This window comes from Pristiophorus japonicus, chromosome 4, assembly GCF_044704955.1.
Source record: "Pristiophorus japonicus isolate sPriJap1 chromosome 4, sPriJap1.hap1, whole genome shotgun sequence".
NCBI classification, from domain to species: domain Eukaryota; kingdom Metazoa; phylum Chordata; class Chondrichthyes; family Pristiophoridae; genus Pristiophorus; species Pristiophorus japonicus.
In genome coordinates, this window is record NC_091980.1 from 201,646,083 (window position 1) to 201,718,171 (window position 72,089).

The following is a 72,089-nucleotide window of genomic DNA, read 5'->3' on the forward strand; positions in this document are numbered from 1 at the left end:
CCTGCAATGGTCTACAAACTCTTGCAGGGCATCTCCATTTGCCATGTTTGTATGCTTGGGTTTACTAGCCACCAGGTGGCGCCACTGTCAGAGGTCATTGGGCTGTGCGCACGTGTGTGCGGCCCAGGTATAAAAGATTAGCCATCTTGTAATGTAATCACTTTGGACCCATATAAAGTACAGCCAGGTTTGTACCTGTCCGGAGTTTACAATATTCAGTCTATTCAGTTATTGCATACACAACATTTGGCTATGAGGTAACAAGAACCTTCACATGCAAAAATTAGCACAATTGGAATTCTGGAGCGATTCGTGGAGGGAGAAGATTGGGCAGACTTTGTAACCCGCTTGAACCAGTACTTCATGGCCAACAAAATGGAGAAAGAGGCAGGCGCAGTTCAGCGCCAGGCGATCCTCCTCATGGTTTGTGGTCCGAAAATCTATGAACTCATAAAGAATCTCCTCTCGCCCTTAAGTCCAACGGACAAGGACTGTGAAATATTGTGTGCTCTGCTACGTGACCATCTCAAACCAGATGAAGGCACCATCATCTCAAGATATTGATCCTATACGCACGTTCGTTCTGAGGGCCAGGATGTACCGGAATTCGTTGCCGACCTAAGACGTCTAGCTGGACCGTGTAAGTTCGAAACTGCATTGGCAGACATGCTGCGGGACTTCTTTGTAATCGGCATCAATCACGAGGTGATCCTGCGTAAGCTACTGGGGGCGGAGACGCTGGCTTTGAGCAAGGCCATCACGATTGCCCAATCATGCGTGACGACGGACAAAAGCTTAAAGCAGATATCATTTGAAAAATTGGAACTCAGCAAGTACTGTAAACAAGATAGTATCGTCGTTTGGCAGAGCTGCATATGGCTGGACCTACCCAACTGCGTACGCAAAACCTGTGGCTGCTCAAAGTTCGCCAACGGGAATGAATCTGATATCACCGTGTTGGCGTTGTGGGGGAAATCATCGGCATCATCAGTGTCGGTTTAAACAATATATTTGTAAAGGCTGTTCGAGAATGGGGCTTCTCCAGCACATGTGACCACAACTGAGCAAGCGTGCTGCGACACACCACATGGAGGATGATGAACAGTCTAGCGCGGATCCGGATATGCAATCCAAGATACCAGGGGAGGAAGTGCATGGACTGTTTTCTTTCCTAACAAAGAGCCGACCGATAATGCTTAATGTAAAACTTAATGGTGTGCCGGTATCGATGGAATTGGACATGGGTGCCAGTCAATCAATAATGAGCCAGATGACATTCGACAGGCTGTGGGATACTAAGGCTAAGCTGAGTCCAGTCAATTCCAAGTTGCGTACGTACACTAAAGAACTCATAACGGCGATTGGCAGTGCAGTAATCAAGGTGTCTTATGATGGTGCAGTTCACGATTTACCGTTATGGATTGTTCCAGGCAATGGTCCAACGCTGTTCGGCAGGAACTGGTTAGAAAAAATCAAATGGAACTGGAACGAGATCAAAGCGTTGTCGTCGGTGGAGGATACTCCATGTGCTCAAGTGCTGAGCAAGTTCCCCTTGCTGTTTGAACCAGGCATTGGCAATTTCACGGGAGCCAAGGTGCAGATCCACGTGGAATCGGATGTAAGACCCATCCATCATAAAGCTCGGGCAGTTCCGTACATGATGAGGGAGAAGGTCGAAATCGAACTGGACAGATTCCAGCGTGAAGGGATCATATCACCGATCTAATTTAACGAATGGGCCAGGCCCATTGTTCCTGTGGTGAAAAATGATGGCACTGTCAGGATTTGTGGAGACTACAAGGTTACGATCAACCGAGTTTTGAAACAGGATCAATACCCGTTACCGAAGGCTGATGACCTGTTTGCAATGCTAGCCGGGGGGAAGTTGTTCATAAAACTGGATCTGTCATCAGTCTACATGACACAGGAGCTGGTTGACACGTCAAAAAAACTTACGTGCATCAACACTCATAAAGGACTGCTTATCTGCAACAGGTGCCCTTCTGGAATTCGCTCGGCTGTATCCATATTTGAGAGGAACATGGAGAGTCTACTGAAGCCCGTCTCCAGAATCGTCGTGTTCCAAGATGACATACTGGTCACAGGTCGTGACTCCGCCGAACATCTGAACAACCTGGAAGAGGTGCTATATCATCTGGACAAAGTGGAACTCAGACTGAAACGTTCGAAGTGCATCTTCATGGCACCGGAAGTCGAATTCCTGGAGAGGAAAATTGCTGCTGACGATATCAGGCCCACGGACCCGAAAACCAAGGCCATCAAAAATGCACCCAATCCTCAGAATGTGACAGAGCTGCGTTCATTCCTTGGTCTACTCAACTACTTCGGTAATTTCTTACCAAGATTGAGCACCTTATTAGAGCCACTGCACATGCTGCTAAGAAAAGGCGACAACTGGGTTTGGGGTGCATCTCAAGATAGAGCTTTTGAGAAAGCTACTAATATGTTTTGCTCTAAAAAGCTGCTGGTACGTTATGATCCATGTAAGCATCTCGTATTGGCCTGTGATACTTCGTCATATGGAGTTGGTTGCGTGATCCAACAAGCTAATGAATCGGGCAAATTACAACCTGTTGCATATGTTTCAAAAAGTTTGTCAAAGGTGGAAAGAGCCTACAACATGGTAGAGAAAGAAGCACTAGCCTGTGTGTATGGAGTTAAAAAGATACATCAGTACCTGTTTGGTCTTCGATTTGAACTGGAAACAGATCACAAGCCACTCATTTCATTGTTTTCGGAAAACAAAGGGATCGATACCAATGTATCGTCCCGCATCCAGAGGTGGGCCCTGACATTATCTGCCTATGATTATGTCATTTGCCATAGACCTGGCACTGAGAATTCTGCTGTTGCCCACACCGGAGGTGGATACGCCCAACCGGCAGACCTACTGTTAGTCATGGATGCTTTTGAAAGTGAAGGATCCCCTGTCACGGCCCAACAAGTTAAGACTTGGATCAGCCAGGACCCGATATTATTGGTTGTGAAACATTGTATCCTTAGTGGTGATTGGTCTGCCATACCCAAGCAAATGTGTGAGGAGACCAAATCTTATATCCGTCGCAAAGACGAACTATCCATTCAATCAGATTGGAAACTGTGGGGTAATCGTGTTGTTATGCCCAAGAAAGGCAGAGAGAAATTTGTGCATGATCTACATAGCACGCAACCCGGTATTGTCATGATGAAAACCATTGCCAGGTCTCATGTATGGTGGCCTGGAATTGAATCATGTGCATCAGTGCAACACTTGCATGCAGCTTAGTAAAGCAACAACAGAATCACCGCTGAGTTTGTGGTTGTGGCCATCTAAACCATGGTCCAGGATCCATATCGACTTTGCAGGTCCCTTCCTGGGAAAGATGTTCTTCGTTGTGATGGATGCTTATTCCAAGTGGATAGAGTGTACAATCATGTCATCCAGCACATCCATTGAGAGCCTTTGTGTCATGTTTGCTACGCATGGTCTGCCTGACATTGTTGTAAGTGACAACGGATCTTGCTTCACCAGTATGGGGTTTCAAGAATTCATGAAACTCAATGGTATCAAACATATGAGGTTAGCAGCATTCAAACCCTCATCCAATGGACAAGCAGAGCGAGTGGTCCAAACCATCAAGCAGAGTATGAAACGTGTAACTCAAGGTTCACTGCAAACTCGCTTGTCACGCATATTGCTTAGTTACAGGACAAGACCCCATACGTTTACCGGGGTCTCGCCTGCTGAACTATTGATGAAGCGAGATCTCAAGACCAGGCTCTCTCTTGTCCACGCTGACTTGAATAATCGTGTCGAATACAGATGTCAAAGTCAGCAAGGGTATCATGATCACGCTACTGTGTCACGCGACATTTCTATCAATGATCCTGTGTATGTACTGAACTATGGTCAAGGTCCCAACTGGATCGCCGGTGCTGTTACGGCCAAGGAGGGTAACAGAGTGTTTATTGTTAAGCTCAAGAATGGGCAGACATGCAGAAAACATGTCGATCAGATAAAGCTGCGGCACACGGATGAACTGGAACAGTCTGAGGAAGACACAATCAGTGACCAACCAACCTACCCTCAGTCATCAGTGGACTCCGCTGTCATCAATGAATCTGGACTTTCAATCCCTGACATGGTCATTGCCATTCCCATCAGATCAGCTACCCAGCCCCCAGTCATAACAGACTCCGAACAAAAGCCCAAGGCTGGAGTTGAACTGAGATGTTCAACTCGAGAGCGGAAAGCCACGGACCATCTCAATTTGTAAAAAGACCGTTACTAATATCTTAAAGGGGGATATTGTCATGTATGTATGCTTGGGGTTATTAGCCATCAGGTGGTGCCACTGTCGGAGGTCATTGGGCTGTGCGCACGTGTGTGCGGCCCAGTTAATGTAATCACTTTGGGCCCTAATAAAGTAGAGCCAGGTTTGTACCTGTTCGGAGTTTACAGTATTCAGTCTATTGAGTTATTATATACACAACACCATTGAGCCTTTATCATTTCTCGGAACTCATTGCCGCTTCCTCTACCGCACCTTCGCTTCAATGGAATACTTCTCATTTACATGTCTGAACCCATTCTGTGCAGGTTAAGGTCGATCAGATAACAATTTCTGAGCCTCTGATAATGGTGCAGCATATGGACGCTACCCGGGATGTGCAGCGCTGCACCACCCTGAGCGATTCTCCCTGCTGCCCGATTCACAGCCAGCGTGGACCAGTTTTTTGCCAGCAGTCCTTCTGGCGGGCGGGAGCACGATCTTAGAGGATCATGCACGAGGGAAATCCCTGTTTTTGAGGCTCCGGCATGGGCGGGCGGCAGGAAGTTGCACCGGCGGTACTTCACCGAGGAATCTCCTGCCGGGCGGGACCTGGGCGGCAGATGGGTGGTACCTGAGGAATCTGTTAAAAAAAATGTTTTCGGGCAGAACCTCGACGGCTGTGGGCGGAACTCTGACCAAGTTCGGGCCCCCTGACTCTACTCTAGTTGTGTACTATCAGAATCCTGCATTGACAGACATTGGATGCTTCTATTGTATGTTCTAGTTCATAGCTCTAGTCCCACTATTTAGCATGACACTGCTATAATGGGACTGAATTTGCAGCCCCTACGGATGCATACGAGGAGCGCACATACCCGTAAGGGCCCTGCAAGTTCCTGGTTTAGGCATGCAATGCACATGTGCCGAAACCCAGAACTTGCGATCTGTCAAGATCATACGCATCCCCGGGAAATGGGCCTCCGCTGGAGGAGAGTTCTGCTCAGCGAATGCCCTTGAAATTCTATCGCTGTTAAAAGCAGGCATAATGTAAGAGTTTAAAGAAATAGAAAAATAAAATGTTATCACTCATTCATATATTAAAATTCCTGTCCATTAAGATAAGTTTATTTTTAGCCCTGTTAAAACATGTTAAAAAAATTCAAAAAAATAAATTTTTGTATAAAATATTTAATTAAATTGCACTTTAAATATGTAATGTATTTTTTTATTTATTTATTGTGTTTGTGTGTTTTGGGGGTATTCCCATTCATACTTATGGCAACTCCATAGAAACGGAATTCACCATAAGTATGAAAGGGGATCCTACTACTTTCATTGGTTGGGTCAACCCATGTGATCCATGGGGCGCTTGCGAAGCGCCTGCACTCCTGGGATACTTGGGCCTTTAAGCAGGCCTACGCATAGAGGCCCAGGATCGCAAGTCGCTGAACCACCAGGTAAGTTCATAGATTTTTTTGCAGGTCGGAGGCATCCGCCCGTAGGAAGCCTCTGACCGCAAAATGTGGGCCATTAAAGGAATGGACTATATGTATATAGTCAATGTTAGTGACGGCAAGGTAGTTAACTCTCCTTCTGAGGAGGTATGAGTGTGTGAAGAGGAGATTATAATTCAAGTCTCTTCCTGAGGAGGGGAAGGTAGAAGTACCATTACGTTTTAGAGTTCAGGTCTTCCGCATGAAATTATATACATGCCACTGCTGGGACTGTGTAAAAATGGTCACTGTGCTAAAACATAACAACATTGCACTAAAAATAACTACTAATTCTCCTGGGTATCACATTTATTTTCTTTGCTGCAAATTATTTCAAAGCAATAGGTCCATATCAAACCTTCAATTAGTTCTGCTGCTCGTGGAGCAGTGGTCATTTATGTCAGCATTTGTGGAATGAACCAAGTTATGGGGAGGGATTTCCAGAGTGTGCTATGTGTGACCCTCAAACCTGTTCATAAAGAACACACTTACTGTTATGTCTTGCATAAAGAATCTGACCAGATACTGTGAGCTCAAAGTAACGTGTGACCGTAGTCCTTTATTCAGGTCTCCAGAGTGCCTCTCCAGCCTGTGAGGCCTGCTTATGTACAGGTGCTCCCAATGGATTGTCGGATCCCTTGGGACTCCAGGGGATAAGCCCTCTGGTGGTTAGACATGGTATTTACAGGTTTACATATATAACAACACGACCCCGCAAAGTCAATAGTATAACTATTTACAATGTGAGTCAATCTGGGGCCTTCCTTTCCCTGGTTGATCGTCTCGGTGCAAATGTTGGTTTTGGTGAGTCGTTTGTTGGGCCCTCGCTGGGCTGCTGCACAGCTGGCCTTGCCAGGCTGCTGGGTGTGGTGAGACCTGCTGGGCTCTGCTTCGTGGTCAGCCGCTGGGTCGGTTGCCACTTGTGTGTGTGTTAAAGGGTCGAAAAAGGTAGAGTCTATTGTGGGTTGTTCTGGATAGTCTGTGAATCTGAGTTTGGTTTGCTCCAAGTGTTTCCTGCAGGTGAGTCCATTTGAAAGTTTGACATGAAACACCCTACTCCTCTCTTTGGCCACAGCAGTGCCGGGAAGCCACCTGGCAACTTGTCCATAGTTCAACACAAATACAGGATCATTAATCTCAATTTCGCGTGACACCTTTGCGCTATCATGATATGTACTTTGTTGAAGTCGCCTACTCTCTACCTGATCGTGTAGATCAGGGTCGACTAACGAGAGCTTTGTCTTAAGTGCCCTTTTTATGAGTAGTTGAGCGGTGGGAACCCCAGTGAGCGAGTGGGGTCTTGTGCAGTAACTAAGCAGGACTCGGGATAGACGAGTTTGCAGTGAGCCTTCAGTTACCCTCCTCAAGCTCTGCTTGATAGTTTGCACTGCTCGCTCTGCCTGACTATTGGACGCTGGTTTGAACGGGGCAGAAGTGATATGTTTGATCCCATTGCGGGTCATGAATTCTTTGAACTTGGCACTGGTGAAGCAGGGCCCATTGTCACTCACAAGGACATCAGGCAGGCCGTACGTGGCAAATATGGCCTGCAGGCTTTCAATGGTAGCAGCGGATGTGCTTGCCGACATTATCTCACATTCAATCCATTTGGAGTACGCATCTACAACCACTAGGAACATTTTCCCAAGAATGGGCCTGCATAGTCGACATGGACCCTGGACCACGGTTTGGAGGTCCAGGACCATAAACTTAGTGGCACCTCCCTGGGTGCATTGCTTAACAGTGAACATGTATTACATTCGTGCACGCAGGACTCTAAGTCCGCATCGATACTGGGCCACCACATGTGGGATTTGGCGATCGCTTTCATCATCACAATGCCTGGGTGGGTACTGTGGAGGTCACTAATGAAAGTGTCCCTGCCCCTTTTTGGCACCACTATCCGGTTACCCCATAGGAGGCAGTCTGCCTGTATAGACATTTCACCTCTGCACCGCTGGTACGACTTTATTTCTTCCTGCATCTCTAATGGGACACTAGACCGACTCCCGTGGAGCACACAGTTTTTTTACTAAGGACAGTAAGGGGTCCTGGCTCGTCCAGGTTCTAATCTGTTGGGCGGTAACAGGTGATTGCTCACTCTCGAATGCTTCCATTACCATAACTAAATCTGCGGGCTGTGTCATCTCTACCCTTGTGTTGGGTAATGACAGCCTACTGAGAGCATCAGCACATGCTCAGGGACTTCTTTGTACTTGGTATTAGCCATGAAGTAATACTTCACAAACTTTTGACTGTAGAGACCCCAACCTTGAGAAAAGCCATAGCGATAGCCCAGGTGACAATACCAAATAAATCTGTTGCAAGTACTGTGAACAAAGTAATGTTATTTTCGAATTGAAATGTACAGGGCAGGACTCACATGCCTACAGCTGCATGTCCGCAGATGTCTCAGAGTCCACCATCAAGGGCGGTGAACGCAAGGCCATTAACACCTTGTTGGCGCTGCGGAGGTGATCATCGCTTCCATTCATGCCGCTTCAAAGGATACGTTTGCAAGGGTGAAATGATGCCCTCTCGATGCAGCTCGATCTCCACCCTCTCTCTCATCATGTACGGTACCGCTCTCGCCTTGTGATGGATGGATCGCGCCCCCAGAACCAAATGGATCTGCACTTTTGCTCCTTGGAACTTCCCGATACCTGGTTCGAACAGCGAGGGGAACTAGTTTAAGACCTGGGCACATGAAGTGTCGTCGACGGACAAGAGCGCTCAGACGTCGTCCCAGTTCCAGTGTATCTTTCCCAGCCAGTTCCTGCTGAACAGTGTGGGGCCATCGCCCGGTACCACACAGAGTGGTAACTCGTGCACCGTTCCATCGTAGGAGACCTTTACGGTAGCACTGCCAATTACGGGAATCAGTTCCTTTGTGTACGTTCTCAGTTTAGTACGAATGGGAGTCAGGACTGGCCTTGAGGCCTTGCTGCACCACAATTTATCAAAAGTCATTTTGCTCATAATGGACTGGCTCGCGCTCGTGTCCAGCTCCATTGACACCGGAAGTCCATTTAATTCAACCTTTAGCATTATCGAGGGACACTTTGTGGTAAATAAGTGCACCCCATATACCTCTGCCTCCTCGGCCTGAGGCTCGGGTTCATCGTAATCCCCCGTGGATCTGTCCTCCTCTGCAACATGGTGGTTTGTAGGATTAGCAGGGTTTGCAGCTCGCCTGCACCTACGTTGGAGGTGTCCCATTGTTCCACAGCCCTTGCAAACGTATCCTTTGAAGCAGGATGAATGGAAACGATGATCACCCCCGCAATGCCAACAAGGTGTTACTGGCCTTGCATTCACCACCCTTGATGGTGGACTCTGAGACATCTGTGGACGTGCAGCAGCAGGTGTGTAAGTCCTGCCCTGTACATTTTGGTTCAAAAACAACGTTACTTTGTTCACAGTACTTGCAACAACACTCGTGTGCTGAGAGATTTGTTTGGTATTGTCACTAGTGACGATGAACGCCTGGGCTATCACTATGGCTTTACTCAAGGTTGGGGTCTCTACAGTGAAAAGTTTGCGAAGTATTACTTCATGGCCAATGCCAAGTACAAAGAAGTCCCTGAGCATGTGCTCCAAGTGTCCTTCAAATTCGCAATTTCCTGCCAAGGCGTCTTAGCTCGGCGACGTAGCTCACCACTTCCTGGCCTTCAGACCTTTTGTACGCGTAGAACCGATACCTTGTCATCCGAATGCTTTCCTTCGGGTTTACATGCTCCTGAACCAGAATGCATAAATTATCATACAACTTCTCTGTGGGTTTCACTGGAGCAAGCAGATTTTTCATGAGGCCATACGTTGGTGCCCTGCAAACGGTGAGGAGGATCGCCCTTCATTTAGCAGCATTTACTTCTCCTTCCAGCTTGTTGGCCACGACGTATTGGTCGAGTCGCTCCACGAAGGTTTCCCAATCATCTCCCTCCAAAAATTTCTCCAGGATGCCCACGGTTCTCTGCATTGTTGTGGTGGGGTTCATTATCTGTATCTCGTCACCAGTTGTTATGTCATGCATAAAGAATCTGACCAGATACTGTGAGCTCAAAGTAACGTGAGACTGCAATCGTTTATTCAGGTCTCCAGAGTGCCTCTCCAGCCTGTGAGGCCTCCTTATATACAGGTGCTCCCAAGGGATTGTGGGATCCCTTAGGACGCCAGGGGATGAGCCCTCTGGTGGTTAAATAAGGTATTTACAGGTTTACATATATAACACTTACAATTTGACGACACATAGTAAACTGATAAAAACTCGGTCTCTTTTTTCTAGTACCTTTAGACTTTGAACAAAGCCATTGTAGTTTATTGCAGTTATACTTCTGCTAATTCTTTGCAGAGGTAGTCAATTGTCAAAATGTGCTCTGGAATAAGCATTACTCCATTGCAGAATATTATCTGGATTACAAATCTGAATAAATGTGAGTTTATTGCTGTCATGGTTAGCATGCTGGTGGTATTCAAAGTGCTTTTCAGACCAGCAATTTTGGTAGAAAATAGAATTAAGTGCAACTACAGTTACCATTAATTATCCACAAACCATATCAAAGCCATATAGACATGGACATTGAATATGTGGCTTATTATGGCATTACCGGTGTAATGTATGCACCTGTGAGTATGCTCACAGGTTTGTAGAGCTGTTGCCTGTGTGGAGGGGAGCGGGTAGATCGGAAGGCCTCCTTGTAGGACTGCTCCTGAGCATGGCCAAGGATCCAGGCAGTGGGTGGTCGAGGGGGTTGTTCAGCCCGACTGCCTGCCTCTCTTCCACAGTTACATCCGAGCCAGGGTGTCCCTGGAGATGGAGCACGCGATGTCCACCGGTACGCTCACGGCCTTCCACGAAAGGTGGGTGCCGGAGGGATTGGAGTGCATCATCACCCCCGGCAACCAAATTTTAATTTGATGTTAATGTCCAAAGTTTAATTTGTTTAAGTTTGTCGGTTTTAGTGCCCCCACTTTTAGCCAGGGGGCACTTGTATAATTTGTGTTTTGGTGCCCTCAGAAAAAAAAAAGAAAAAAAAGAAAAAAACAAGGGTGCACCTGAAAAGCTTTTGGAGTGTGCCCCCCCTTTAATCAGGGGGCACTTGATTACTGATTACAACAAAACAGTTGTAGAGCTGTTGGGAGCGCCGGAGGGACTGGAGTGCATCATCACCCCTGGCAACCAAATTTTAATTTGATTTTAATGTCTAAAGTTTAATTTGTTTAAGTTGTCGGTTTTAGTGCTCCCTCCCTCCCTTTTAGCCAGGGGGCACTTGTATAATTTGTGTTTCTAGTGCCCTCAAAAAAAAAAATATATAAGGGGGTACTTGAAAAGTTTTTGGAGTGTGCCTTCCCCCTCCCCTTTAATCAGCAAGCACTTGATTACTGATATAACTCAAAATAGTTGTAGAGCTGTTGGGTTGTGAGTGGCTTAGCCAGTCACGTGATGTTCACAAGACTCAATAAAACCCCAGCCAGCTGGGGATCCACAATCAGGCAGGTGGTTATGAGCCTGGTGAATGAACTGGTAATGTGTAGTTTGATTGTTAAACCTTTGCTAATAAACCAACTAGTTTTGTGTTGCTATGAATTCTTAAGCAAATAACCCACAAAGCAAATATTTTATAACCGGAATTAGAGCATATAAGGCAACAAAAGTTGAAGTGCCAAAGAGAGGCTATTTCATCAATAAGTTTATTTCTTGTCTCAGTCAGGCTCTCAAATGAGCTAAAGGTACTACTTTAAGTAACACTTCAGGACCTATGTGATTAGCTGAAGTTGGAATTTTGAGTTGCACATTACCAGACATCAAGTTCTGCCTGAATATAGAAACGTCACAATAGCATTGATCATTCATACCTCTAGCCCATATCAGATACTTTGAATGGACATATCTCGCTGCATCTCTGTGTCTACATTATGCTGCTTGGATCATGTGACTTTTATCTTTGTCATTAGGACAAGCAACCATATTCATTCATTGTGGAGAATCCAACACTAAAAGAGAAAAAAGTCGAGTATGTTTGGTCAATATGTAGGGATTAGACAATTGTTGAGGAGGCATGAGTTATGTGAAGAGGAGGTGGTTAAAAGTACTATTCCATTTTGGAGTTCATGTCCATATTAAATTATAGATTAGACTCTCTCCCAAAAGGATCACAATTTTGATAGGAAACAGCTCTATTTCTTGAATAACTTACAATCTATATCATGCATCATTGACCAGTTCTATCCCTGAACCAAAACCACCAAGACATATGAACAGGTCATTTGCTGTTGTGCTTACCCTGCTGTGTGCCGAATGATTGCTATGTTTGCCTACGTAACATTGATCACACTTCAAAAGTAAATCATTGGCTCTGAAGGACTTTGGAAAGGCATGATAGAAATGCAAGTCTTGCTTCCTAATATTTCTGCTTGGCCTTTTAGTTATTTTGACTTTGTTATTCAGTCACTGTGGTTTGCAATTTTTTTCTCGTACCCTTGAAATTAAGTCATGGGATATTAACATCCGAACACTGTGCTCATGTGAAATTTCTTCAGCTGCTATTTAAGCACAGAGTTATTAACTCATTTTTTTTACATGAATTAGAACCTTTGTTTTAATAATTAAGTAATTAAATATGAACTTGTTAAACATGTGTAGACTAATATCCTATGATGTCATTTTAAGGTCATAGGAACGTGCTTATTTTCCACATCTCATGAAATGGTCTTGAAAATTCAATTTTCTTCTGTTTTCTTTTCTGATTTTTCTTTTCATTGTTCCAGGCTTTGCTTTTCTAAAGTCCTGCACAACTATATTTTTATTTCTGGCCTCCATAATGATAATTAATAAATCTAACTATAAAATGGTCACTGGAACCCAAATCTTGCCATACTTTCAGATTACTAAGCGGTCCTACTAAAACTAATATCATATCTGTTCTAGATTTCTGCTTTATGGTATGTTAAAAAGCAGTCTATTTATCGCTCTAAAATTGTATGCCTTTCCCCCACCATCCAGTTGCCCTTGATTGTCCACTTTGTCTCTTGGAAAATTGCAATCCTGTTCTGTTCCCTCCCAGCCTCTTTCACTTAAACTTTCCTCTGTCTGCTCATCTTCAACAGATAGTTGATAGCAATGGTTAATTACTATGGCCCTGGCGTGGGAAAGTCAGTAAGACAGGTTTTTGTTGGGGCGGGGTGGTGTGGTGCAGACTATGGCTCAGACCCTGGCTCTGCTCCATTTGGACCAGACCATTAAATTCTGATTGGCTGGAGGGGAATGGCCATATCTTTTGCCAGTGCCCCTCTGCCCCCCCTTACCTACCAATGTCTCCCTTTATACCCTAGAAAGGCTCAGAGGAACCACTAGAAAGGATCGATTACCTTCTCTAGTTGAAGGGGCTCCACTGGGAGACGAGGAGTTTTTGATTTTTAAAAATCATCTTTGGCCCTTCTGGGCTTCTGAAAAACTCTGCTATGTGTTAGAAGGAGGGATTGGCTTGGGCTGGGGTGGCTGTCACTGATCCTCCCTTGCAGGTGTCTGCAGCCTGCCCTAGCTATGCAAATGATTCCATACCCAGAATTTGGGACAGTGTTTCTGGCACTGGGCAAGAGTAGGTGGGGGTTCTGCTCTCCCACACCTATGCCAGCAGAATGAAACAGGAACTTGCAGTCCTATTTATTGCCTTTTAGATTTCTTTCCCTCACCAACCAGTGAGCAGAATGGCCTGTTTTTGTGCTGAAAATTCTATGTAATTCTCTGCAACCTAGCATTTCTGAGATATTTTTGTGTAATATTCTGTTCTCTCATTGCTTTGTGTCATGTTCTTGACATGTCCTTACTATACAGTATAAATGCACACGAGGCCCATACTTGAGAGAAGGCCACTCTGTGACCAGTAACCTTTATTAGCCAGAACTGAAGTGATGAAGGTGAGTGGAGCTTCCGCTTTTATACCTGAAAGTCCAGATTTGGAGTGTCTCCCACAAGTTCACCACCTAGTGGTCAATGTTCTCACGGTGTACAACTTAGGTCAGTTTATACATGGGTTACAATGACAGTTGAATACATGACATCATCTCCCCCGCCAAAGTCTTATTGGGATTACAGGTTAAGTCTCTCTGGTCGTTTACGCTCCCTTGTAGAGCACCTGAGTTGGGGTTCTGGTTGTTGGGCGCTGGCCTGAGTGTCTGCTGTTTGAGGTGCCTCAGGCCTGTCCGGACTGCCCACAGTGACTGGGCTCTCCTCCGCTTGGTTCTGGTGTTCGGTCACGTGTGGAGGAGTGAACTCTACATCGTGTTCTTCCTCTGCTTCTTTTATGGGGTTGCTGAACCTCCTTTTTGTTTGATCCACGTGTTTGCGGCAGATTTGTCCACTGGTAAGTTTAACTACCAGAATCCTATTCCCCTCTTTGGCAATCACAGTGCCTGCGAGCTATTTAGGCCCTGCAGCGTAGTTGAGGACAAAGACAGGGTCATTGACATTAATACATCGCGCCCTCGCATTCCCGTCATGGTAGTCACATTGTGACTGGCGCCTGCTCTCAACAATTTCTTTCATGGTGGGGTGTATAAGGGATAACCTGGTTGTTAGTGTCCTTTTCATTAGCAGCTCTGCGGGTGGGGCCCCTGTGAGCAAGTATGGTCGGGATCTATTGGCCAACAGGAGGCGTGATGAGCGGCTTTGTAGGGAACCACCTTGGATTCTGAGCATCCCCTTGTTTGATTATCTGCACTGCTCGTTCCACCTGGCCGTTTGAGGTCGGCTTGAACGGTGCCGTTCTGACATGGTTGATACCATTTCCTGCCATGAAGTCCTGGAATTCAATGCTTGTAAATCACGGGCCATTGTCGCTGACCAAGATGTCCAGTAGACCATGGGTGGCGAACATTGCCCGTAGACTTTCTACCGTGGCAGAGAATGTACTTGAATTGAGAATGTCACACTCGATCCATTTAGAGTAGGCGTCGACTACAACCAAAAACAGTTTTCCCATGAAAGGACCTGCGTAATCCACATGGATGCATGACCATGGCTTGGCGGGCCAGGACCAGGGGCTAAGGGGTGCTTCCCTGGGCGCATTGCCCAGCTGGGCACACGTGTTGCACCTGCGAACACAAAGTTCCAGGTCTGCATCTATCCCTGGCCACCAAACGTGCGACCTGGCAATTGCCTTCATCATGACAATGCCCGGGTGTTCATTGTGGAGTTCTCTGATGAACATCTCTCTGCCCATCTGGGACATGACTACTCGGTTTCCCCACAGTAGGCAATCGGCCTGAATCGAGAGTTCATCCTTGCGCCTGTGAAATGGTTTGAATTCCTCAGGGCATGCCCCGTACGTGGCTGCCCAGTCCCCATTCAGGACACATTTCTTGACTAAAGACAGTAGCGGGTCTCTATTTGTCCAGACTTTGATCTGATGGGCTGTCACGGGTGAGCCTTCGCTTTCGAAAGCTTCAACAGCCATGACCATCTCAGCAGCATGCTCGGTTGCCCCCTCAGTGGTGGCTAGTGGGAGCCTGCTAAGTGCCCAGTCTGTGCCGAATTGTCTAGTCATAGGCGGCTAACGTGAGTGCCCACCTCTGTATGCGGGCTGATGCGTTTGCTTTTATGGCCTTGTTGTCGGCCAAAAGGGACGTTAGGGGTTTATAATCTGTCTCCAGCTCAAATTTCCTGCCAAACAGGTATTGGTGCATTTTTTTTACTGCATATACACACATGCGAGTGCTTCCTTTTCTACCATCCTGTCGCCCCTTTCTGCCTGGGACAGACCTTCTGGAGGCATAAGCTACCGGATGTAACTGACCATTGGCATTAACATGCTGCAACACACACCCGACACCATAGGACGACGCATCACACGTTAAAACAAGTTTCTTACATGGGTCATATAGCGTTAACAGATTGTTGGAGCATAACAAATTGCGTGCTCTATCAAAAGCCGTTTCCTGGCTGTCCCCCCAGACCCATTCGCGACCTTTGTGTAGGAGCACGTGTAGCGACTCTAACAGCGTGCTCAATTTGGGAAGAAAGTTACCAAAACAGTTCAGGAGCCCCAGGAACGAACGCAGCTCCGCCATGTTACGGGGTCTGGGTGCTCTCTGGATCACTTCCATTTTGGACGCAGTAGGTCTGATCCCGTCTGCTGCTACCCTCATCCCCAGGAATTCTACCTCTGGAGCTAGGAAGACGTACTTCACCTTTTTCAATTGCAGCCCTACCCGGTCCAGTCTGCGTAGCACCTCCTCCAGGTTGTGGAGGTGTTCTTCAGTATCGCAATCCATGATGAGGATGTCGTCTTGAAAAACGACCATCCTTGGAATCGACTTGAGGAGACTTTCCATATTTCATTGAAAGATCGCGGCGGCCGAGCAAATCCCGAATGGACATCTGTTATACTCAAACAACCCCTTGTGTGTCGTGATGGTGGTCAGCTTCTTCGACTCACTCGCCAGCTCCTGGGTCATGTAAACTGAGGTCAGGTCCAATTTTGAAAAAAGTTTGCCACCGGATAGCGTCGCAAAGAGGTCCTCCGCTCTCGGTAGCGGGTACTGGTCTTGGAGTGACACCCAATTGATGGTGGCCTTGTAATCGCCACATATCCTGACCGACCCATCCGCCTTGAGCACTGGCACAATCGGGCTCGCCCAGTCACTGAATTCGACTGGCGAGATGATGCCTTCCCTCAGCAGGTGGTCCAATTCGCCTTCTATCTTTCCCCACATCACGTACGGCACAGCTCTGGCCTTGTGGTGTACTGGCCTGGCGTCTGGGTTTATGTGAATCATTACCTTGGTCCCCATGAAAGTGCCGAGGCCGGGTTGAAATAATGAGTCAAATTTGTCCAGGATCTGTGAGCATGATATTCGCTCCACAGAAGAAATTGCATTGACATCGCCCCATTTCCAGTTCATGACAGCAAGCCAACTCCTCCGCAGTAGTGAGGAACTGTCCCCCGGGACAATCCAGAGTGGCAACCTGTTCTCCGAATCTTTGTGGGTCACGACTACTGTGGCGCTGCCTAGCACCGGAATGATCTCCTTTGTATCTGTCCGTAGCTGTGCGTCAATCGGCAATAATTTTGGCCTCCTGGCCTTGGACGCCCACAACTTGTCGAACTGTTTGATACTCATCAGGGACTGGCTGGCGCCCGTGTCTAGCTCCATTAATACTGGGATGCCATTGAGGAGCACTTTCATCATTATTGGTGGCGTCCTGGTATATGAACTGTATATGTGCTCCACGTGAACTCGCTGAACTTCAGTTTCCAGCGATTTCCCCCAGTATTCATTTGGCCTCGTAGGGCTTACATCGAGCCCCTCCTCCTCGTACATCAACCTGGCTGTAGGCTTTCTGCACATACGCGCCAAGTGACCGCTGACGTTGCAGTTTCTGCAGGTATATTGCTGATACCTGCAAGCTCTGGCTGGGTGTTTGCTTCCACACCGCCAACATGAGATGTTGTTGGAAACAAAAGGTCCATTACCAGTCGATCGTCTCTGACTGTCTCTGTAACTGTCCTTAAGCGCACCATTGACAGGTGTCTGATTCCTCTCCTGAGATAAATGTCTGGGCCATCAAAGCCACCTTTTCCAGGGTCAAGTCTTTGGTCTCAATCAGTTTCCTGAAAACTCCAGCGTGCCCGATGCCCTCAATAAAAAGGTCTCACAGCGTCTCCGCTCTGCATGCATCTGGGAACTTACATAGGCTCTCCAGTTGCCGGAGGTCTGCCACGAAGTCTGGGATGCTTTGCCCTTCTTGCCACCGGTGCATGTAAAACCGGTGTCTCGCCATGTGCATGCTACTAGCCGGCTTAAGGTGCTCCCCGATCAACTTACTGAGCTCTTCAAAAGTCTTTTCCACCGGCTTCTCTGGCACTAGAAGGTCCTTCATCAGGGAGTCCTGGATCCACAAACCTTCAGGAGATGAGCCCTGCATTTGTCGGCCGAATCCTGTCCCAACCATTCCTTAGTGACGAAACTTTGCTGTAGTCTCTCAATAAAATTGTCCCAATCATCACCAACACAGTACCTCTCATCCGTGCTGCTAGTGGCCATGCTCGCATGGTTTAAATCCCAGTTTCCCGTCGCCAATGATATGTCCTTACTATACAGTTTAAATGCACACGAGGCCCATACTTGAGAGAAGGTCACTCTGTGACCAGTAACCTTTATGAGCCAGCACTGAAGTGATGAAGGTGGGTGGGGCTTCCCCTTTTATACCTGAAAGTCCAGGTTAGGAGTGTCTCCCACAAGATCACCACCTTGTGGTCAATGTTCTCACGGTGTATAACTTAGGTCAGTTTATACATGGGTTACAATAGCAGTTGAATACATGACAGTTCTCAGCCATATTTCTGTGATGATAAGCAATCCAGGCCCTGAATCTCCTCGGGAGCTGAGGCAGAATGGGGGAAGTAAATCAAGGGAGAGACAATCAGGTGAGTCCCGGACACCATGGGTCTCTGTCCAGATGAACTTCTGTTGGGGCCTGAGGCAGAGAGAATGTTGAAGATGACTCAGGTGGAGTGATGCTATCCTGTCCAGAACACTCTGCAGGAAGGACAAGGTATATTCTTCATGGTGGCACCAAGGTATAACAGTTGAATTACTTCACATTACATGGATGTGTTGAAAATCAGGGCATGGAGTTTCCTCTAGGAATGCAATTGGCAAAATGCTCCTAGAATGTGCTGGACGCTGGGCCGGATTTGCCGAGGTGAAGTTACGCACAAGTCTCCGCGCAAGTTTATTAGCACAATCTCAAAAGTAAAATCTCCCACGAATCAGCGTAATGGATTGTAATTTAATTACTAATTTAAGATGTATTTCAAGTAATTGCTGCAGCAACAGGAGAAATACAGCAGGGTCCAGCTTGAATTCATGGCTGGTCACTGCAGGTACAGGTGAGTAACGCTGGATTCATCTAACCACAGGTGCCCGTGCACCCGAGTTTTTGGGTGCAATGTGATGAACACCCTCAAACAGGCGCAATAGTTGTAAATCCGCCAGTCCAACCTGGGGGCATGGCCAGTTTTATGGGCGGGGCCTGCTTTGAGTTAATGGACTTTTGAACAAGCGTGAAAGATCATGGATACGCGAGCATAAAGCAGTTATGGGTGCAACTCACGTATTTATAATTCGACAATGTTTAATGCTACTTTATTCGATTCTGCAAGGGTTGCACTGATATCTGGGAGGAAATCATACAGCAACTACAGACCCCGTTGTTTCTTTGCTATGGATTGATTCTGAATCCAGCATTCCACCTGCTAGCACCATGCACCGGTCTGTTTCACAGAAGGATTAACCATGTGATTTTCCAGTATAAAACTGGCCTATTCGAATGGATATCCTGTGTTATGTTCGAGAATTCATTACGTCCTTCCTGTGCTCTTGCTCTCTCTCACTCTGCATGTTGTGGGAGCTTGCTGTGCGCAAATCGACTGCCGTGATTCCTACATTACACCAGTGGCTACAAATCAAAAGCACTTTATTGACTATAAAGTGCTTTGGGACATCTGAGGTCATGAAAGGTGCTATATAAATAAAAGTCTTTATTTTTTTTATTTTTTCTGTCTATGTATCTCGCTCTTTCAAGTTTCCACAAGAATCAGCCAAGCATGGTTGAAAAACAACTTTTATTTGCTACTGAAGTAATTTTATTGAGTTGATCGCAATACAAAAATTGAACAGGCTGATCACAAATCGGCATTTTCTTTGCATACTGACAGGCACAGATGTTAAATAATCTTCCTTAAAATCATTTCTCTACTTCTTCCATGTTTAGAGGTACATTATAGAGGGCTAAAAATTCAGGTGCTTTATGCCACCCGTTACCAGCAAATGTTGCAAAAACACAGCAGCCGCAGCTCTTTTGCCAGCTGGAGGCAGGTCCCGTGGTGTCTGCCATTTTCTAAGGGCCAGCAACGCTGAAGGAAAAGCGATGACCCTGCAAATGTAAATTAGGGAGAGGGTGAGATCGCTTAATGTCACCTCGGCGAACTTGGATCTTAGTGCATGAGTTAAGCGCTGGGTGCTCAGCTCGCTGTGAAAACCCACAGTTCAGTATGGTACACTCATAATAAAGGATGAAACTGAGTACTGTGCACAATGAGCAAGTGTGACCTTAGCCCTTTAATAAGACTCCAGAGTGCAGGTACCTCGTGGGTGGCCTGCTTATATACTGTGCTCCCAAGGGATGCTGGGACCCCTTGGGACTCCAACAGGTAGGCCCTCTGGTGGCAGGGTAATACGGGTTACAAGGGGTTAAATACATAACATCACTTCCCCGTGAAGTCAACAGTACACTTATTTACAAGGTGAGACGATCTGGGGCTTTTCGCTCCCTTGTCAATCGTCTCGGTACAAGTGCGGGTGTGGGTGAGTTGGTTAGTTCTTCACTGGGCTGTTGGGCAGCCGGCCTTGCCGGGCTGCTGGGGATGGTGAGTTCGGCTTCGTGGTCAACCATGATGTCAGTTGCCAGTTGTGTGTGTGTTGGAGGGTCAAAGTTGGTGGTGTCTTCTTCAGGTTGTTCGTGGCTGTTGGTGAACCGCAATGTGATTTGGTCCAAATGTTTTCTGTACGTTTGTCCATTGGCCAATTTGACCTGAAATACACTACTGCCCTCTTTGGCTGTGACCGTGCCAGCGAGCCATTTGTGACCATGTCCATAATTGAGCACAAACCCTGGATCATTGATCACAATATCGCGTGACAAATTTGCGCGGTCATGGTACACACTTTGTTGATGTCGCTTGCCCTCCACGTGATCATGGAGATCAGGGTGGACAAGAGAGAGCCTTGTTTTTAGTTCCCTTTTCATGAGCAGCTCGGCTGGGGGAACTAAATGGGGTCTGGTGCGGTAGCTGAGCAGCATTCGGGACAGCCGGGTCTGCAGGGAGCCTTCTGACACACGTTTCAAGCTTTGCTTGATGGTCTGAAATGCCCGTTCTGCCTGGCTGTTGGATGCGGGCTTGAACGGGGCAGATGTGACGTGTTTGATCCCGTTGCGGGTCATTGTCGCTGACTAGGACATCAGGCAAGCTGTGTATGGCAAACATGGCTCGTAGGCTTTCAATGGTGGCCATGGACGTGCTTACAGACATTATTGCACATTCAATCCATTTTGAGTAAGTGTCCACGACAACCAAAAACATTTCGCCTAGAAATAGGCCCGCATAGTCCACGTGGATCCTCGATCACGGTTTGGAGGGCCACGACCACAAACTAAGCGGTGCCTCTCTGGGTGCATTGCTCAGCTAAGAGCAAGTGTTGCACTGGCGCACGCATCCCTCTAAATCTGAGTCGATGCCAGGCCACCACATATGGGATCTAGCTATGGCTTTCATCATTACAATGCCTGGGTGGGTGCAGTGCAGTTCACATATAACCGTATCTCTGCCTTTCTTGGGCAAGACCACGCAATTGCCCCACAATCGACAGTCCGCCTGCAGGAACATTTCATCTTTGCATCTGTGGAATGGCTTAATCGTCTCCTGCATCTCTGCTGGGACACTGGATCAGCTCCCATGGAGGACACAGTTTTTTATCAGGGACAGTAAAGTATCCTGGCTGGTCCAGGTCCTGATCTGGTGGGCCGTAACGGGGGGGCTTTTCATTCTCGAATGCCTCCATGACCATGAGCAAGTCTGCTGGCTGTGCCATTTCCACCCCGGTGGTGGGCAATGACAGCCAACTGAGAGCATCTGCACAGTTCTCTGTGCCCGGTCTGTGGCGGATTACATAGTTGTATGCTGACAGCGTGAGCATCCATCTTTGGATGCGGGCAGAGACATTGGTGTTAATCCATTTGCTCTCAGAGAACAGCGGCTTGTGGTCAGTAGTTTCAAGCTCAAACTTAAGGCCAAATAAGTATTGGTACATTTTTCTTTCCCCGTAAACGCATGCCAGAGCCTCTTTTTCAATCATGCTATAGGCTCTTTCGGCCTTGGACAAACTCCTGGATGCATATGCAAGATCCCCGATTCATTAGTCTGTTCTAACACACACCCGACCCCGTATGACGACGCATCGCAAGCTAGCACTAATCGTTTACAAGGATTAGACAGGACCAGCAGTTTGTTTCAACACAACAGATTTCTGGCTTTCTTAAAGACAGCCTCTTGTGAATTCCCCCATATCCAGTCGTCTCCCTTGCACAGTAGCGCATGTAGGGGTTCTAGCAGGGCTCTTAACCCAGGTAGGAAATTACCGAAATAGTTAAGGAGTCCCAGGAACGACCACAGCTCCATCACGTTCTGTGGTCTCGGGGTGTTCTTCATGGCCTCCTTCTTGCTGTCAGTGGGTCCGAGGCCATCTGCCATGATTCTTCTTCCCAAGAATTTGACCTCCTGCGCCAGGAAAACACACTTCGAGCATTTTAACCTGAGCCCCACGTGATCCAACCAACTAAGAGCTTTTTTCAGATTCTTTTAGTGCTCAATGGTGTCCCGATCTGTAACCAGTGTGTCGTCCTGGAAAACCACGGTGCGAGGAACCGACTTTAGCAGGCTCTCCATGTTCCGTTGGAAGATTGCCGCGGCCGACCGAATCCCAAACGAGCACCGGTTATAGATGAACATACTGTTATATGTGTGAACTTGTATTTACTCTGTACAGCCACAAGAGGGCGCATCCCCTGGAGTCCCAAGGGATCCCATAATCCCTTGGGAGCACGGGTATTTAAGGAGGCCTCACAGGTTGGAGAGGTACTCTGGAGATCTGCAATAAAAGACTAAGGTCACACTTTACTTTGAGCTCACAGTGTTCAGTCTGACTCTTTCTCCATACATAATACAGACTTTTGTACGTGTTGATGCAGGTGAGGCCTTTCAAAGACTCCTCCAGCTCCTGCGTCATGTAGGCTGAGGTCAGGTCCAGCTTGTTGAATGTCTTCCCTCCAGCCAGGGTCACGAATAGGTCGTCTGCCTTGGGTTGCGGGTATTGATCCTGTAGCGAAAAACGGTTAATCGTTACTTTATAGTCCCCACAAATTCTAACCGTGCTGTCCTCTTTAAGTACCAGGACAATCGGACAAGCCCACTCATTGAATTCCACCGGCACGATGATGCCTTCTCACTGCAGCCGTCCAGCTCAATTTCCACTTTCTCGCGCATCATGTACGGAACCGCCCATGCCTTGTGGTGGATGGGTCGCATACCGGGAACCAAATAGATCTGCACTTTTGCCCCCGAGAAGCTTCCAATGCCTGGTTCGAACAACGATGGGAACTTGCTGAGAACCTAGGCACATGAGATGTCATCGACGGACAAAAGCGATCGGATGTTGTCCCAGTTACAGCTTCTGCCAAACAACGTGGGGTCATCCCTTGGCACAATCCATAGCTGGAGTTTGTGTAATGCTCCGTCGTAGGAGACTTTGACTTCTGCACTGCCAATTACAGGGATTAGTTCCTTTGCGTAAGTCCTTAGTTTGGTATGAATGGGGCTGAGCTTGGGCCTGTGTGCCTTTTTGCCCCACAGCCTGTCGAAGGCCTTTTTACTCATTATGGACTGACTTGCGCCCAGGTCCAGTTCCATAGATACTGGAATACCATTCAGTTCAACTTTCAACATTATTGGTGGACATTTCATAGTGAATGTGTGTACCCCGTACATTTCTGCCTCCTCGGTACGAGTCTCCAATTCAGTCTGATCCACAGTGGATCGATCTTCCTCTGCAACGTGGTGGTTTGCAGGGTTTGAAGCTCGCCGAGGTGTCCGATTGTTCTGCAGCCATTGCACGCATAGTGCTTGAAGCGGCATTGATGGGGCCGATGATCACCTCCACAGCGCCAACAAGGTGTTAACTGCCTCGCATTAACGATTGATGGCGGACTCTGGGTCACCTGAGGTCGGGCAGCAACAGCCGACGTGTACGTTCTGCCATGTATATTTCTGCTCGAAACCGACGTTACTTTATGCCCAGTACTGGCCGAAACTTCCTTACTCTGCGAAATCTGTTTGGTGTTGTCGCTGGTGGACATAAATGCCTGGGCTATCGTTATGGCTTTGCTCAGATTCGGAGTTTCTACAGTCAACAGTTTGCGAAGGATTGTCTCATGGCCAATGCCCACTACAAAAAAGTCTCTAAGCATTTGTTCTAGGAATGCCTTAAACTCACAATGTCTTGCTAGGTGCCTTAGTTCGGCGACATAACTCACCATTTCCTGGCCCTCCGATCGTTGACACATGTAGAACCGATATCTCACCATCAAAAGCTTTCCTTAGGATTTAGGTGCTTCCGGACCAGTGTACACAATTCTTCATTGGATTTCTCTGTTGGTTTTGCCGGAGCTAGGAGGTTCTTCATGAGGCCATAGGTTTTTGCCCCACAGACAGTTAGGAGGATCACCCTTCGTTTGGTAACATTCTCGTCCCTTTCCAGCTCATTGGCCACAAAGTATTGGTCGAGTCTCTCCACGAAGGTCTCCCAATCATCCCCTTCTGAGAACTTCTCCAGGATACCAACTGTTCTTTGCATTTTCGCGCAGTTATTCGTTACCTCGTCGCCAATTGGTACACGCATAATAAAGGATGAAACTGAGTACTGTGTACAATGAGCAAGTGTGCTCTTAGCTCCTTTAATAAGACTCCAGAGTGCAGGTACCTCGTGGGTGGCCTGCTTATATACCGTGCTCTCAAGGGATGCTGGGAATATTTGGGACTCCAACAGGTAGGGCCTCTGGTGGCAGGGTAACACAGGTTACAAGGGTTAAATACATAACACAGTAGACTGTCAGAAGTGCTGTCACCACTTCTTAAAGGGACACACACATCTTTCAGGTCAGTTTGCATTTAATCTTTTGAAGTGGATTTTTAAATTTTTTTATTGAAGCAGTGGCTTGCTGTGATTCATGTTTTTTAAGTGTGCAGGAAATTCTGCTGGATGCTTGCAAGGCCTTGCTTGGTAAAGGAAGACCTCTTAGAGGACAGAAAATGTGGCAAGTACTCATCAGGTCAGGTAACATCCACGGATAGAGAAACGGAGATCATGTTTCGGGTCGAGATGCTGCCTGACTTGCTGAGTTTTTCCAGCATTTTCTGCTTTTATTTCAGATTTACAACATCCATTCACAGAGGATAGAGGAAGACATAGAAGAGGAGGATGCAGAAGGAAGGATACAATCCAGACAGCCCCTTTTTGGCCGGGTTATCCAGTATGGAATCATCCGCCTACAGTACGAGTGACCACAACCCCAATTCCCCTTTCAGCATTAGTCCCACACCTTACTTTCCCTCTGTTACTGATCATCACAATGTCCTCTGGGCCACGATGCTGAAATACAAGTTACCACAAAACAAACTTTCCAATGCAACTTTATAAATCTATACATCCAATATGACATCAGGAAATCAACTCATCGCCCTTATGCATTCACTTAGTAATGGTTTTGTGTGTGTCTTTGCCTATCCTACTGCTGTCTCTCAGTGCTACCCCAGCTGGTAGAAGGCCGTTGACTTTCAGTGGGGGACACTGCAAATGGCCTCACTGGTCGACCTTGAGAAGCAGGTGGCTGGGAGTGTGAAATCGAGTGACAGTGTTTCTTCTCCTTCTTCACTCTCCTCTCCCTCTTCTTGGTCACCCATTGGCTGGGCAGGCTGCATTTTTTGAGTGTGTGAAATGAGGAAGGCACAAGGGTGGCATTGTGGTGAAGGGACGGTTGGAAAGCAAGAGGTGCATGCCAGAAGGAGGATAACTATGAGGATACCAGCCCCGCCGCTGGCCAAGGGCTCAGCCATACCCCTGCCAAGAATGGCCAGCACCGTCTCTTCCAAGGGGGTGAGGTGAAGCTTGGAAACTTGAAACTGAGAGCCCCTTCCCTGGCTTGCTGAGCCACTTGTGTTAGTGCTGTAGCACTTTCCCATTTTTTTAGGTGTGGAAGGGAATTCAGCTTTCAGAGCTGAAGACTCCCATTTGGGAATGTTTTTCCTCATGTTATTTTTATTCCAGAAGGCAGTTGAGCTGTAAGGGTTGAAAACTGCATATTTTTACATCACTTTTACTGTTATCATTTCAGAAATCATTTTACTTTTAACTATCCCACAATGATTTGCAAATTGCTGCAATGTGCTTCTGGACGCTATGTTGGGGCCTAATGCCGGGACGAATGCCACCAGGATGAGTTTAACGCTGGGCTAATAATCATTAGTCCCCAGGAATTTTTCATTCCTACTGGCGCCCACCATTTTCGACGACCATTAACCCGTGGTCACGGTGGCACCAGCAGTTTGCGAGTTGCACACGAATTTTTAGACCATGATGTTCAGAATAAAATTAATACAAGTCACAATATCCTTCAGAGAGAGTTAACAAAACTTTACCTACAGAAATTGAACAATAGTTGGCGTGGTGGGTGTGGGAGCTGGATGTGTATACTGAAATTTAATAGCCTAAAACTCGAGAAAACATTAACCGAACTGGCACCTTTCATCCTTCACCAACATTTCGCAATAGGATTTATTGGTACTAAAGAGCTACTGTTTATTTACTATTTCTGTATGTGAGGCTTGATTATACTGCTCTCCCCTTCCTTATTTGAATGATGGTACAGTCCGAACAGGATTTCCCCTTCTGTAAATTAATCCTTTCACTTTTGTTGTTCTTGTGTTCAAGGAACATATTGAAATAGACGAATGAAAGAGATTCAACTCCCCAAATCACTCAGAACATATTACAAAATAAACAAGCAGCACAAAATTACAAATGTAAAGTTTCATGTAAAGAATCTCCATGCCCAATGACAGCTTTTAAACAGTCCTCTTTCTTGCCTTTCTATCAATTACATTTATTTAATCTTTGCTTAAATAGTTACTTCTTGGAAATGTATGTGATAAAGGAAAAGAATGAAAAAGTTTCCTACTTAATGATCATATCAAATTTAATTATCACGGGCAGTGAAGGCTTGGCCCTTAGTACCTGTCAGAGCTCTTTGTAAGAGTTATCCAATTAGCCCAATCCAATTTATTATATAAATTATAGATCCCTAAATCCTGAGAAGTCAATGCCTTCATCACAGATTAGGGACTCTTTTATAAATAAATTTTTTCTTGTTATCTGAATTGTGATTTACTTTATTAAAACAAAACACATAAATTACTTCTGGCTATTCAAACTCCGTTGGCTAAAATTTGGTGTGTTGGGTTTTGGACTTCACAATTTGCCTACCAACAACCCAACTCTGTTCTGAACTCACCAAATACTACGGGCTCAATTTTCCCCAAGCCCATTTTCTGGTGTATTGCCAGAGTTACGCCAGTTTTTCTAGGCCGGAAATGCGGCAGGAATATTTTGCCAATCTTTCCCTGATGTATAATTTGAATTTTGCACCGCACAGCATGTTCAGTCACCTTGGGGGGGTCTGCGCCAAAAAACAATGCCGCACCTTGTGCGCATGCGCGGGGAAAAAAGTTATGTTTTTGACATCGTTGCAATGGACGCACATGCTCAGTACAGCTCGGATTTGGCAATCGTCCATTTTTAAAGAGCCAGTTGTGTGTGTTACAAGTACTGCGTGAGAGCATTGGAAAAATCACAGCAGGAGCTTGTGATGCAACGTGGTGCAAGGACCAAGAATTTCTTACAGGAAGAAGTGGAGGCACTCGTTATTATGATTGAGAACAAATGGCAGGAGCTGGACACCAGCAGAGGTCACATAAAAGTTCCACCCAAAGAAATGAAGAAACGCTGGAACCAAGTTGCAGAAGATTACTGCGCAATGGTGAACACCACGAGATCTGGAAGCAAGTGTAAAAAGAAATGGCAGGACCTTGGTCAAGTAGTTAGTGTAAGTAATATTTTCATTTATTCAATGTAATTGTAAATGTGACCATCTGTATCTGTCCCACCCAGCAGAAAGACACCCTCTCTAAAAAGTTGCATTTTCATCTTTTCAGAGGAAAGTGACACACAACAAAAGGGAAAGAACTCGAACAGGAGGAGGCCCGGCAAATCTGCACCCACTGACACCCGTGGAAGAGAGGGTTGCTGCTTTGATGGGTCCTGCCTGGAAAAAAGCAACCACCACAGCACAAGCTGGGCCCATACTCGGGGGAGAGGGTAAGTCCTGCAAATTCATCGTGGCTCTGCTACCTGACCTGCGATGTGTGAGCCTACTCATGCCACTCATCCTGCCCCCTCCTCTGCTGCTAACCATTTGACTGTTCTGTTATAATTTGCAGAACTTGAGGCCAACCCTGACGATGCAGAAGAAAATTCAGACGCGGACGAGCCAGAAGAGGAGAACATCTTCCAATCCATCCATGGGAGTAAGCGAGAGGGGATGGAGCTGGATGAAGCTCCCACTGTTGTACTGACTTTGGAGGAGGTGCTGCTCATGGAGGTGACAGCCCCTTCCGTGACTAGTGGTTTGAGTGTTGGTGCGACATTCCATGGTTTCACACCTTCCGAGCTTGCGGGTTCCAGTGGTGTGGTGCAGCGAGGCACACCCAGGGCCCCACCGTCCCAGGCTGCGGGTCCCAGTGGTGTGGTGCAGCGAGGCACACCCAGGGCCCCACCGTCCCAGGCTGCGGGTTCCAGTGGTGTGGTGTGAGCCACACCCAGGGGGATGGAGGGAGGGAGAGCTCGACCATGTTTCCTGAGATGCAGGATCTAACAGATGTAATTCAGATGATGTCATTGAGTGCGGAGAGCACTGACCTTACGCGATCACTCCTGGACACCATCAGTGGGGTGAGTGATGAGACACCGGAACTTTCGGGAGAAGTAACAACACTCTCACGAGAAATGGGAACGACATCTGGGACCATCAGTGAGGGAATAATAGCCATGAGGGAGGGAATGTCAGAGGTGGTGCAAACCACGTCACTGGCCACGAGGGAGGGAATATTGCAGGGCGTTGAGACACTGTCAGGGTGCATGAGGGATGGCATGTTGGAGTTAGCTGCTGCAATAAGGAAACACGCCGAGCCCATTGACAGAATTAACTGCCACTCCCACTCCAATCCCCACGCCAGCCTCTGAAGAGCCCAAAGCCGGCCCTCCAACTTGCCGCCTGATGCTGATGCCCCCACCCTCGAGTTGCGCAGTACCCGAGATGTTAGAAAGAATAAGCTTGGTACCAAGCCCAGAAACACTGCACCACCACCTGCGGGCAGGGGTGGTGGACAGTCCAAGACCGAGTACAGCGGGCGGTGTTAGAATAAAGGGGAGGAGAGATGGGGGCAGCCTTTCTTTCTGCTGTTGTTATTATTATTGTTACTGTTGTAACTGTTCTCAAATTGAAAGTTTTTTGAAAGTTATGTAAATTACAAGTTTATGTGATCTTAAAGTTTTCAAGTGATCTTAAAGAGTGATCTTAAAGTGAAGTTTGATACAAGAATACTGTATATAAGCAGTCCACCCACGTTGTACCAACACTCTGGAGTTTAATTAAAGGAGCTAAGATCGCACTTACTCATTGCATACAGTACTCAGTTTCGTCCTTTATTATGAGCGTAACAATTCTTAACGAGGTAACGAACAACCACACAAAAATCCTGGAGAAATTCTCAGAAGGGAACGATTGGCAAGCCTTCGTGGAGAGACTCGACCAATACTTCGTGGCCAACGAGCTGGAAGGGGATGAGAACGCTGTCAAACGAAGGGTGATCCTTCTCACCATCTGTGGGGCAACAACCTATGGCCTCATGAAGAATCTTCTAGCTCCGGTGAAACCAACAACCAAATTCTATGAAGAATTGTATACGCTGGTCTGGGAGCACCTAAATCCGAAGGAAAGCATTTTGATGGCGAGGTATTGGTTCTACACGTGTCATAGAAACATAGAAACATAGAAAATAGGTACAGGGGAAGGCCATTCGGCCCTTCGAGCCTGCACCGCCATTCAATAAGATCATGGCTGATCACTCCCTCAGGACCCCTTTCCTGCTTTCTCTCCATACCCCTTGATCCCCTTAGCCGTAAGGGCCATATCTAACTTCCTCTTGAATATATCCAATGAACTGGCATCAACAACTCTCTGTGGCAGGGAATTTCACAGGTTAACAACTCTCTGAGTGAAGAAGTTTCTCCTTATCTCAGTCCTAAATGGCCTACCCCTTATCCTAAGACTATGTCCCCTGGTTCTGGACTTCCCCAACATCGGGAACATTCTTCCCGCATCTAACCTGTCCAGTCCCATCAGAATCTTATACGTTTCTATGAGATCCCCTCTCATCCTTCTAAACTCCAGTGAATAAAGGCCCAGTTGATCCAGTCTCTCCTCATATGACAGTCCAGCCATCCCTGAAATCAGCCTGGTGAACTTTCGCTGCACCCCCTCAATAGCAAGAACGTCCTTCCTCAGATTAGGAGACCAAAACTGAACACAATATTCCAGGTGAGGCCTCACTAAGGCCCTGTACAACTGCAGTAACACCTCCCTGCTGCTATATTCAAATCCCCTAGCTATGAAGGCCAACATACCATTTGCCTTATTCACTGCCTACTGTTCCTGCATGCCAACTTTCAATGGCTGATGAACCATGACACCCAGGTCTCGTTGCACCTCCCCTTTTCCTAATCTGCCGCCATTCAGATAATATTCTGCCTTCGTGTTTTTGCCATCAAAATGGATAACCTCACATTTATCCACATTATACTGCATCTGCCATGCATTTGCCCACTCACCTAACCTGTCCAAGTCACCCTGCAGCCTCTTAGTGTCCCCCTCACAGCTCACACCGCCACCCAGTTTACTGTCATCTGCAAACTTGGAGATATTACACTCAATTCCTTCATCTAAATCATTGATGTATATTGTGAAGAGCTGGGGTCCCAGCACTGAGCCCTGTGGCACTCCACTAGTCACTGCCTGCCATTCTGAAAAGGACCCGTTTATCCCGACTCTCTGCTTCCTGTCTGCCAACCAGTTCTCTATCCACATCAGAACATTACCCCCAATACTATGCACTTTGATTTTGCACACCAATCTCTTGGGCGGGATCTTGTCAAAAGCATTTTGAAAGTCCAAATACACCACATCCACTGGTTCTCCCTTGTCCACTCTGCTAGTTACATCCTCAAAAAATTCCAGAAGATTCGTCAAGTATGATTTCCCTTTCATAAATCCATGCTGACTTGGACCGATCCTGTCACTGCTTTCCAAATGCGCTGCTATTTAATTCTTAATGATTGATTCCAACATTTTCCCCACTACTGATGTCAGGCTAACTGGTCTATAATTCCCCATTTTCTTTCTCCCACCTTTTTTTAAAAGTGGTGTTACATTAGCTACCCACCAGTCCATAGGAACTGATCCAGAGTCGATACACTGTTGGAAAATGATCACCAATACATCCACTATTTCTAGGGCCACCTCCTTAAGTACTCTGGGATTCAGACTATCAGGCCCCGGGGATTTATCGGCCTTCAATCCCATCAATTTCCCTAACGCAATTTCCCGCCTAATAAGGATATCCTTCAGTTCCTCCTTCTCACTAGACCCACTGTCCCCTAGTACATTCGGAAGGTTATTTGTGTCTTCCCTCGTGAAGACAGAACCGAAGTATTTTTTCAATTGGTCTGCCATTTCTTTGTTCCCCATTATAAATTCACCTGAATCTGACTGCAAAGGACCTACGTTTGTCTTCACTAATCTTTTTCTCTTCACATATTTATAGAAGCTTTTGCTGTTCCCTGCAAGCTTCCTCTCGTACTCTATTTTCCATTTTTTAATTAAACTTTTAGTCCTCCTCTGTTGAATTCTAAATTTCTCCGAGTCCTCAGGTTTGTTGCTTTTTCTAGCTAATTTATATGCCTCTTCCTTGGTTTTAACACTATCCTTAATTTCCCTTGTTAGCCACGGTTGAGCCACCTTCCCCATTTTATTTTTACTCCAGATAGAGTGTACAATTGCTGAAGTTCATCCATGTGATCTTTAAATGTTGGAGCATAAAATGTTTCTAGCTTTCTCAAAAGCAATTACTTGGATTTTTTCCCCATACCCAGTTCTCACCTTTACGCAATAACACATGTAGGGACTCGAAGAGGGTGCTTAACCCCAGTAGGAAGTTATCAAAATGGTTGAGGAGTCCCAGGAACGACCGCAGCTCCGTGACGTTCTGTGGCCTGGGCGCATTCCTGATAGTCTCTGTCTTGGCGTCTGTGGGCCGAATGTCGTCTGCCGCGATCTTTCTCCCCAAAAACTCCACTTCTGTTGCCATGAAGACACATTTCGACCTCTTCAGCCACAGCCCTATGCGATCTAGTCGCTGGAGGGCCTCATCCAGGTTTTGTAGGTACTCGACGGTGTCCCGACCCGTGACCAATATGAAGTCCTGAAAAACCACCGTGTGTGGTACCGACTTGAATAGGTTTCTCTGGAAGATCGCTGCAGCCGACTGAATTCCAAATGGGCATCTGTTGTAGATGAACAGTCCCTTGTGCGTGTTGATGCAGGTGAGGCCCTTCGAAGACTCCTCCAGCTCCTGCATCATGTAGGCCAAAGTCAGGTCAAGCTTGGTGAACGTCTTGCCTCCTGCCAGCATCGCAAATAGGTCGTCTACCTTAGATAGCGGGTATTGGTCCTGTACCGAGAAACGATTAATTGTTACTTTATAACCGCTGCAAATCCTGACCGTGCTATCGCTATTGAGTACTGGAACAATTGGGTTGGCCCACTCGCTGAATTCCACTGGGGAGATGATGCCCTCGCGTTGCTGCCTGTCCAGCTTGATTTCCACTCTCTCCCTCATCATGTGAGGTATCGCTCGTGCCTTGTGGTGAATGGGTCATGCCTCTGGGACCAAATGGATCTACACCTTCACCCCGGAAAAGTTTCCAATGCCTGGCTCAAAAAGGAAAGGAAATTCATTAAGAACCTGGGTACATGAGGCCTCATCGATATGTGATAGCGCTCGGATGTCATCCCAGTTCCAGCGGATTTTGCCAAGCCAGCTCCTTCCAGGCAGTGTGGGGGCCATCGCCCAGGACAATCCAGAGTGGCAGTTCGTGCACAGTGCCCTCGTAGGTGACCTTGACCATGGCGCTGCCCAGGACAGTGATGTGCTCTTTGGTATACGTTCTCAGTTTCGTGTGAATGGGGCTCAGGGCAAGTCTGAATGCCTTATTGCACCACAGCCTCTCAAACATCTTTTTACTCATGATGGATTGGCTAGTGCCAGTGTCCAGTTCCATGGCTACGGGTAAGCCATTCAATTTTACATTTAGCATTATAGGTGGACATTTCATCAAAAATGTGTGCACCCCGTGTACTTCAGCATCTGCCTCCTCTCTCTGAGGCTCGAAATTGCTTTGATCTACCATGGACTGATCTTCCTCTGCCATGTGTTGGTTAGCAGGTTTTGCAGAGCTTGCAGCTCATCTGCAAGCTCGTTGGAGGTGCCCCATTGTTACACAGCTCTTGCAAACATATCCTTTGAAGCGGCATGAGTAGGCTGAATGGAAACCTCCACAACGCCAACAAGATGTGAATTGCCTTGCATTCATCCTTTGTTATGGACTCTGAGTCATCTGGGTCACCTGAGGCCTGCTGGCAGTTGCAGACTCGTGGTTTCTGCCCTGTACATTTCTGTTCGCAAACACAGTTCCAGTTAATTTATGAACATTGCTAGCACTTGTGTGCTGAGAGATTTGTTTGGTATTATCACTGGTGGGCATAAATGCCTGTGCTATCGCAATGGCCTTATGAGGGTCGGTATCTCTACAGTCAAAAGTTTTTGTAGGATGATCTCGTGGCCAATGCCCAGTACAAAAAAGTCTCTGAGCATCTGCTCCAGGTAGCCATCAAACTCACATTGTCCTGCAAGTCACCTTAGCTCGGCGACGTAGCTCGCCACTTCCTGACCTTCAGATCGCTGGGACGTGTAGAACCAACACCTCACCATCAGCACGCTCTCCCTCGGGTTAAGATGCTCCTGAACCAGTGTACACAGCTCCTCATACGACTTATCTGTGGGTTTCACCGGAGCCAGAAGATTCTTCATGAGGCTGTAGGTCAGGGCCCCGCAGACCGTGAGGAGGACTGATCTCCTTTTTGCAATGCTTCCTTCTCCATCCAGCTCCTTGGCTACAAAGTACTGGTCTAGCCATTCGACATAGGCTTCACTCTCCGAGAACTTCTCCAGGATGCCCACAGTTTGCTGCATCTTTGCGTTGGATTCGTATACTCGTCGCCAGTTTTTGTGTTCCTAACACAGTTGAGACTGCACACAAAGAGGTTAAAGTAACAGTGACCTCAGTCTTTATTAAGACACTCCAAAGTGCGGAACTGGCCTTAGGGGCCGGCTTATATACAGTGCTCCCAAGGGATGCTGGGATCCCTTGGGACTTCAGGGGATGTGCTCCCTGGTGGCAGAAACATGGGAGTGCATGCTTTACAGATACACAACAAGAGGTTTCCTTGCCCATGCTTGACCTGAAACCATGAACTTTGTGGGGTTCAGAGTTAATGTTGGGAACTCCAAGGGCCACTCCCCCCCGACTGTATACCACTGTGCCACCTCTTCTGGTGGTTCTGTCCTGCTGGTGGGACAGGACATATCCAGGGACATTCATGGAGGAGTCCAGGACATTGTCTGAAAAGTATCATTCTGTGAGAATGACTATGCTAGGCTGTTACATGACCAGTCTGTGGCAGAAGTCCCCAGATGCTGGTGAGGAGGACTTTGCAGGGTCGACTGGGTGTGCCTTTGTCGTGTCCCAAGCTGGTGCCGGGTCGTCCATTCCGTTTTATTCTTCTTATTATTTTCTGTTGTGGTTTTGTCCAACTGAGTGGCTTGCTGGGTCATTTCATGGGACAGTTAAGAGTGAACCACATTGCTCTGGATCTGGAGTCACCTTTAGGCCAGACTGGGTAAGGACGGCAGATTTCCTTCCCTGTGAGATATTAGCGAACCAGATGGGTTTTTACGACAATCCGGTAGTTTGATGGTCACCATTACTGATACTAGATTTTTAATTTCAGATTTATTTAATTAACTGAATTTAAATTCCCCAGCTGCCGTGGTGGGATTTAAACTCACGACTCCAGATCACTCGTCCAGGCCTCTGGATTACTAGTCCAGTAACATAAGCACTATACTACCATTCCTGATGTACGCGCAAAGTTATTGAACTTAATTTTCCTTTAACCAGAGTCCCATGATGCAGCCTCTCTGACATTCAACCCATTTCAAATAGTGATTCTCTTTATTTTTGAGACACCAGACGACTTTGCCAGTGCATTTTGTAAAATAATGGTACCACGGGCATCTAGATCAAAAAAAGGTAAGGACACAGCAGGAAAACTGAACCGTCGAGCCTTGTGAGGAGAATGCAACATGCATTTCAATTTTTAGACTCCAACTGAGAATAATTGCGGTGCACTTTCGGCTCCTCTCCATTCTGTTTTTCGCCCCGGAGCGATGGCAATGGCGGCGGTGAGGTGTTCTGGCCTGGCGGTCAGCCTCCAGCACCCCGCCGTGATTCTCGGTCCAGTTTTGCGGCGCCGCTGAGCAGCACCGCCTGGAAGTGTTGCGCTGGTGTGCAATGTCCCTGGTTGCGACACTGGTGCAAGTTTTGACTCTTGCCCGATCCATACGCCCCGAAGCGCACCCCGCAGTGAACGCCTTGGAAACGGACGGTCCAACAATACCGACAGTGGAGAGGTAATTAATGGACTCCTAAGGTAAGTGCGATTGATTTTTCTTTTAATTTTTTTTGTGATTTGTGTTGCGGTGGCCTGGGCAATGTTTCAGGAATGTTTTTGTCGCTTTTTCTTCGGGTTTTTTTCCCCCCAGGCTTCTCTCTGAGCGCTCCCTGGCCCGGCTCTTTAGCTCAGGAGTTTCCCATGATAGCGCCCAAGAGAGATGTACTTAGCACTGTGCCCCCTGACTCAGGGCCCAGCTGCCCAATGTTACTTACTGAGGCACAAACTGTTCCCAGATGCAATCTTTACCGCCACGCCGCCGTTACTGCCCCAAAAACATCAAAACCGAAAATCTCGCCCAATAATTATGTTTTACAAGGGGACTGAAACTTAAATTTGATCCCTTTTTAAAAGTGTGTAGCAGCAATAAGTCAAAAAGAATCCTTTCTTTATTAATGTAATCAGAACACTTACCTTTAATTTCAGTGGGTATTAAAACATTCGACAGGAAGTGTTTGTTACCATTTCCCATTGACTGTCTCTATTGTAAATAACCCATGAAACATAATGGGGGGCGAAATTTCCTCTTGTTTCCACTAGTTTTCTGCCCAGATTACAGTGCAATCCGGGTGGAATCGGCCCAAGCAGTATATCAGACCGGGGAATTTAAAACGTAGGTGAGTTACACCCAAAACTACTTGCGCTTGTGTTTTCCACAATCTTTGACACTGGATCAAGATCCAATTCGCTTGGATCAGGCCTCGGCCACATCCCCCAGGTCAACGTTACGAGTTGTCACCAATTGCGCTGGTTCAGGAAGTCTCTTCAAATTGTATTCATTTTCTTCGGGGCACAAGCACCAGTAGGCATGTTTTAAAAGTTTTTACATATCAAAAAATATTTGATTTGCTAAGAAACTGACTAGTGTATACCAATGATGCTATTAAATGGTTCAGTATAGTTTTTCTAAGTAAGTTTCTGTGATTTCAAATCAGGTTACTCACCAATGAAGGACTGGACCCTTATTAAAAATATTGTTTTTCAGCTGTATTAATGTAACTGCACCAGATTACCACTCTTTAATACATCAAGGAATACTTTTTAATTGAAAGAAAGAAAACTAACAATTACATTCTATTATGCTGCCTGATTGCGCTAGTTCGTGGGAGATTTGTGTTTGCGATTATGCAAATGAATTTTTGAGGAAACTTGAACTGTGACCTGACAAGTGCAATTTCAACCGCAGTTTGGCCACAATTCCTGTAATATTTTTTAACTAAGCCTGAAATTTTAAAATGTTTTCTATACTTTTATATCTAAATACAATATTGTCAAACTATTTTACTAAACATAGTACAAAGAGAACATATGCAAATGAAAAATAATAAAATAAGTGGGGAAGATTTCCAGAGTGCACTCTGTGTAACATCGTAAACCCATTCTTTATAAAGGTGTTTACAATTTTACACACACCACATGCAGGGAGTCCACCCTCGAGGTTCACTGTTAAACTGAGACTGTGGGGTAGATTTCAACTTGCCACCCAGGTGTAAAACTAGTATTGTTGATCAGGGGCCCATTTCCATTTTCATTTCCATTGACTTCATGCCAGTTTTATGCCCAGGCGGAAAATTGAAAATCTACCCCTCTATTTCAGTCATTTGGCATATTTATGGAATGGTCTAAAATTGTTATATCTGCCATAATCCTTAAAGTTTAAAAGTACATTGTTTTATATTTATTTGCCTGCAGACAAGTAGAAGGCACAGAATTTGTATGTTATTTTTATTAAATCTATAAAATATTCCAAAGAACCTTATGTCCTAATTAAATTGATCTGCTGGGAGCTAGAGATGAAATTTTAATCTCTTTTTTAAGAACATTGGAAAGGACACATCAGATCTCTCCTCCTCTGCCTCTAATTGAACAGGAAAGGTTGCAGGAGTCAAGGCAAAATAACAAGGCCACAAACTTAATGTGTTTAAGTTGCTTCTTTCCTCCATGCTTAGTAAATAATTTATCTTATCAGCTCGTCTACAAACCAATCTGTGGCTGGGCATTCCTCTGGGTCTTAAAGCTATCTCGCCTTTCTTCACTATATTTCAGTAAATATCTATCATTAATAAATTGGTGTACTTTACAAAAGGTTGCCGATTGTGAAATAATATTTTTAAAGAATTCATGCCTTTTGATCATTCAAAAGATATATCAAATCACTTGTAAGATTTCCTTTTTTTACTGTTCTTCATTTTGAATTGCACTTTGCTGACACTCTGAAGAACAATGAAAAGTTTAAATATCTAGGGGGCACTGAAGCATGTATGCATTTTAAATGACTGTACATAGAGGCATTTTAAATTCAAACACACTTTTATAATTACATTGTCAATGGGAATTTCATTGTCGCCAATTTTAAAAATCGGTGTCATTATAATTTTAGCACAGCAGGCAGAAAATCCTCCACAGGGGCAAATTTCTTCTCTACAAGTCATGTCTTTAGGTCTGTCCCCAAACCACAAATCGTATGCTATGTGACAGTGGCGAGGTCCCTAGCAATCTGCTGAATTAAAATTCAGCTGTCTGTAAGTGAGATTAATCACTTCTCTGCTTTGGCTTATTCGTATGTTCTGAATGAGGTGCCAGCAAGGCTGTGGTATTTGGTTACATGTGAAATGATTTGTAATTCTGAGTAATCACTTAGGACAAGCCCTTACACCATTTTATCTATACATGACTGTAGGCCAAAGTCAATACTCATAGTAAAATAATGAGATGAGGCTAACTGAACCCTTTTATTAATGCTCAAAGGAATAAATATGATGCGGCACTTTTCCCATTGAAAGTATCCTCTTCTTCATCCAAATGGGTTAGGAGGTCAGTGTTGCAGGGTCATAGTTAAGGTACCCGGTTCAGTGGAAAAGTGTACTGCTTTCACACAGTGCTCAACAACTGTACTCAAACAGCAACAATGGTGGCAATTTGAACCTAACTCGCCTGTCGGGAAACTGATGGGATCGGGTGTAACGCTGGCTTTACACCCCACCCGATTTTACTCTATGTTGCAGTCAATGGAGATAATATCGGGAGTGGGAATGAAAAGCCTGCATTCCACCCGATCCCGTGGGTTTCCCGCCCAGCGAGTTAGGTTCAAATTGCCCCCAATAGCTTTTTGAGCTACAGCAGCAACACTGACATTTTACCAAATTAGGCTTTTTATTAACCTTTACCTCAGGAATGATGAAGGAACCAGTTATTTTGCGAGGGGTCAGAACAGGAGAGATTCATTGTGGTTTCTGTTTATTTTTTGCCGTATCACAATACATCTGAAACCCAATCCGTTTAGCTCAATTTTTTTTTCAAACAGTTGGAAGCATTTTACTGAGGGCATTTCTTTCTGTGCTCTGGCTGCGCTCCAAGAACTCTCTGTGTCCCGACAGCTGTGCAGAAACACATGGCGCTGAAGCTCCATTTTTCATAATTGGAGAAAATTTTAATAAATAATTATTTTTAAATTGCTACATCATCATAATTTGCTGCATGGGAAAACCGTCATTGAACTCATACTCTGTGTTCAGAGTAATATCAATTATTTCAATCATTTCCTCATGTGTATTGAGTCCAGAACTGAACAGAATACAGATTTTTGAAATCACTCGTTAGAATATTGCAAACACTCTCCAAACAGTCACCCCCTCAATCTCAAAGTTGAAACAGTTATGGAATATTTAAATAAGAAATGGCAATTCCCTGCAGTAAAACAGAGACAGGGTTAGGGTTAATAAATGTACGCACTTTGAGAACTATAATTACATCCAGAGTTAATGTCAATACCTTCCAATATCTCTTGCGACAAGATATTTTTGTTAAAAGTTAAATATGTATAACACTATGTTACAACTTTAATGATTCCTGTAAACTTAAATTTTTCTGCGAAACTTAATCAAAGATGAAAGTAATGCTAGAAAGTTTACCAGCCATTTTAAAAAACAAAGTCAGTTGATGTGATAGACCTGTGACATAAAGATGCCCGAAGCGTCCATGCCTAAACCAGCATTTATTGCATTGAAAGACCTGAATGGCTTGCAATTTTTGTTGCACCTTTCATGACCTCAGGATGTCCCAAAGCGCTTTCCATCTAATTAAGTACTTTTCTTCATAGCTCTGATTTGTGACAGTATTGATATTCAACTTGGGTAAGATAGGGATCCTGTATCTTTAAAGAGCAGTCTAGGAACATCGTTTAATTGATGATACAGAGTTTATGTGAAATAAGATTTTTCAGTTCTTAGTCAGCTATGTGTGTTTCACTGCAAAATTGGCACTCTGCTTGTATTGGTCTGTGGCTGCACCCAAAATGGTGCAGCATTAGCTTCAGTGGATGCTTATCTTATAGAGAATTGCTTGTGTTATGGGAAGTGGGACAAAAAACAAAACTAAAGAACACAATGAAATATATAAAGTACTAAATAATCCTTTAAGATTGTGGAAGCTATCTTCCTCTAAAATATGTCTTTAAAATTGACAATACTTTATTCAAACAGTATTAGAAATTTTAAAAATGTTATATTTCCTCATTTTAATTTACTAGTTTGTAATATTTAGCATCGGAGATGGTCCAAGTATTTTCCCACACCTGAGAGCTATGATGAGCATTCTGAAATAGAAATCCATTGTATTATCCTAAACAGGCTAATTTGCTGCACTGAAACTTAGGAATTTTAAAATATATATAAATATAGCTTCTAACAATAAAGGTCATTGTCACACAACGTTGTTGTAATTGCAAAACCAGTGGTAGCATTCTCAAAAGTATGAAATGCTATATTAATTAAATCACTGTTTGAAGATCTCAAATCAGTCGATTCTATCTGCTTTAGTTTATTATGGTACTATACATCCAATCAGTTTGTATCATCATATCGTTTGATGTTTGTGTCAGCAATTTGATTAAATCCTCTTTACCCAACCTCTATTTCTAATGTTGCAGTTAATCACCCTTGCGGCATCTCTGATTGGCCACACTTCTCCATTTTGTGGCTATGCTATGCCAACAGATCCACATTTTTTTTTTAAATTGTTCATGCGATGTTGGCATAGCTGGCAAGGCCAGTATTTATTGCCTATTCCTAGTTGCCCTTGCGAAGATGGTGGTGAGTCACATTTGAGGTCGCGGGTTTGAGAGGTGCTGCCGAAGAAACCTTGGCAAGTTGCTGCAGTACATCTTGTAGATGGTACACACTGTAGCCACGGTACGCCGGTGGTGGAGGGAGTGAATGTTGAAGGCGGTGGATGGAGTGCCAATCAAGCGGGCTGCTTTGCCCTTGATGGTGTCGGGCTTCTTGAGTGTTGTTAGAGCTGCACTCATCCAGGCAAATGGAGAGTATTCTATCACACAGCTGACTTGTACCTTGTAGATAGTAGAAAGGGAAGTCAGGAGGTGAGGCACTCGCCGCAGAATACCCAGCCTCTGATCTGCTCTTGTTGCCATAGTATTTAAGTGGCTGGTCCAGTTACATTTCTGGTCAATGATGACCCCCAGGCTGTTGATGTTGGGGTATTCGGCGATGGTAATGTCGTTGAAGGTCAAGGGGTGGTGGTTAGACTCTCGCTTGTTGGAGATAGTCATTGCCCGGCATTTTTGTGGCGCGAATGTTACTTGCTATTTATTAGCCCAAGCCTGAATGCCGTCCATGTCTTGTTGCATGTGGGCATGGACTGCTTCATTATTTGAGGAGGTGCGAATGGCACTGAACACTGTGCAGTTATCAGCGAACAATCCACTTCTGATGTTATGATGGAGGGAGGTCATTGATGAAGCAGCTGAAGATGGTTGGGCCGAGGACACTGCCCTGAGCAACCCCTGCAACCCCTCCAATCACCACACCCATCTTCCTAATGCTAGGTATGACTCCAGCCAGTGAAGAGTTTTCCCGCAGTTTTCCATTGACTTCAGTTTTGCTAGGGCTCCTTAGAACATAAGAACAAAAGCAATAGGAGCAGGAGTAGGCCATTTTGTCCCTTGAGCCTGCTCCACCATTCAATAAGATCATGGCTGATCTGATCATGGGCTCAGCTCCACTTCCCTGCCCGCTCCCCATAACCCTTTACTCCCTTATCGCTCAAAAATCTGTCTATCTCCGCCTTAAATATATTCAATGATGCAGTCTCCACAGCTCTCTGGGACAAAGAATTCCACAGATTTACACTCTCTGAGAGAAGAAATTCCTCATCAGCTCAATTGTAAATGGGCAACCCCTTATTCTAAAACTATTCCCCCTAGTTCTAGATTACCCCTTGAGTGGAAACATCCTCTCTGCGTCTACCTTATCGAGCCCCCTCATTATCTTATATGTCTCAATACTATCACCTCTCATTCTTCTGAACTCCAATGAATACAGGCCCAACCTGTGCAATCTTTCTTCATAAGTCAAACGCTTCATCTCGGGAATCAACCGAGTGAACCTTCTTTGAACTGCCTCCAATGCAAGTATATCCCTCCTTAAATACGGAGACCAAAATTGTATGCAGTACTCTAGGTGTGGCCACACCAATACCCTGTACAGTTGTAGCAGGACTTCTCTACATTTATACTCCTTCCCCCTTGTAATAAAGGCCAACATTCCAATTGCCTTCCTGATTACTTGCTGTACCTGCACACTAACTTTTTGTGTTTCATGCACAAGGACCCCCAGGTCCCTCTGTACTGCAGTATTTTGTAATTTTTCTCCATTAAAATAATAATTTGCTTTTTTATTTTTTCTGCCAAACTGGATAACCTCACACTTTCCCACATTATACTCCATCTACCAAATTTCTGCCGACTCACTTAACCTATCTATATCCCTTTGCCGATTTTTTTGTGTCCTCCTCATAAATTGCTTTCATAGAAACATAGAAACATAGAAAATAGGTGCAGGAGTAGGCCATTCGGCCCTTTGAGCCTGCACCACCATTCAATAAGATCATGGCTGATCATTCACCTCAGTACCCCTTTCCTGCTTTCTCTCCATACCCCTTGATCGCTTTAGCTGTAAGGGCCATATCTAACTCCCTCTTGAATATATCTAATGAACTGGCATCAAAACTCTCTGCGGTAGTGAATTCCACAGGTTAACAACTCTCTGAGTGAAGAAGTTTCTCCTCATCTCAGTTCTAAATGGCTTACCCCTTATCCTTAGACTGTGTTCCCTGGTTCTGGACTTCCCCAACATCGGGAACATTCTTCCTGCATCTAACCTGTCCAGTCCCGTCAGAATTTAATATGTTTCTATGAGATCCCCTCTCATCCTTCTAAACTCCAGTGAATACAAGCCCAGTCGATCCAGTCTCTCCTCATATGTCAGTCCTGCCATCCCGGGAATCAGTCTGGTGAACCTTCGCTGCACTCCCTCAATAGCAAGAATGTCCTTCCTCAAATTAGGAGACCAAAACTTAACACAATATTCCAGGTGAGGCCTCACCAAGGCCCTGTACAACTGCAGTAAGATCTCCCTGCTTCTATATTCAAATCCTCTAGCTATGAAGGCCAACATACCATTTGCCTTCTTCACCGCCTGCTGTACCTGCATGCCAACTTTCAAGGACTGATGTATCATGACACCCAGGTCTTGTTGCACCTCCCCTTCTCCTAATCTGCTGCCATTCAGATAATATTCTGCCTTTGTATTTTTGCCACCAAAGTGGATAACCTCACATTTATCCACACTATACTGCCATGCATTTGCCCATTCACCTAACCTGTCCAAGTCACCCTGCAGCCTTTTAGCATTCTCCTCACAGCTCACATCGCCACCCAGCTTAGCCTCATCTGCAAACTTGGAGATATTACACTCAATTCCTTCCTCTAAATCATAAATGTATATTGTAAATAGCTGGGGTCCCAGCACTGAGCCCTGCAGCACCCCACTAGTCTCTGCCTGCCATTCTGAAAAGGACCCATTAATCCCGACTCTCTGCCTCCTGTCTACCAACCAATTCTCTATCCACGTCAGTACATTACCCCCAATACCATGTGCTTTGATTTTTCACACTAATCTCTTGTGTGGGACTTGTCAAAAGCTTTTTGAAAGTCCAAATACACCACATCCACTGGTTCTCCCTTGTCCACTCTACTAGTTACATCCTCAAAAAATTCTAGAAGATTTGTCAAGCATGATTTCCCTTTCATAAATCCATGCTGACTTGGACCGATCCTGTCACTGCTTTCCAAATGCGCTGCTATTTCATCTTTAATAATTGATTCCAACATTTACCCCACTACTGATGTCAGGCTAACTGGTCTATAATTACCCATTTTCTCTCTTCCTCCTTTTTTAAAAAGTGGTGTTACATTAGCTACCCTCCAGTCCATAGCAACTGCTCCAGAGTCGATAGACTGTTGGAAAATGATCACCAATGCATCCACTATTTCTAGGGCCATTTCCTTAAGCACTCTGGGATGCAGACTATCAGGCCTCAGGGATTTATCGGCCTTCAACCCCATCAATTTCCCTCACACAATTTCCTGCCTAATAAGGATTTCCTTCTGTTCCTCCTTCTCACTAGACCCTCGGTCCCCTAGTATTTCTCGAAGGCTATTTGTGTCTTCCTTCGTGAAGACAGAACCAAAGTATTTTTTCAATTGGTCTGCCATTTTTTTGTTCCCTATTATAAATTCCCCTGAATCTGACTGCTAAGGACCTACATTTGTCTTCACTAATTTTTTTCTCTTCACATATCTGTCGAAGCTTTTGCAGTCAGTTTTTATGTTTCCAGCAAGCTTCCTCTCATACTCTATTTTCACCCTCCTAATTAAACACTTTGACATCCTCTGCTGGATTCTAAATTTCTCCCAGTCCTCAGGTTTCCTGCTTTTTCTGGCCAATTTATATGCCTTGAATTTAACACTATCCTTAATGTTCCTTGTTAGCTATGGTTGAGCCACCTTCCCCGTTTTATTTTTACTCCAGACAGGGATGTACAATTGTCGAAGTTCATCCATGTGATCTTTAAATGTTTGCCATTGCCTATCCACCGACAGCCCTTTAAGTATCATTCGCTGCCCATCATTGTATTATCAACAAACTTGGCTACATTATACTCAGTCCCTTCATCCAAATCATTAATATAGATTATAAATAGTTCAGGATCCAGCACCGATCCCTGTGGCACCCCACTAATTACTGTTTGTCAACAGTAAAATGACCCATTTATCCCGCCTCTCTGTTTTCTGTTAGTTTGCCAATCCTCTATCCATGCTAATATATTACCCCCAACTCCATGAACTTTCATCTTGTGCAGTAACCTTTTATGTGGCACCTTATCGAATGCCTTCTGGAAATCCAAATAGAACTCATTTACCCTGCTCGTTACAACCTCAAAGAACTCCAGCAAATTTGTCAAACATGATTTCCCTTTCATAAAACCATGCTGACTCTGCTTGACTACATTATGCTTTTCCAAATGTCCTGGTACTGCTTCCTTAATAATAGACTCCAGCATTTTCCCAACTACAGATGTTAGGCTAAGAACATAAGAACTTAAGAATTAGGAACAGGAGTAGGCTAACTGGTCTATAGTTTCCTGCTTACTGTGCGAGATATTCCCGATGTTGGGGAAGTCCAGAACCAGGGGACATAGTCTTAGGATAAGGGGTAGGCCATTTAGGACTGAGATGAGGAGAAACTTCTTCACTCAGAGAGTTGTTAACCTGTGGAATTCCCTGCCGCAGAGAGTTGTTGATGCCAGTTCACTGGATATATTCAAGAGGGAGTTAGAAATGGCTCTTACGGTTAAGGGGATCAAGGGGTATGGAGAGAAAGCAGGAAAGGGGTACTGAAGGAATGATCAGCCATGATCTTATTGAATGGCGGTGCAGGCTTGAAGGGCTGAATGGCCTACTCCTGCACCTATTTTTCTATGTTTCTATGTTTCTATGCCTCATTTTTTAAATAGGGGCATTATATTTGCGATTTTCCAATCCGCTGGGACCTCCCCAGAATCCAGGGAATTTTGATATATTATAACTAATGTATCCACGATCTCTGCAGCCACTTCATTTAAGACCCTAGGATGCAAGCCATCAGGTCCAGGGGACTTGTTCACCTTTAGTCCCATTATTTTACCAAGTAGTTCTTCTTTAGTGACAGTGATTGTTTTAAGTTCCTCCCTCCCTCTAGCCCCTTGATTATCTGTTATTGGGACATTTTTAGTGTATTCTACCGTGAAGACCGATACAAAATATTTGTTCAAGGTCTCTGTCATTTCCCTGTTCCCCATTATTAATTCCCCAGTCTCATCCTCTAAGGGACCAAGATTTATTTATAAGCCACTCTCTTCCTTTTTATATATCTATAGAAACTCTTACTATCTGTTTTTATATTTCTTGCTGGTTTACTTTCATAATCTATCTTCCCTCTCTTTATTATTTTTTTTAGTTGTTCTTTGCTGGTTTTTAAAAGTTTTACAATCCTCTGACCTCCCATTAATCTTGACCATGGCCACCATCCTTTATTTCCTTAGCTAGCCACGGATGGTTATCCCTTCTCTTAAAGTCTTTCCTTCTCATTGGAATATATTTTTGTTGAGAATATCTCCTTAAATGTCCACCACTGCTCATCAACTGTCTTACACTTGAATCTATTTTCTCAGTCCACTTTAGCTAATTCTGCCTTCATACCTTTGTAGTCTCTTTTATTTAAGCTTAGGACACTGGTTTGAGATCCAACTTTCTCACCCTCCAACTGAATTTGAAATTCAATCATGCTATGATCACTCTTTCCTGGAGGATCCTTTACTAGGAGTTAATTTATTAATCCTGTTTCATTACACAGTACCAGATCTAAGAATGCCTGCTCCCTGATTGGTTCCGCAACAGACTGTTCAAGGAAACTATCCCGGATGCACTCTATGAACTCTTCCTCAAGGGTACCTTGGCCAATTTTGTTTGTCCAATCAAGATGAAGATTAAAATCGGCCATGATGTTGCCGTTCCCTTTTTACAAGCCTCCATTATTTCTTGATTTATACTCCGTCCAACAGTGTAGCTACTGTTAGAGGGCCTATAGACTACGCCCACCAGTGACTTTTTCCCCTTATTATTCCTTATCTCCACCCAAACTGATTCTACATCTTGATCTTCTGAGCCAATATCATTTCTCACTACTGCACTGATCTCATCTTTTATTAACAAAGCTACCCCACCTCCTTTTCCTTTCTGTCTATCCTTCCGAATTGTCAAATACCCCTGAATATTTAGTTCCCAGCCTTGGTCACCTTGCAACCACATCTCTGTAATGGCTGCCAGATCATACCCATTTATATCTATTTGCACCATCAATTCATCTATTTTGTTATGCATGCTGTGTGCATTCTGATAAAGAGCTTTTAATTTTGTTTTTTTACTATTTTTTTCCCCTGCTTTGATGCCACTTTCTGATACACTCTTATGTTTATACATTCTATCCCTTCCTGTCATGCTCTAGTTATCATTTCCCCCAGTGTTACCCTATTCTATTGCCTTCTCCATGCTCGTTGACTTTTTACATTTTCGCTCACCTGAATCCTCCCCCCCCCCCCACTAACTAGTTTAAAACCCTCTCCTTGATGCCACACTTGGTCAAATGCTGCCTGAATGTCAAGGGCAGTCACTCTCACCACACCTCTGTAATTCAGCTCTTTTGTATATGTTTGAACCATCATCATTATCGTCATAGGTGGTCCCTTGTTTCGAGGATGACTTGCTTCCACGCCAAAAAAGTGATGAGTTCACAGGTGTGTCAATGAAGGACCTAATATTCCAGGTCGCAAAGTACATGTTGAAAGGTGGACAATGTCTGTGTGTGGATTTTTTAAACGTATGGTGACCGTTGCACACCGGCCATCACACGGGCCTGACAGAGCTATGTCTTGGTCCAGTAGCAAGGATTAACCAAGATGACTGGAGACCAACTCTGCTGCATGGACCTAGTGCGCACACATATCACAGTGTGAGCTGGCCCATGCTGCTCCTGGGCCCTCGACTCTTCTGGGCCCCGAACTCACACCTCTCCTGGGCCCTGATCACGTCGCTCCATGATCACTCGCTGCTTCTGTGCCCCAACCTCGACACTCCTGCTGTACCTGCCCATGCTCCAATCAGCAACCTGGAGCCTGGTGACATCCAATCCAGTTGCCCTCTTCACAGCCGTCGCGCTCCAGCATCCGCTGTACTTTGAAATGGTATGCTCCTTTGAAAGCCCCAACCTGCTGATGGTCCTTGCAGGTCAGGGCCACCGCGCTGAAGGCTTTAATGAGGTCTGGAGCTGAGTGGTCATGGCGGAACCCAAACTTGGCATTGGTGAGTAGGTTATTGGTGAGTAAGTGCTGCTTGATTGCACTGTCAATGACACCTTCCATCACTTTGCTGATGATTGAGGATAGACTGATGGGGCAGTAATTTGCAGGATTGGATTTGTCCTGCTTTTTTTGGACAGGACATATCTGGGCAGTCTTCCACATTGTCGGATAGATGCCAGTGTTGTATCTGTACGGAACAGCTTGGCTAGAGATGTGGCTAGTTCTGGAGCACAAGTCTTCAGCATGACTGCCGGGATGTTGTGTGGACCCATAGCCTTTGCTGTATCCAGTGTGCTCAGCCGTTTCTTGATATCATGCTGAGTGACTCGAATTGGCTGAAGTCTGGCTTCTGTGATGGTGGGGACCTCAGGAGGAGGCCGATATGGATCATCCACTTGGCACTTCTGGCTGAATATAGTTGCAAATGCTTCAGCCTTGTCTTTTGCACTCACGTGCTGGGCTCCATAATCATTGAGGATGGGGATATTTCTCAAGCCTCCTCCTCCTGTTAGTTGTTTAATGGTCCATCACCATTAACGACTGGATGTGGCAGGATTGCAGAGCTTTGATCTGACCAATTAATTGTGGGATTGGTTAGTCCTATCTTTTTAGCATGCATGTCGTCCTGTGTTGCAGCTTTCCCAGGTTGGCACCTCATTTTTAGGTATGCCTGGTGCTGCTCCTGCATGCTGTTCTACACTCCTCATTGAACCAGGGTTGGTCCCCTGGCCTGATGGTGATGGTAGAGTGAGGGTTATGCTGGGCCATGAGATTACAGATTGTGGTGGAATATAATTCTGCTGCTGCTGATGGCCCACAGCACCTCATGGATGCCCAGTTTTGAAGTTTTGAGCTGTTAGATCTGTTCTGAATCCATCCCATTTAGCACAGTCGTAGTGCCACACATGATGGAGGGTGTCTTCAGTGTGAAGATTGGACATCGTCTCCACAATGATTGTGCGGTGGTCATTGCTATCAACGTTATAATGGACAGATGCATCCACGACTGGTAGATTTCTGAAGACGAGGTCAAGTAGGTTTTTACCTCATGTTGGTTCTCTTACCACCTGCCGCAGGCCCAGTCTAACAGTTATGTTCTACAGGACTGGATCAGCTTGGTAGTGTGCTACCAAGCTACTCTTGGTAATGGACATTGAAGTCCACCTCCCAGAGTACATGTTGCAGCTTGCTTTCAATCTAGGGCTTGGCTCTTGAAGCAAGAATTTGGCATTAGTTGGCAATCTTAGTCCAATTGGATGACTCCCAAGAACAATCAAGTTGGTTAACTGTCAGAATATTTGAATCTGTCCTCCTTATTGCTGAGTCTAGAATATATATTGAATACATTTCAGTAAGCAAACTAACCTAAAGAGGAATGCCGTCTCTTTAAAGAGCATAATTCGTGACCGCAGTAGAACTGAATCCTAATTTACATTACCTGCACTAGTACTTCATTAGTACTTCACTTTACAGTACATTTCTCAGCAGAGCCATTCATGTTTAGTATAAATACCAAACAGTCAATCCCCAACCAGAATGCTATCTCTCATCTCAGCACCTAAATTAAGGCATAACGTAAATCCAGATATTAATAGTTCTTACCCACATTCCTTTTGTGTAGTTTAAGCTGCTGGAGTGAGCCTTTGGCTTAGTGGTAGTATTCTCGCTCCTGAGTCAGAAGGTGCAGGGTTCAAGCCTGACTCTAGACAGTCCCAGCGAGTGGAGACCAGAGCTTCAACTCTGAATTCTGGGGTGACATCCAGTGGAATAATCTTGTCTGCTGGTTGGAGGTGGGTTGTTGGAGTCATTACAACACTCTCATTGTATAGGACTAACCACCCTATCAGTTGGTATAAAAAGGTTGTTATGGCCACGAAAGGAGCATTAATTGAGAATCCTCTCACTACCTCAAACTGTACTCCAAGGGAAGGTGGGGTATTCAGGAAAAGGTAAATTCAAAAGCAGTAAGAGAAATGTCAAAGCTGTAGAGCAGAGTAGCGATTTGAGTAAAAATAAGCAGCATGGGTCAGGAAGGGACACATCATTTAACTAGGGCATTAGAGACATCAGGGAATAATGGAAAAAAGTTACACCTAAAGGACTATGGGCTGGATTTTCGGTTTTCGGCAAAAACGGTAGTTTTACACCAAAATTACCGTTTACTCTACGCTACCATTTTTAGGCCAAACTTTCAACCTTTACAAATGCGGGTAAAGTCAGCATTGCACGAGAATTCGAGGCGCAAATCGTGAGTTTCGGCAACTTCAGTCCGAGGCCGGTAGTGCTGCGAGAGGTCTCTTGGGAGGGGGAAACAAAAAAAATTGCAACAAAACATTCACAAAACCCTTACCTACTAAATCACTGAAAAATAATTTATAAATAAAAACTTGAACTTACCTTTTTTGCAGGACTTCATACTTACCGTTACTGGCAGGGCTGCACTGACAGATTTGACCCTGTCACTATTCTGGGCGTGGCGAAGAGTGCCGAAAGTACAACGGTAACGCAATCCATGGTGTTGCACGTCATTTCACATCGGCGCACCTGTCCCCAGTGGTACTTGAAAGCGCCGCCACAAAGTGGTACCCGAGGATCCAGCCGATCGGGTTTTCGCCGCGGAGAGTCAAATTGCGGCGAAAGTCCGGTCGCAAAGTCGCCGAATATCTAGCCCTTTAATCTGGATGAGTGAAGCATTCGCAACAAAATAAAAGAATTAATAGTACAGGTAGAAATAAGTGAGTTTGATCTAATAGCCATTATGTTGAAAAGTGACCAAGGTTGTGAACTAAATATTCTAGGATACGTGACTTTTAGAAGTGATAGGCAAAATGGAAAAAGAAGGGATAGGCCCTGATAATAAAGGATTGGATAAAGAGAGTAGAGAGAAAGGATCTTAGCTCGGAAAATCAAGATGTAGAATCTGTTTGGGTAGAGCAAAGAAAGAACAAGGAACAGAAAATACTGGTGGGAGTAGTTTACACTTTGCCGGGCACAGTATAAATCAAGAAATTAGAGGTGCATATAACAAGGGTGATGCAGTAATCAGTCATAATTTTCATACAGACTGTGCAAACAAATTTGCAGTAATAGTGTGGAGGACGAGTACATGGAATGCATAAAAGATAGTTTTCCAGAAAAATATGTCGATGAATCAACAGGGGAACAGACTATTTTAGATCTAGTATTGTGCAGTGAGAAAGGGTTAATTAATAACCTTTTGGTAAAGGAGACTCTGGGGAAAAGTGACCATAATATGATAGAATTTTATGTTACCATTGAGAGTAATTTAGTTAAGTCCGAAACTAAGGTCTTAAATCGGAACAAAGCAAACTACGTAGGTATGGAGGCAAGTTGGTAAAGGTTGATTGGAAAACTAGATTAAAAGATATGATGGTAGAAAAGCAATGGCACATATTTAAAGAATTGATATATAATTCCCAACATAGATAAATTCCATTAAGGAATAAAAATCCTACAACCATGACTAACAAGAGAAGTTAAAGATAGTAATAGATTAAAGGAAGAGACTTATAATGTAGCCAAAAAGAGTAGTAAGCCTGAGGATTGGCAGGGTTATAGAATTGAGCAAAGGATGACCACAGAATTGATAAAGAAAGAGAATATGAGCGTAAACTAAAATAAAGAAAGACTTTCATTTATATAGCGCCTTTCACGATCTCAGGACATCCTAACTGCTTTGCAGCCAATGAAATACATATAGTTACTGTTGTAATGTAGAAAATGTGGCAGCCAATTTGCGCAAAGCAATCTCCCACAGACAGCAATGTGATAATGATCAGATGCTCTGTATTTGTTCTGTTGATTAAGGGATAAATATTGGCCAGGACACCATGATAACTCCTCTGCTCTTCTTCAAAATAGTGCCATGAGGTGTTTTACTTCCACCTAAGAGAGCAGACAGGGCCTCGGTTTAACATCTCATCCAAAAATAAAGGTCCCTCCGACAATGCAGCACTCCCTCAGTCGAGCACCGGAGTGTCGGCCTAGTTGGACTTGAACCAGCAAGAGGCATAAAAGCAAATTGTAAAAGCTTCAATAAATATGTAAAATAGAAGACATGAGCAAAAGTAAACTTGCGTCCCTTAGAGGCAAAGACAGGAGAAATTATAATAGGGAATAAGGAAATGGCAGAGACATTAAACAAATACTTTTCCTTAACTCAGCGAGTTGGGAACGGGCGATGTCGGTGGCGGGTTGTGGCCCCGCTGCTGGCTCCATCCCGCTCTGCAAAATGAATTCACGTTGATGGGGTTTGTTAAGCCCACCCAACACGTTTCCCGTGCCAATTAGAGGAAGCAGGTCTGGTAATGTCATTCACGACTCATTATCAGCTGGGTTCCTTAAAGAGACCATGGTTAACCTTTTTTTGACATTTGTACAGTCAGTGTTCTACATGCATTGCAGTGCTGCAAATACTGACAATGGCTGCACAGAAATGCAGGGCTGCACCCAGGTTCTCCCATGACTCCCTCCATACTTATGGAGGGAGTCACAGCAGGCAGGGCAGTCCTCTTCACTTCCGATGGGCAGAAGAGACCACCCCAGGAGAACAAAACAGCCTGGTTGCAAATTGCAAAGGAAGGCACAAACACTGATGTGGTCAGGAGGACCTGGGTGCAGTGCTGGAAATGTTTCAATGATCTAATTAGATCATGAAACATTTGTACAAAGCCACACTCAACCTCATCCTGCTGTGCCTCTCATCACATCCCCATCATTCTGCCTTCCCTACCCTACTCCCGCACATCCTTACTCACACCAACTTACCTTGCAACTCCACTCATCCATCTCCATCTACATTATCACATCCCCATCTCACTAGCCACTCCTCACATTCACCCTTATCCTAATGCAATCATACCAACTAACATAACACAAGGGTAGCCACTTGGGTGTTTTATCCAATGTTTATGTAAAGATTCTGTTAATATGCTGTCAAACATTGAAACCTTTATGTTCAACATTTTTCATTCTTGGACAGATTTGTGTGCACTTTTGGAAATGGCTTAGTGATGTGCAGTAAATAGTGAGACAAAATGGTACCCTCGCAATGGTGGTGAGTGTGAAAGGAATGGCTTGGACATTGTAGAGATGCTTTATGGTGTTGGTGTGAGGTTGTGCCAACCTACGTAAGAACATAAGAAGAACATAAGAAATAAGAGCAGGAGTAGGCCATTAGGCCCCTCAAGCCTGCTCCGCCATTTAATAAGATCATGGCAGATCTGATCGTGGATTCAGCTCCACTTCCCTGCCCGCTCCCCATAACCCTTTATTCCCTATCGCTTAAAAATCTGTCCATCTCCACCTTAAATATATTCAATGACTCAGCCTCCACAGCTCTCTGGGGCAGAGAATTCCACAGATTTACAACCCTCCAAGAGAAGAAATTCCTCCTTATCTCAGTTTTAAATGGGCGACCCCTTATTCTGAGACTATGCCCCCTAGTTTTAGTTTCTCCTTTGAGTGGAAATACCTCCCTGCATCCACCTTGTCAAGCTCCCTCATTATATTATATGTTTCAATAAGATCACCTCTCATTCTTCTGAACTCCAATGTGTATAGGCCCAACCTACTCAACCTATCTTCATAAGTCAACCCCCTCATCTCTGGAATCAACCTAATGAACCTTCTGTTAACAGTCTCCAATGAAAGTATATCCTTCCTTAAATATGGAGACCAAAACTGTACGCAGTACTCTAGGTGTGGCTTCACCAATACCCTGTACAGTTGTAGCAGGACTTCTCTGCTTTTATACTCTATCCCCCTTGCAATAAAGGCCAACATTCCATTTGCCTTCCTGATTACTTGCTGTACCTGCATATTATATTTTTGTGTTTCATGCACAAAACCCCCAGGTCCCTCTGTACTGCAGCACTTTGCAATTTTTTTCCCGGTGGATCGTGTGACAGCCAGGGTGTACAGTGTCAAGTGAAGTAAATCTGGCCACGGTGAGGCCACCCCTGGCCTCCCGTGCAGAAATATGGTCGGATGCTGATGCCCTCTGTCCTGTGCAGCATCAGGTGTTTGCAGAGAAGATTGCCGTTGGTATTGCTGGTGTACCTGATGCTGCTGGTGTTGGGGCTGATCATGGTCGGATCCTGAGGACCAGGCTAAGACATTATAAAGGGCACCCATGTTGATGCAATAGATGGCAGCTGGAATACAGGTGACAGAAGCATTCTGTCAATGGTGATAGAGTTCTTCCAATGCTGGAAATGGACTGAGAAACAGCTTGTGGCTAAGGAAAGTGGTAATCTGTCAGGTGGGAGATTTTACTGTACATTTGAAGCTGTTGAGTAATCAGCTGGAGCAATGGCCTTTCAACTCCCACCTCAGGTGGTCCCCGAACAGCATGAACCCCGTGGATGGGCAATTAAAGTTAAAAGGTAAGATTAAAAACATTATTAAAGGTCTGTCAACAAACCAATAATTTGTTTAATTGGGTTGCCCACCTCTGTGGGTCGGGTCGGATCGGAGATCACACGCACACCATTGGGAAAGGTGTATTGCGGCGACTTGACAACGGGGTCCTGATCAATAAAAATAAAATTTCCCACCCGATCCACCACCAAGCCTGACATCCTCCCAGAAAATATCAGCCTTTGTATCTGTCTTCATGGTAGAAGACACAAATAAAATTGTGGGGAACCAAAGGTCTGGCGAGAATGAGGAACTTAACAAAATGAGTATTAGTAAAGAAGTTGTACTAGGGAAGTTAATGGGTAAAAGTTATTACACAAAGTTAGGGCTCATGGGACTGAGGGTAATATATTGGCATGGATTGAGGATTGGTAATGGACAGAGAACAGAAAATAAGAATAAACGGATATTTTTCAGGTTGGCAGGCTTTGACTAGTGGGATACCTAAAGGATCAGTGCTTGGGCCTCAGCTACTTGCAATCTATATCAATGACTTAGATGAAGGGGACGGAGTGTAATGTATCCAAGTTTGCTGACGATACAAAGTTAGATGGAAAAGTAAGTTGTGAAGATGATGTAAAGAGGCTGTAAAGGGATGTAGACAGGTTAAGTGAGTGGGCAAGGACATGGCAAATAGTATATAATGTGAAGAAATGTGAAGTTATCCACTGGTAGGAAAAATAGAAAAGCCGAATATTTTAAAATGGTGAGAGACTGGAAAATGTTGGTGTTCAGAGGGACCCGAGTGTCCTTGTACATGAATCACAGAAGGTTATCAATCAGGTACAGTAAGCAATTAGAAAAGAAAATGGTATGTTCGCCTTTATTGCAAAGCGATTGGAGTATAAGAGTAAAGAAGTCTTACTACAATTATATAGGGCCTTGATGAGACCACACCTGGAGTACTATGTACAGTTTCGGTCTCCTTATCTAAGGAAGGATATACTTGCCTTAAAGGGAGTGCAACAAAGGTTCACTAGACTAATTCCTGGGATGAGAGGATTGTCTTATGAGGAGAAATTGAGGCCTATATTCCCTAAAGTTTAGAAAAATGAGAGGTGATCCAATTGATACAAATACAATTCTTAAACAGCTTGACAGGGTAGATGCAGGGGGGATGTTTCCCCTGTTTGGGGTGTCTAGAATCAGGGTCATAGTCTCAGAATAAGGGGTTGGCCATTTAGGATTGAGATGAGGAGAAATTTCTTCATTCAAAGAGTTGTGAATGTTTGGAATTCTCCACCCCAGAGAGCTGTGGATGCTCAGTTGTTGAGTATATTCAAGACAGAGATTAATAGATTTTTGGATACTCAGGAAATCAAGGGGTATGGGGGTAGTGCTGGAAGGAGGAGATGAAGTAGAAGATCAGCCATGATCTCATTGAATGGCAGAGGAAGCGTGAAGGGCTGAATGGCCTACTCCTGCTCCTATTTCTTATGTTCTTAGCACAGGCAAAATGTCTATATAGCTTTATGGATCATTTTACCTTTCCCAAAAGAGCTTGGATAATGGCTTCACCTTTCACTGCTGGAGATTGAAAAGGATGTAGATACCAGTTTCAAACCAACCACAGTTGGTGCTTACACAAAATGAATATCAAAAGTGCTTTGACACTATCTCTGGAGTGGTGAGGTTTACAGTATACACCAAATCCATATTAGCTGTTAGATTGAGCATGGCACACATTGGCTACTTGATACAGACATGGGATCAACAACACCTTTTTCTGGTATAAAGTTGCAAATATAAGCATGATATTTGAGTCCTCCATGGGGCTGATTAGATCAGTAAAAGGATAAACGAAGAGCCGCTTACTGTTCCTAAGTGTGTAAAAAAGATACAAAAGATGATAATTTTGTATGAAAAAAGTTTCTCAAGGGTAAGCTCTATGAATTGCCCTTAGTAAAACAGAGTTTTGCGACTGACAGCGGTTTGTATCTGGTCATTATGTTGACAAAAACCAGCAATTACAGTACACTGCTTCCATCTCTTTGACAATACCTGACAAGGAATTTGTGTGATGCATGATGACTGCTGGCAAGATCAATCTGGCAATAGCTTTATGATAGCTGAATAATATCTTGGCAAAAGCTTAACAATGTTCAGTTGGGTATAGGTGCAATAAAATTACTGTAGTGTATCATCAATAATACTTGCATTTTGAACTGACACAATTGGAATTCACTCAGCGGTATTTTGTACAATAACGTCATGTGTGATTTTTCAGTAGAGTTAGTTCTAAATACATGGTGAGGAGCTTGCAGCTCTTCCCCAGTGGCCTGCCCGGCCAAGCACTTTTTCACACAAAGGTAGTGGAAATCTGGAATTCCCTCCCGCAAAAGGCTGTAGATGCTGGGTCAATCAAAATTTCCAAGACTGAGATCGATAGATTTTTGTTGAGTAATGTTATCAAGGGATATGCTGCAAAGGTGGGTAAGTGGAGTTCAGGTGTAGATCAGCCATGATCAAATTGAATGGTGGAACAGGCTCAAGTGACTGAATGGCCTGCTCCTGTTGATACGTTCCAAGGGGAAATGCTCCTCGTACATAGACAAACAGTAATTAGGGCAAGAGTCTTGGGGCTACATTTTAGACTTATTGCCCAAAAATGGGCGTTATTTCCAGCGTGGGCGATAAAAATAGGTTTTCAGATCGCCAGCTTCTCGCCCATTGTAATAGCACCTAGTCTCCATTTTTTAAAATGGGCGTTACCGCGAGCGATATGAAAAGGGCGGACCGCGAGCGATATGAAAAGGGCGGTAGCGTTAAATCTCGCTGACCTTCTGCTGTAAATTGTCACTGTTCTTATCAATGGCATGGCAACGCTCAATTCCCATGATTCAGGAGGTCAAGGGTCATCATGACATGCGCAGAAGAGGAGACAGAGAGAAAGGGAGCTGAGAGGGACTGAAGGCGTGTCTGGGTGTTGTGTGGCTGCTTTGGGAGGAAGGAGGGAGACTTTAGAGCTTCACAGCAAATAGGGAAACAAAAATTAGCCGTTACCAGCCACATATTTGCCCGAATTTGGTCTACAATGGAGAGAGAGGAGGAGGCATCACAGCACACTGTGGAGACTGACGCTGGAGAGAGCAGTGAGGTGGGAGAGGAGCACATTGGAGGGTGCAAAAGAGCAAGGAGGTTCTCGGATGAGGCAAATGCCTTCCTCCTGCAGGAGGTCGAATTACACTGGGGTGATTTGACACAGGGAGAGCATGGGAAGCCCATCCCAAAGGCCAGAAGAAATGGACCAAGATAGCAGATGTGGTCTCGTCGGCAACCAACGAGGTTCGTGAGGGCAACCAATGCCGCAAACGATGGAACGACCTTGTGGGATCCGCAAGAGTAAGTATTACATTTATTTACATGTACTTATGTATTTATATAATTTGATTTGTAACAGTCATGAGTGACTATCAGCAGATGTGAGGTCTTCCACTTTTACTGGGAATGTTTTACTCAAAGCTTGCGGTCAGGCACATCTTTAGGTAAAGAATGATAATTATCATAATAAGCATGATTAAATCTGTCGGTTATGTGTTGTATCAGTCTCTGTGACAGTACCTAGCAATGATATCACGCAATGATCTCATGCCATGTTGTCCTGTCACCTTTTACAGAAGAAGCTATCGACGAAGAGGTCTATGCAGAGGCGAACGGGTGGGGGGCCACCAGTCCCCAGCGACATCACTGAGATGGAGGAGCGGGTGCTCGCACACATGGGGAAGCACACCCGGACAGCCACGGAAGCATCTACAGACCTGAAGTGATGCCACATGAGTAAAACTTACACCATTGCGTGGTGTAAAGTCAATAGATGCCACATCCACTCATATCCGAACAATCATATATGATAGATGATTTCTAAAATTGTCCGAGACATAATGCTGGCCTAATGAAAATCATTGCAATGCAAATGTGTTGATGGTCATGAAATGTGATATCTGTGATGATTTTGAGAGCAGTGGTGCTTTTGTCGTGCATATGCTGTGTGTAGTGCTGGACTCACCTTGTGACCCTAACACCCCCTTCTCCTCTAATAACCTCATTTGTGTTTTGCAGCTCAGCCAACAGCGCAGCCCCAGGCAAAACATCAGAGGCCAGAAGGTGGGGGCGCGGGGCCCAACTCTCTGGACGATCCTACATCTGATGCTGAGGAGCTCCGATTCTCGGCAACAATCCACTGGGTCTGTTCTCCACAGATGAGAGTGCAGACTTCGAGAAACCTGCATCGCCACACACCAGAAGCCATTCCACCCCAAAGCCATCTACTAGGCCTCCTGTCATTCCCGCCTCCACTCTGGAGGTACCGGCCCTAAGCACCTCACCTCAGGGCACCCCATTTGTCCCCAGGAAGGCGCCGACCACGCGGAGGCCTCGTGGACGCGGCAGGTCTGTCCCACGAGCGTCACATGAGAGCGGAGAGATGGTACAGTTGTCCAGGAGGACTGCAGACATTGGTGACAAGCTCATCGAAGCATTGGGGGGCATATCCCGACAGCTGGCCACCACGACTGAGTATATTCTGTGGATGGCGGAGGCCCTGGAGGCGATAGCCAGGAACACTGCTGGCACAGGCCTCCCAATAGTCCCAGAGTGTGGCACTCCACTCCTAGGTTCCACACCACCAGTGCAAACGACAGATGAGAGCAAGAACCAAGATCCTGCTTCTGCATCAGAGAATGTTGCCCCCTCGGCACCCCCTACTCCCGTACCCGTGCAACCACCGCCTCTGCCTTCATCCCCCCCAATGAAGCACCCACTGAGGAGCTCCTCGGCCAGGCGCCGTGGAGTGAGGAGGGGAAGGAGTAGAGGTGGAGAGAAGAAGGGGAGGGGGTAAGGAAAGTGAGGTGCATGTCCACAGGTGATGGCTGTGTTATATCTCCATCTGGGTGTATGCAATTTCTTGTAATGTATGGGGGCTGGGGACCACCGTCCTGCTTTGCCTTTGTATTCTGTGTTGCTGGACATGTTGAACATTTGATTGATGTCAATGGTGGAAAAAGTGGGTGGGGGTTGGGTGTTAGTGCCTGTGATACTTATGATTTCAGACCATTGTTGGTATAAAAAAATTTTTATTAAACATAACCTTGTTGCACATTGTCTCAGATAGCTGGACCGTTACACACTGGTAATTCCTTAACATGAAAAGGTTAAATAAAACTTAACTTCAATCAACATAAATTTTAACTGGCACCAAGGTGATGGGCACCATTGATGTCTGAGCTGCACACACATAGCAGTGTGTCAGTGTTGTCACTCACAGCAACGTTCTTTCAGGCAAATCGTTCAGATATCAGCTCCTCACGTAAGAGTCTTGCAGCTATGTAGCACCATGGGCCCTTTCCTGCGGTCTGGAGGGGTCGTGGGCATGGTTGCATAGCCAGCCTGATTGTCTGGCACTAGATCAGCATCCAGCTCCTCATCGTCCTCTTTCTCTCTCTCCTGAGGTGGACCATCAGTCCCTTCTGGCAATTCTTGGCATCTCCTGATAGCCAGGTTGTGCAGCATGGAGCACATGACCACAAATTTACCTACTTGCTCAGGGTTGTATTGTAGCTCCCCTCCTGAGTGGTCCAGACATCTGAAGTGCTGCTTAAGCACAGTTATTGTTTACTGAACCACATTGCGTGTGTCTCTGTGGCTCTGGCTGTATCGCTTCTCGGCCTCGGTGTGGATGTCACTCAGGCGGGTCATCAGCCAGGTCGCTAGGTCATATCGGTTATCATCAAGCATCCAGCATTGTCCTTGTGGCTGACCCTTAAAGATGTCAGAGACAGCGCTCTCACGCAGGATGTGAGCCTCAATCGAAGGTGCCCAGACATTTGACATTCACTGCCAGTATGATCTGGTTGTGGTCAACAACTAGTTGGACCTTCAGAGAGTGAAATCCTTTTGTGTTACAAAAACGCTCCGGGTCCTGAGAAGGTGGCTGCATGGTGATGTGAGTGCACTTTATAGCTCCCTGCACTCTGGGGAACTTAACAATGTGGGAGAATGCTCCAGCCCTGTCAGTCTGAGCCTCCGTGGTCATGGGGAAGCTGATAAAGTCCATCCTTCTCGCGTACAGGGCTTCCTTGACCTGTTTAATGCAGCGATGGGTGGCATGGTGAGACAGAGGGCAAATCTCGACCGCGAAGGCCTGAAAGGAACCGGACACATAGAAATACAGTGCCGCGGTGACCTTGACCTCAGCCGACACTGATGTCCTGATGGCAGGCTGCATATGTGGCCTGATGAGCTCACATATTTCATTGATCACCACCTTGTGGAAAAGCAGTCTCTGAAGGCAGGTGTGATCGGAGACATCGCGGTAATACCTCTTTTCCCTGTACGTGTGGGGTGTGTATGGTCTGGCCCTCCTCCTCATTCTTGCTCGTCTTAAATTGGGGACATAATGATGTGCATCACACACTGAGCCATCTGCACTCTGCAGCATCTGAGTATTAATCGATGCAGACTGAGAAATGGCTGGCCCCATTGCAATAAAAGTATAATACTGATTGATCAGAAGCAATAATTTCCTCACTAAGCTACACCTAGAGTAAACCCCCAATAGTCCAGATTCTGAAAATATGTCTATTGAGATGGTCACTTCACCTGAGAAGAACTCCAGAGTCAATGCAAACTCCCCCGAAGTTGAAGCAGCCTTTTGAATGAAGCGACCTGCGATTTAAAAAATGGCAGCCACACCACTGGCTTTAGTTCAGAACAGTTCCACTTTTTCTGGGTGTTTTTTTGGGCGAGCGATATTGTGGGCGATATGTGTGCGAGGTGGTGAAAGTGACAGTGGGCGATCTCCTGGGCGTTAGTTTCACAAAATGTGCTCTTTCCGGGCGGTATTATTGAATCTCAGCGTTAATTCCGTGAGGAAAGTAACGCTGGCCGATATTATGGACGTTGTTTTCGCCCCCACTGATGATTCTGCCCCAAAAAAGTGGGCGGGCGGTATTATTTTTTCTCGGCGTTAAGTGCATGGGGAAAGTAATGCTCAGCAATAAGTTTCCGAAAAATGCCCGTCAGTTTCCATTTTGTGGCTAAATGGGTGATATATGGGCGTTATACGTCATTTCAGTGGTAAAATGGTCGTTAAGTGCGCGTTAAGCATGCAAAAAACGTGGGAAGTCTAGCCCTTGGTGATTGGTGTAAACTTGCTCAACAAGAACCACCACCATCAAAAAAATGACTGTCTTTAGGGCCACAGTAACCTTTGATCATTTGTCAACAACTTTGTCTGACTTTGAGGAGATTGAAGAAAGAATTTCAGACTAAAAGTCATCATTAGTGTCTATATGAAAAATGTCTTATCAGCATCCATCTTGCAATATATTCGTTCCTTCGGCAAATATATTTATTTCAGAATTTTGTCATCTTGATTGCACAACAAACCAGTTCAGTCCTCTCTTCCTGTACATTTTTCTTCAGTGCCTCATTCAAATTTAGCACCCTGAATTTGTGTCATTCCCAAGAGTTAAGAGGCTGAAGCTGCCTAGCCTAAATCCTGCTGATAGAGCGTTTCTCTCAGTTTTATTTAGTATTTCTTTTAATTTTTCTCTTTAATGCTTTGAGGTGCCTCTGCACCATTTATCATTCTTCCCTTGAGAGTGTAGTCAAGCAACCGGCTTCCAAACCTCTACCAGCCTTTCTATACTTTCTATATAATTGGCAATGAAGACAACACTCATCCAATTTTCTGACACTCATTGTAGTGAAGTACCTGGCCTGTATTTGGCACTGCCACATGATGATGTGGTTGAAGTCAGAAACTTGATACTTGGGCTCCAATAGCCTACACAGCTGCACTGTCATCGTTGTGACACATCTAAGGTTGCTCCTTGATCAACCATAAAAGTATATATGTAGAAAGGTCACCCTTTTATGCTCCGCTTTCGCTCCCCCAAACAGTTGGAGGTCAATCATCCCAGCCCCAGGACATCGTTGCAGGAGTTCCTCAGGATAGTGTCCTATGCCCAACCATCTTCAGCTGCTTCATCAATGACCTTCCCTCCAGCATAAGGTCAGAAGTGGGGAATGTTCGCTGATGACTGCACAGTGCTCAGTTACATTGACAACTCCTCAGAAAATAAAGCAGTCCATGCCCACATGCAACAAGACCTGAACTACCTTCAGGCTTGGGCTGATAAGTGCCAAGTAACATTTGTGCCACTTAAGTGCCACGCAATGACTATTTCCAACAAGTGAGAGTCTAACCAGCTCTCCTTGATATTCAACGGCATTACCATCACCAAAATCCCCACCATCAATATCCTGAGGGTCACCATTGACCAGAAAGTTAACTGGACCAGCCACATAAATACTGTGCCAACAAGAGCAGGTTAGAGGCTCGGTATTCCGCAGCGAGTGTCTCATCCCCCGACTCCCCATAACCTTTCCACCATCTACAAAGCCCAAGTCAAGAGTATGATGGAATACTCTCCACTTGCCTGGAGGAGTGCAGCTCCAACAACACTAAAGAAGCTCAACACCATCTAGGACAAAGCAGCCCATTGGCACTTCATCTACCACCTTAAGCATTCACTCCCTCCACCACCAGCACACCGTGGCTGCAGTGTGTACCATCTACAAGATGCACTGCAGCAACTTGCCAAGGCTTCTTTGACAGCACCTCCCAAACCGGCGAGCTCTACCACCTCGAAGGACCCAAACCGGCAACCTCTACCACCTAGAAGGACCCAAACCGATGACCTCTACCACCTAGAAGGACCCAAACCGGCGACCTCTACCACCTAGAAGGATATGATCAGCAGGCACATGGGAACATCATTACCTGCAAATTCCCCTCCAAGTTACACACCATCCAGACTTGGAAATATATCGCCGTTCCTTCATCAATACTGGGTCAAAAACCTGGAACTCCCTCCCTAACAGCACCACACGGACTGCAGCGGTTCAAGAAGATGGCTCACCAACACCTTCTCAAAGGCAATTAGGGATGGGCAATAAATGCTGGCCTTGCCAGCGACGCCCACATCCCAGAATTAATTTTTTAAAAGCCTGCTGTAAAACTGCAGAAAATCATTCACTCAGGAAAGGCAGAGTTGAAACTCTGGTTGGAGTCTGGGTCACCTAATTGGAATTTGTACTTTCAGGCCCAGGTATCATGCATTTTTAACTGAAGCATGACTTCAGCTCTATTTGAAATGTATGCATGTGAGAATATCCACGTAGACTCTGCATCACTCGGGAGCATCCCGTTAAAGATTGATCAGAAACATGTGTTAACCCCATACTCAAAACTTCTCAGGCAGGTTGCATTGATCTTTGACCCAACAGCATCAGATGTCAGAGTGAAGCTCTGGTTATCTGATTTAATGTGCAGTTTGTGTGGGACAAGCCTTTTGAAGCCATACGTCGAATGATCTAAGGTTTGAAACCTGAATGTCCTTCTTCTACTGATAGACAATTTTAATCTGTACAGTGAATCATGTGGCAGGACAAATAGTTCAAAAGCAGATAGGTTGAAGTAATGAATCAACAACGAACATTTTTATTGTAAGAAAGTCTGAATGTCTGAAAGCAAATGTTTAAAAAGCAAATTTATTCGCAACATTGTGACGCCTGTAATCTTTACATAAACCTACAGTTGGGGCATTGGAATTCTGTAGAGTTGAAAGGGGACAGATTAATTTATCAGAAGTAGCTGTGACCAAATGTCAGGGGTATTTAATTATTACACTTTTGCACATTTTTCTGTTAAACTTAAAACATATTTTTCTGCTGCAACTCTTTTATAAAAAAAATAGGTTTGTAACTTATCCCATTGTAATCAAGAAAAACACTGCAGGTCAGAAAGGGAACTGCAGAGGAAATGCTGATATTTGGGCAATTTTACTGATGGGTTATATTTTGGTGCCGTTTATTTTAAGCAAGTTATTGTCCACCTTAAAATAACACTGATGAGAGCAGAGTACCTTAAGCAATTACACCAAAAGATCATCTATTGGAAAAAATGTTCCCCACAGAGAACTCGAACCAAAAAAAATGTATAATAGTCCATAAGTCATATGCAATAATGTTATGGGTTTAATAGTTCATTAAACAAATTAAATTTATTAAACAATTGACTATTCAGGAGACAAAGGAATTTCAACCAGAAACAGTGACAATAATGGGATAGGATCTTGTTGTGAACAGTTCGATGAAGTTCCACATGAAGGTTACTGCAGAAGCTCAAGCAATGGGAATCCATGGTGTTGGATAATGAATTAGCAAAAGGGGAAGCAGCAGGCCCTAGATAGGAGAGTGATCTCAGGCCAGGAAGACGTACTGACTGAAGAGCTCCAGCGATTGGTGCTTGTGCCTCTACTGTAGTTGATCTACGTGAATCGCTTAGATTGAGGTATTCTATCTAACTTGAAAATATTTGCAGATAATACTAAACTAGAGGCATGTAGAGTCTGAGGAAGTACAGGAGAAGATACAGAGTGCCCTAGACAATCTTTGTAAGTGAGCAGAAATATTGCTCATGAAATTCAATACAGAAGAGTGTATGTTGTAACAAAAATGGGGAATGTTATGAATGGTGTTGAACCAGTTAGAACAGAGGCTGAAAGAGATCTGGGAGTGGTAGCAGACTCTAAACTAACCATATCCAGTCATGGCAAAGCAGCAAAGTAAACATAATACTGAGCTATATTGCCAACTCAATAGAGTTTAAGACTGAAGCCTTTATGCTGAACCTGTGTCGTGGTTTGAGTTATAAGGAACTGTTAGAAAGTTTTCAGCCTTGAAAGAAGACGTATGAGGGTAGTTTTATAAGGGTATATAAGACGCTAAGAGAGATGTTAGGAAGTATTTCTTCACATATTGAATGATCAATACCTGCAGATAATGAAGGCAAAAAACTCAAGTCATTCACGAGGCAATTGGATGCTGTGAAGGGGTTTGGATGGGATGATGAGCTACCATCCTCTGTATCTATCTTTTGTGACAATTTGTTTTTGTATATGGTTAGTTCCATTGCAGTTTTATTATGTTTACATCAGAACATAAGAATTAGCAACAGAAGTAGGCCATCTAGCCCCTCGAGCCTGCTCCGCCATTCAACAAGATCACGGCTGATCTGGCCGTGGACTCAGCTCCACTTACCCACCCGCTCCCCGTAACCCTTAATTCCCTTATTGGTTAAAAATCTATCTATCTGTGATTTGAATACATTCAATGAGCCAGCCTCAACTGCTTCCTTGGGCAGAGAATTCCACAGATTCACAACCCTCTGGGAGAAGAAATTCCTTCTCAACTCGGTTTTAAATTGGCTCCCCCATATTTTGAGGCTGTGCCCATTAGTTCTAGTCTCCCCGACCAATGGAAACAACCTCTCTGCCTTGATCTTGTCTATCCCTTTCATTATTTTAAATGTTTCTATAAGATCACCCCTCATCCTTCTGAACTCCAACAAGTAACGACTCAGTCTGCTCAAACTATCATCATAAGGTAACCCTCTCATCTCCGGAATCAGCCTAGTGAATCGTCTCTGTGCCCCCTCCAAAGCTAGTATATCCTTCCTTAAGTAAGGTGACCAAAACTGCACGCAGTACTCCAGGTGCGGCCTCACCAATACCCTGTACAGTTGCAGCAGGACCTCCCTGCTTTTGTACTCCATCCCTCTCGCAATGAAGGCCAACATTCCATTCGCCTTCCTGTTTACCTGCTGCACCTGCAAACTAACTTTTTGGGATTCATGCACAAGGACCCCCAGGTCCCTCTGCACCGCAGCATGTTGTAATTTCTCCCCATTCAAATAATATTCCCTTTTCCTGTTTTTTTTTCCAAGGTGGATGACCTCACATTTTCCGACATTGTATTCCATCTGCCAAACCACAGCCCATTCGCTTAACCTATCTAAATCTCTTTGCAGCCTCTCTGTGTCCTCTACACAACCCACTTTCCCACTAATCTTTGTGTCATCTGCAAATTTTGTTACACTACACTCTATCCCCTCTTCCAGGTCATCTATGTATATTGTAAACAGTTGTGGTACCCGCTCCGATCCCTGTGGCACACCACTAACCACCGATTTCCAACCCAAAAAGGACCCGTTTATCCCGACTCTCTGCTTTCTGTTAGCCAGCCAATTCTCGATCCATGCTAATATATTTCCTCTGACTCCGTGTACCTTTATCTTCTGCAGTAACCTTTTGTGTGGCACCTTATCGAATGCCGTTTGGAAATCTAAATACACCACATCCATCGGTACACCTCTATCCACCATGCTCGTTATATCCTCAAAGAATTCCAGTAAATTAGTTAAACATGGTTTCCCCTTCATGAATCCATGTTGCGTCTGCTTGATTGCACTATTCCTATCTAGATGTCCCGCTATTTCTTCCTTAATGATAGCTTCAAGCATTTTCCCCACTATAGATGTTAAACTAACCGGCCTATAGTTACCTGCCTTTTGTCTGCCCCCTTTTTTAAACAGAGGCGTTACATTAGCTGCTTTCCAATCTGCTGGTACCTCCACAGAGTCCAGAGAATTTTGGTAGATTATAACGAATGCATCTGCTATAACTTCTGCTATAACTTCCGCCATCTCTTTTAATACCCTGGGATGCATTTCATCCGGACCAGGGGACTTGTCTACCTTGAGTCCCATTAGCCTATCCAGCACTACCCCCCTAGTGATAGTGATTATCTCAAGGTCCCGTGACCAACAATTTTTGGCATGGTTTTTGTGTCTTCCACTGTGAAGACCGAAGCAAAATTATTGTTTAAGGTCTCAGCCATTTCCACATTTCCCATTATTAAATCCCCCTTCTCATCTTCTAAGAGACCAACATTTACTTTAGTCACTCTTTTCCGTTTTATATATCGGTAAAAGCTTTTACTATCTGTTTTTATGTTTTGCGCAAGTTTACTTTCGTAATCTATCTTTCCTTTCTTTATTGCTTTCTTAGTCAAACTTTTCCCAATCTTCTAGTTTCCCACTAACCTTGGCCACCTTATACGCATTGGTTTTTAATTTGATACTCTCCTTTATTTCCTTGGTTATCCACGGCTGGTTATCCCTTCTCTTACCACCCTTCTTTTTCACTGGAATATATTTTTGTTGAGCACTATGAAAGAGCTCCTTAAAAGTCTTCCACTGTTCCTCAATTGTGACACCGTTTAATCTGTGTTTCCAGTCTACTTTAGCCAACTCTGCCCTCATCCCACTGTAGTCCCCTTTGTTTAAGCATAGTACGCTCATTTGAGACACTACTTCCTCACCCTCAATACTTTAGTTTAAAGTAGTCCCTCTAATTTAATTTTCTTTATTAAAAGCCCACATGCTGTTTGTTGGTGTGAATGGACAGATTACTAGAATCGCTACTTTTCTGGTCTTTGTTTCTTTAAGCCCCTTTTCTTTGTTTGCCTGGCCTGATACCTGTGGGTGAACAGCCCGTTTCAGGTGGCCAATAATGTCCCGTTAATGATTTACCAGCGGCACAAGACACTGCTCAGCTCTGAGTCTCCCCTTCAATTCTGCCAGCCTTGCCCCTCATTCTGGGAGATACCTCTTCTCAGTGCCTCCCCTTTCTATACGACTCAGATCACGAACCCAGCAGAATTGAAATCAAACCTGTGTCTATTCATACTTAGAATTTCCGTTTCTTTTTAAATTATACTATGTCATCAGGAAATGTTTGTTCTGAAGTGCAGCACATGTCTCCATGTACCTAGAGTGAAGGTGAAAAAGTCAGAAAGTACCATTGTGAGTACATTTTGGTCAGGGTTATTTGCATTTAATAAGTCTTACCTGCAGCCACATCCAGAATATAGTAAGAAATACAACATTCTGAAGTACATTTTTGAGTACTATTTATTCATTGATGAAACACTTCGAGGTCAGTATTGTAGTGTTACAGAAGCATTCCCTGCATGGTTCTCCCAATTCTGTCTGGACCATGGTGCTAATGACTTGTGCGTCCTTTGTGTGAGGGTGTAGGTTTTGTCATAAAAATTGCTGCCGTGAGATGTTGAGCACAATCTATTTTAGTCGCCAATTTAAGAGGAACGATATGAACTGTATGAAAACTAGAAAAACCATAAAAAGCAACAGCATAAAATTGGTAACTGACCTTTGCCTGTATAATCAGTCCCTTAACACGTTCACAGGCTTGCTTACCACAGACAATGCATTCACTGTTATTCACTGTCAACATTGTTTCACCAAATCAGCCTATAAATTACACAGAATTGCCATTGTGGACCACAGTAAACTACGTAGAAATTACTTTAAAGTTTTAGCACCAGAAAGCAAAGGTTCCAGCAACTTTGGGATGGAAGGATTGCAAAAATAAAATATAGCCCTTTTTAAAAAAAATCTGACTTATAAAGTAGTCTAATTCTAATAAAATTAAAATATTTCAATAAAATGTACTATTTGACCCCTTGAGGATTAAAAGACTTCTACAGAAATAAATAACTGTAGCTCTCGTTGTGCTCAGTGCAGTCGAGTCGGAATAAATGCATATGTGACCCAAGTGTAAAATTCCAAAGTACCATCCAGCTCACTTTCATCATTATAGCAGTCCTGATCCAAGCATAATCTTGATTCAAGCACAACACTTCTTAGCAAACGTGTCAGAAGTTCTTTGGGATTCAGTTGTATTTTTAAATGTAATGCAACAAGGCATGGGGTGCATGGACCCACCCCTTATATCCTAATTCTAATTTAATCCTAGTAATCATGTGGTACAGACATGTTCCAACAATCATTAAATGTTAATAGAAGCACTATTTCTCCTTTTAAAAATCAGTAAATGATACAAAGAACTGGTTAATTGAATTGTTGGAGCAGTAAAGTTTCTTTACTAGAATATGCTGTTGATGATCTCATTTGGGGTATGGGCCATAGGCCAGTACAAATTTGAGATTGTAATCTTATTTACGTTATTACACTAATTAAACTAGGTAACATGGTAAAACAGCTTGCCTGTAATCATACAATGCTGCACAATTTTGCCTCCAAATGTCCCAGTGCCATTCAAAAAGGACAAAGGAAAGGTTGTGTAAAAATTTCCCCCAATTTTATTTGCAGCCTATTAACAACTGTTACTGGAGGTTTAATTATACCCCTGTGATCTGGAGATACAGCAGATTTCTGTCATTTTCTCCTTTGGGAATGGTTCCTAGTTACTAGCATCCATTATCCCTGCCTGTAAGCTGATGCTTTTTTATTACCAGTGCAATAATCACTGCATCTTTGGGAACATCTGTTCTGTGTGCTATGCGCAGAGATCCCAGTGCCTGTCAGCTACTGGCTTTATATGACGACCCCTGTGCCCTCTCACTCAGTTTACAGCTAATTTGTTTAGGAGAATTCTGCAGATCTGCCTACACACTATCACTGCCAGAGTGCAATTAATAGTTCAAATTTAACAAACAAATGGGATTTTGCCTTTCTCTAAACTTCAACACTCGCTTTGCTATGGTTGACTTCACTGAGTCGTGCTACAACAAATATTCACAGCAGATGGATCTGTAAACCAGTAAAAACCTTCTCCAGGCTGCCTTCCGGCATCCGCTGGTGTTCACTGCCACCATTTAGAAAATAACATGCACAAAATCTGAGGGCATTTTTTATTTGTTTCTCAAGTTTAACACTACACATATATAAATATATCTGCTCTGGGTCAAAAGATATTTAGTAAACAACTATCATTAACAAAATCGTTGCCTGATAAAAGAATGAGTCACACTGTTTTAGTTGCTGTCATAATGGTTCCACCATGAATTAAAATATTGCCACAACTTTTGCAACAAAAAAACAATCATTGAAACAGCACCTTCAAGTAAATGAGATGTGAAATCCCTTTTTATGATTAATTTCTTGTCTTTCTGCTGTTCACCCAGCATTTTGTCAACGGTGACATTACTGAGCAAGGATTATAGTTTGTTAAATAACTATGCAAAATGGTATATATATATACATATCATATATTATATATGTGATATAAGCAGGTTAGTTCAAATTTAAACTACCTATCTGCTTAGTACCAAAAGCATTTACTGCTTTCATCACTGTTCAGGTTATAAACTATACATTGGACCACTGTATTGTGTATGAGCAAAAATGAATCACAAAACATTTTAATAATAACATTAGTTTTTACATCTACATACATACATTGATCCAGCCAAAATCTGCATTAATTTACTGCATGGAGTGTGAACGTGCAGTCAGCAAGTCTCTCTATTGACTAGTTTAAATGCAGCTTCACAACAGCTTAATTGCAGGAAACTAATACAATTATAAATAATCTTTCAAGAATTTTATACCTCAATTGCACTATCTGAAGGTTGACAACTTCAGCCATAAAATCCAGTGCAGTGCTATAACCTATTTTAAACATTTACATAAAAGATTGTCTTGGAATGTTTGGTCTCATTATACCTATTTATGGAAGAGTTTATTGCTCTTGTCTATATTTTAAATGACACATTATATATTGTGGATTACATATTGTAAATATTATATGAATTATGACCAAAATTATAAAACATGATGCAAAATTCATGTCAATGGCAGAAGTTTATTTTCCTCTTTTAAAAAAAAAAGTAATGCATCAATCATACTTCATTTGTTTTACTAAATGTCAGCCAGAAGAGGGATACATGGTAAAGAACATTTACGGCTTGAGATTTACCTTTAGGGATTATTAAACCAAAACAATTGCAGCAGATACATTCAGCATCGCTTATTTTCTGAAAATGATTAAGAAGACTGAGAGAAGGATGTAGACCAATGCATTAATCTTATGGAGCAGGAATGTGGTCATACAGAGGCACATCTCAGACTGATAAAGCTGAATCAGTGTTTTCTGGAATCACTCACACTAACCCCTATTGAAGTTTTTTAATTTGCTCCAGATTATGGTCAGCTGTATTCAACGGGCAAGAACAGAATAATCGATAATGGGTCATCCAGGTCATCAGCAACTGTCCTTCCTAGTTTAATCTAGGGAAACATTGACCTATTGTAATTTTGCAAAAACTAACAGCTATATTATCATTATTCAAGTACAAATGTATTTTAAAGTTTAATATTTCTACTTTCCTTGAAAATGAACTTTCTTGCTAAATTACAAAGTTCCGTTAAAGTACACAGCAATCAGAAATGAGTCAACGAAGAAGATAAAAGTATTAAGATGGAAGCGGCTATTTCGTCCCATCTGAGTTTGTTGCTTTCAACAGACCAAGGACCGTCTGCACAAGGACCAGGTCCATTGGGTTATGGTGAATGAAATGTCAAATTATTGTTTTATTACATGGGATTCTGGGATTTTTACCAGGGCTTTCCGGATTGCATTGCAAGGTTCTATCACTTATAATTAGCGCCACTATTTTGTTGAATCGTTTAAATTGCTTTTTATTATTAGATGGGATTATTTACCAGTGTTTTGGTGATCGCCTTTCACAGTTCCATTGTTTTTTCATGAAAATCACAATCCCGTGGCCTTGACAGTTCTATTCTCTCTCCCAATTTATTTAATTTCCCCGAAAGAAGTGATATTTGTAGATTAAAATTCTATTAAGAGAAAGCGGTGAAATTTCTCCCTGGCCCAAAAAGATAATCAAATAACACTTTGCCATTGCAATCATTACAGTCATCATTATTCACTCGATCACAGCATACTTAAGATGAGGAGGGCCATTTGACTAATTTAAGTTCATCCATCTTGAAACTCTTTACGTTCCCTCCATTGCAGCATCCAATTGTGTCTTAAATAATTCCAGAGTTATCGCCTCCAATACACAAGAGGGTAGTCCATTCTGTCCATTTGTCATTGTTTGTGCAGTGAAGAACTTCTGGACATCAGTCTTAAATTTGCTCTTTACTCGCTGAAACTGTGTCCCCCCTTGTCCTACGGTTGCAATTTAGAAATATTTTTTTCGGATCTTCCTCTCCAATGCTTTTTACTATCTCACATATCTCTCGATCACCTCTAATCTTTCTTCATACCTTAGACCTATGACACTAGGGCC